Source organism: Euphorbia lathyris, chromosome 10 (assembly GCF_963576675.1).
Source record: "Euphorbia lathyris chromosome 10, ddEupLath1.1, whole genome shotgun sequence".
In the NCBI taxonomy this organism is placed as follows: domain Eukaryota; kingdom Viridiplantae; phylum Streptophyta; class Magnoliopsida; order Malpighiales; family Euphorbiaceae; genus Euphorbia; species Euphorbia lathyris.
This window is the reverse complement of record NC_088919.1, coordinates 284,755-356,843: the sequence shown is the minus strand read 5'-3', so window position 1 is coordinate 356,843 and position 72,089 is coordinate 284,755. Positions and strand designations below refer to the sequence as shown.

The 72,089-nt window shown below is 37.3% G+C and overlaps 1 protein-coding gene and 1 pseudogene across 1 annotated transcript; one reads left to right on the top strand and one right to left on the bottom strand.

Annotated features, from left to right (window-relative positions):
* Window positions 1-34,746: 34,746 nt before the first annotated feature.
* LOC136209679 (amino acid transporter AVT1A) lies at window positions 34,747-53,488 on the top strand. Its single transcript, XM_066001225.1, has 13 exons — window positions 34,747-34,958; window positions 37,102-37,139; window positions 50,221-50,392; window positions 50,493-50,770; window positions 51,145-51,359; window positions 51,447-51,470; window positions 51,580-51,760; window positions 51,868-52,087; window positions 52,170-52,305; window positions 52,414-52,579; window positions 52,761-52,804; window positions 52,909-52,971; window positions 53,155-53,488. The coding sequence occupies exons 1-13, from the start codon at window positions 34,804-34,806 to the stop codon at window positions 53,245-53,247; spliced, it is 1,785 nt and encodes a 594-aa protein (XP_065857297.1). The 5' UTR covers window positions 34,747-34,803; the 3' UTR covers window positions 53,248-53,488.
* On the bottom strand, window positions 37,755-41,647 carry LOC136208537 (uncharacterized; annotated as a pseudogene).
* Window positions 53,489-72,089: the final 18,601 nt, after the last annotated feature.

Here is a 72,089-nt window from a genome sequence, read left to right as displayed (position 1 = left end):
GTGGCCCCCTTGCCATTTTTGAGATAGTTAGGATTGGGAGGATTCCTTTTCCTCTTCTTTGATAGCTCAGTAGCAAGGGCCATTATTTCCTTGTTTTCTTTTATATTGCGCTCGACTGTCTCGAGCATATTCGCAAGCTCTTCAACAGAGGTTTGCAATCCATTCACTTGATAGTTCATGATGAACTATGAATAACTCTCGGGGAGGGATTGAAGAAGTAAGTCTACACTTAGTTCATGATCCATCGCATCTCCAATACTAGAAAACTTGGTAATAAGGCTAATCATCTTAACACAATGTGTCATAACAGACTTGCCCTCCTGCATCTTGCATCTATATAGCTGCTTCGTTATCTCGTAGCGCTCGCACCGAATTTGATTCCCAAACAATTCTTTCAGGTGCGCGACCATGGAATAGGCATCCATCTCCTCATGTTGCCTTTTCAATTCCAGTGGCATAGATGTAAGTATTATGCATCTCGCGTGATTATCATCAGCCTTATGCTTCAAGTAAGCTTTGATCTTTTCGATGGGTGCATTAAAAGTCGGGGTAGAAGGTATCAGTGTATCAAGTACATACCCTATCTTATCGAACTTCAAAACGATTTTGAGGTTGCGATACCAGTCGGTGAAGTTTGAACCATTCAACTTGTTATCGGTAAGAATGTTTTGCAGATTGGTTTTAGACATGATTATTTTTAGAGTACGATTAACCTGAGAGTGAGAAAAGTGACGAATGTTATTCATTTGCTTAATTCACCTACAATTTAAATACGTTGGACTTTTATGTTTTTAAATTGCTCCCACTATTTCACCAAATTAATAACCCTCTATATTAATTCGAAGGATATTCACAATTCCTTTAGTGAACTAGAATCCTAACTCCTGAAATTTCACCTTGAGTTTACTCAACAAGCTAGTTTCAATCATTAGGTAGATTCATGTAATCAATCACATCAAAACATGTGATTTCTAGGTTGTTGGGTTACTAACCACATTAGTAACTGATATGTGTCATCTATCAATCCCAACCATATTTCCCATTAGGTTAGAACAACATGAGTTTACTCATCCAATTATTCTATCCTAATTTAAGCATTACCCCATATTCGTGAAAAACAATTTTTCGATAATTTAGGTGTTACCATAAGACCCCTAGCTTGAGTTTACTCAACAACCCAAAGGCCCATAGTACTGCCAGCTGAATTATAATATTAGGGAGGGGCAACCGATTTTAATAACTTGCTTATTTACTTAACTTTTGATTAGTGAGGGATTTTATTTAAGTCTCATAATCTAACCTAGTCTTGATTTGCTTTAGCACATATCAAACATTCATACATTCAAAATTGACAATTATGGACATATCTCTAAGTTTATTCCGTTGATCCAGAAACGGAATAAAAGGTCACCCTAGGGAAATACTAACTATTACATATTTCTCTTTGGGTCCTCCGTCTACTCCTTGACGCCTTGAATTACAACAATATTCTATTTCTAAGAAACTTCAATTTACTTGAAGCGATTTGGATGAGAGGAGAAATACAATAGAGAGTAAGAGAAGGCAGGACACGCAGGTCCTATTTAAATACCAAAAGACTAAATAACGATTATAGAGGGTCTAATATATTCATAACGCCAAACATGCATAGACTCAATTAAACTAAATTTAATTGGTTGATTACATAAACTATTTATGTAATATTTGAGTTAATCAAATTAACAACTTAAATTAATTCACATCTAATTTTAATTATGCATACCCTAATTAATTCGTACAATTCATTTAATGATTTGAATTACTTATATCAAATATTTATGTAAAACAAACTTTTAAATAAATTGGTTTTGATAATCAAAACAAATTATTATATTCTGAAACATATATATATATATATATTTAAAATCCGGGCCTGTTTTAAAACAATTTTAAAACCCGTATCAGTGATTGGGCCGGGCCGATTTAATCGTCCCGACCCAAACATTAAGGTCGTTGCCTTAGGACAACAGCCGGCACCGCGGTGCTGCCGCCTTAACGGCAACAGCGTCGCACTACCGCTGGTTGCTGCTGCTGGCAGCAACCAACAACAGTGGCCTGGGGTGGCTGCCTCGCAGCAGCGACCCCGACGCTACTGTTATATATATATATATATATATATATATATATATATATTTTTTAAAATTATATATATACATATAATTGTTTCAAAACGATTTCAAAATAATTTTCAGAATATCAGTTTTTATCTTTGAGATTTAATAAATCAAAACGTTTTAATTATCCAACCATAAAACCTTTAATGTTTTGTTTAAACGATTATCAACCGAAATAATCAGGAACTATGCATAATCAGTTTTTTTTTTCAAAAATTGGGCACAATCCGCTTACATTAAAGAAGAAAGAAAAATCCCCACCAAATCTGGATGTGATTCGAACCTATGACCTCCCAAGGCATAGGTAAGCTCTCAACCACTAGGCTAAGAGCTTCACCATCATTACATTAATTGAACTAACCGATTAATTAATTTGTCCTAACAATAAATCTATTCAATCTGATTGAATAATCTATTTATTTACATATATGAAATAACAGATTAACATGGGCTCTGATACCAATGTAAGAAAATAAACAAGCATAGGCATAGCGGAATAATAAAATTTTATCTATTTTATCTATTTCCCTTTTCCAAGATCTGTTAATTGTTATTTCATATAAAGAGGGATAGAAAGTAATACCTTTATTGAAGAACTATCTACCGTTGCAAACGAAGTGCCCACAACTTGTTATTATCAACTCGTGAACCACGAACGTTTGATTCAACACAAAACAAAACAAATCAGTGATCAACCTTTAATAAATAGCAATCGCAATGATTGCCTCTAATAGAAATCGATACGAGATCAAAGAGGGAGTAAGAAATAAAGTAAATTAGCTGAGACAACGACGGAACAATTCCTTCTCCTCCTTATTGTGTAGTGGTCGAAATTCATGGGTTAGGGAGTCTATTTATAGACTTCTCTAAATCCTAATCCCAGTTGTGTTAGATAATTAAATAATTAGAATCTTATTCGGAATAGGATTCCTAATTAGATAATTAAATAAACACTTTACTATTATCTAAATAATAACTAATTATATCTAGATAATTATTATTAATCAAATTAATAATTAATTAATGTCAGAGATAATTAATTAGAGTTTCAATCACATAAAAACTTCTAATTAATATTATCAGATAATCTTTTAATTTAATTCATAACCATAATCAAATTATAATTATTAATCAAATTAATTTATCCCCTAATTAATATATAAATTTCGGCCCCTATATGGTGTCTCACTAATTACATTTTCGTCCTCCGATTCCAAGTCCCATATGCGACCTATTAGGTTCTTTATTACCACTAGCCATATATATCCTTTGAAATTATTCATCACGATTAATTCCAATATATATATAACGGAATACCGTCGCGAGCTGTTACTAGCAGAACCTATGATATTCCCCCAGAGCAATTAAGAAGTCAGGTTGATAACTGACGTTAACCTTTCTGTATTAGGTACAGTATAATACGATCCTTCATCAACTATATCATGTTGGTCAATTCCTTATAACCATGGAATGTGTCAAGGTTACATATAACGAAGAGTCTGGTTTTACTTGTACATGTTGAATTCACTCTGAAAAGATAAGTTAAGTGAAATGTTCATTTCTACTCTTAACTGTATCACCTTGCAAGGATTTTAGTCAATTCACCACAAGCGGCCATTTGGATATATCTCCCACTTATCGGGAGTGACAAATGCTCAATCTAACATTAACTATTCTGCAATTACTTTGTGTGATACCCAACCCTACTCTCACACACCCTAGGCTCTCACCTATTGGATCGTGCTCGCACAGAATCAAAGTATCAGACTCCATAATCCAGAATCACTAATTAACGAATGTTTGAGTCTGAGGATTAGTTATACCTACTAATACCAATGAGATGAATAGTTGACACATTAAATAAATCAATCCATTCTGTTATCTCAAGTCGGGTCCCAATCCTAATGAACTCCTTCACCGGATCCATGTAACTGTCTAGATATCCGAATATCTAAAGCTTGTGAGATCAGCTTTCTGTCTCGACAGAAAACACTGTTACATGCAAGTCTCAATAGTAATATGCCAACCCCTATAACATATCACTTGACTTGGGTTTACTTTAAGTCTATTGGTCTATTATAAAGTACAGTCTCACTTCATGCTTATGTGAACACTTTATAGCTACTTAAATAAACTTAGGGTTACTTTCTTTATGAAAGATTCTTGCCTTTATATATAGTTTCATTTTAATGCTATATATCTGATTAATCAAATGATCAAATAAAAAATTTATTCATTAATATTAATATCCTAAAACAATTGTCTTTAGGACACTAAACTCCAACACTACTATGATGAGAGTGAGCGTCGGTGTGTTGAGTGGGATCGACACGAGGCTCCTTATGCGGATAATGAAGGTAGATTCTATTGTCATGATGAGTTGGAGGATGTTGAACGGAACTACAATGAAGATATCTATGAGTATGATGGAGGTAGGTTCCATCATGATGATGAGTTGGGAAATGTAGAGTGGGGCCGAAATGAAGATACTTATGAGCACGATGATGGTCGATTCCGAGATGACTATGAGTCGAAAAATGTTGGGTGGAATCGAAATGAAGATGCTTATGATGGTGAAGAAAATCGGTTCCAAGATGAAGATGAGTCGGGAAGTGTTGAATGGAGCCAAGATGGAGGAACATATGAAGTTGATGATGATGGCAATGAGCACAATGTGTATTTGGTGACGAGGGTACCAATGCCTAGAGAAGAGGAGCATAGCCAACGTCATCGATTATTTAGAACTCAATGCTTAGTTCTTGGGAAGAAGTGTGAGATGGTGATCGACGGAGGAAGCCAAGTGAATCGGTCCACCATGAGCAAGTTTGGGTTGGTTCCCGAGCCACATCCTAGACCTTACCTCCTTGGTTGGGTCAACGAGGTGGAAAAACTTCAAGTTACTCATTGGTGTAAAGTTCCTTTCACTATTGGAGCTTATGGGGATGGAGCTATGTGTGATGTTGTGGAGATGGGTGCTTGTGACGTACTACTTGGTAGGCCATGACAATTTGATTGTGATGCCTCATATGTGGGAAGAAGCAACACCTACACCATATGCAAAGGTGGGATCCGATATGTTCTTACACCTTTGAACAGTTCTCCCAGTAAGAAAACGGAGACCGCTTTGGAAGATTGTCCAACTCAGGAGTTGAACGTGAATGGGTGCATTGGTGGAACGGGTGAGACATTGAATCTTCTTGACTTGGGTTCCATGGATGAGTTAGCTAGCCACTCTCCTAGTGAAGTCCAATCCAAAGAGGAGGATGAGGTGGAGAAGGGGGGTAGCAAAGTTAGGAGTGAGGAAGTAGAGCCGATGTTCAAGGGTGTCAAGCACATGTCTTTCAATGCGCCACCTAAAAGGCTTCCTAAAGGGCTTCAACCTTTGAGAAAGCTACCACGAGACATAGCTTGGGATTCGAGAGATAGTGCACCTAGCCTTACATATGGTGAGTTGAGCTCTAGAAAGGAGGATGAAAGTTGCCCTATGAAGCCTATTGATAGCACCGGGACACATAGCACATGCCACATGCAAAAGAATCAAGTCCTTTACTTGGTAAAATCTGAACTTATTCTTTTGTGTTTTGTTGAAATATATGTGCTGGAATCTTGGTTGTGTATGTTGAGGGAGAACCTTCCCTATGATGAGCCCATGAGAGGTGATCTTGTTTTGAGGAATGTGGACTCTATGTTGAGGGAGAACCTTCCCTATGATGGAACCATGAGGGGTGATCTTGTTGTGGGCTTTGGTGATTGTTTATTGAAGGGGAATGGCTTCCCGTGGAATATAAAGAAGATGGAAGGAAGTCAAGACTTGGTAAATTTGGGATTCACTATTGTGTGCCTTATTGACATGTATGTGTGTGGGTATATATTGTGCTTGTTGAGGAAGCATCAACCTTATGTGGAGTCAATGAGAAACGATCTTGTGATGAAGAGAGTGGGGTTTATGAAGTCTTTGATGAATGGGGATAGTCGTCCGAGAGATGTTGAGAAGATGGAAGAAATTCAAGACTTGGGGAGTAATAGCCAAGTTAGTAAAGTGGCATGTCTTGAAGTTCCGGGATTGTTAACCCAAGGTGAGGGAGGAGCTAATCTAATGGTGCTTGAGTTCACTGTGAAGTGGGTTGATAGATGTCCCCGGGATATTCCGTTTGATGTGGGCCATGGGCAAGGAGATATTGAGCATGGTAGCTGGGTGAGTGGCATGAATGAAAGCGAAGGCCGAGCCTATTCAAGTCAAAATCATGTTTGGGTTATGAAGAGTACTCAAGGGATCGCTCCAATTTGGGTTGATATATGGCACCGGGACATGTCATTTGAGTTTGACTATGAGCAAGTGGAGGTTGAGCCTAGCATCCGGGTTGATGGCGTGAGATATAGTGAGGTCCGGGCATATTCGACTCAAGGCCATGTTAGGGTTTTGAAGAGTGCTTATGGGATTGATTCTACTCGGGTTGATACGTGTCGTCGGGACATTCCATTCGAGGTAGGCCACGAGCGAAAGAAGGTTGTGTTGATTCCTCAAGTTCGTGATGGGGAGATCAAGAGGATCCAACAGTGGTCCGTTCAATGAAGTGAGGGGCGATGGAAGACCATCCAAGCATTTATTAGGAAGTGGTTTGACAAGCTTCGCCAAGACATACCATTCGATGTTAGTAGAACGTTCGATATTGGTGGAGATTGGGAGATGAGTACCGCGGAAGATGAAGTCCGGGGTGAGGCACTTGCTGAGATATGGGGAAAAGCTCATGAGGATAAGGTGAGTCTGGTGTGGAGTGGACTTCTTGAATTCATCTCGAACAACACCTTGGTTTGATTTGAGGGCTTGGGTCCGTTCACGACGAACACGTCTCATCAACATGTGGCAAGCAACTTGGGGTCAAGTTATTTTTAAGAGAGAGTGTATGATGCGGGGCATCTCCTTCTGGGATCAGGTCCGTACGAAGGAAGTCGGAGGAAGAAAGAAGCATGAAACCTGGGGAGAGCCAACCGTGAAAGACGAGGAGAAAGGCAACCAGCAGAGCACGCGGGGCGTGCCTCCTCGTGCGCGGAGCGTGAAGGGTCTTATTTCTGGAGGACAGTTCAGGAGCTCATGCACGCGAGGCATGCCTCCTCATACGCGGGGCGCAGATCAGGCATCCGGAACAAGTTCTACCTAGGAGGTCAACTACACGGGGTGTAATACCAGAGATGCCACGCGTGAACTTCATCAACGAGACGCACCAAGTTCAGGAGGTCAATTACGCAGGGCGTAATACTAGAGGTGCCACGCGTAAAGCCTATCGTTATGAGCCACCAAGTTCAGGAACTTCACCATGCGGGTCGTAATAAGACCCACGCGGGGCGTGTCCCGCATGGAGGATACTTCTTCACCAAGTTCTTATGTTGGAGACCATTTCTGATCTTCCTTAATTACAATCCTGCCACCCCTTATTTACACCTTTACCACTCCCTAATTACAACTCTACCACTCCTATATTTACATTTATGCCACCCTTTTCCTTTACCCTAAATTACCCTTATATTTATCCATTTAATTAGTTAAGTGATTTGTCCTTTATTGTAATTTGTTAGCTAGATTTTGAGATGATATAAATTCATCTCTTTCCTTTGCAAACCCTAACTTTTTATCAATCAAATTATAATCTTCTTCAAGAAACTTTTGTTAAGGTTTTCACCTTCAACAATGGAGAATTCTCATTTTCTAGAGAATAAATATCTTTGTTAGTTTACGATTAAAACTTTCAGACGAAACCGATCCATATCATAAAGGTCATTTTAAGTCAAATGAATCGAATGTTAAAGAAGATCTTGAACACTATCCTTAATTAAATGACAAAAGACCTAAAATATCCAAAGTATCTCGTCAAAAGCTTCAACTAATGCGATCATAAGCTTTTTCAAAATCGAGCTTAAGAACCAGGGGTGTAAACGACTCGAACCCTATGTAGGCTTGGTATTGGCTCATTACTATCTCGAGCCCAGCTTTAACCAAATTCATCAAACATACATAGAATAAGTAGTGTAGAAAATAAAAAAGCCTTATAACATAGTTCATATGAGTTAAAAATATTTATAAAGAAAAACAATCATATTATTGTCAAGATTCCAGAATAGTAGATCGTACTTGTGGTCAGAAAACACAAACTCTGAGAAAAATTTCAAACAATGAAGTATATATTAAAGTTAGTAATGTATTTTTTTCCTTATCAAAACCTAATTGTCTAGCTAAAGACTCAAATATCTAAACTTTTTTGTGTCATTTTTTATGGGTTAAATCTTATTTGAGTTGAGGATTATGATGAAAACTAATAATAACCAATGAAATATATATAGTAATTAAAAACAATCGAGCCTGCTCGCGAGCTTTCGAGCCGAATCAGAGGAAGCTCGGACTCAGCTCATTAGTGTTCGAGCCGATCCCGAACTCGAGTCGAGCCTTATCAACCCGAGTTTTGATGGAGCTTTCACCGAACCGAGATCGAATAATTTGCAAACTACCAGGATTCTGTTACACCCCTATTAAGAACCACGCACCCCTTCCTACCAAAGCTATGCCTTGTAGAGTGAACAAATTCTTCTAGCAAAATGACATTGTCAGAGATTTAATACCTTGAAATAAAACTGATTTACGTCGCGTTTACATAGTTTTTCCGATGCGGCTTTAAGTGATTCAAAATACATTTAAATGATCGTCTTGTACAACATCGGTGGTTTTCACCTGGTTAGTGAATGACCAAATAAATTAGTCACTATTAGATTTAGGATGTGTGAATCTAAGACTTACGTTACTTTTAATCTCAACCACGTAATTTTGATAAGATTAAATCTAATAGTGTTTGACCAAATTCACTTAGTCAGTCACTAATTGGTGAAAATTATTGTGTACAGCATATTACATATTAATAGCGCGAAACAAATTCACATACTCTGATATTGCAACTTTAGGAATAATAGTGACAAGGAGTCATTACATTTATCATCATGAAACGATTCCATTGCCAAACACAATAACACAAACTTGAGAACACATTGTACACCATAACTTCTAATATAACACAACAACAAAAAAACCATCTGATCTTGTAATAAAAGGTTTTTTTAGGCAAACGTAGTAGATATATTAATAAGAATCAGCAAACAGCAAATGCAAAATAAAATCCGGAGGGACAATACCCCACTCCGTCAATTCTGACAAAGAATGATGTGCATGAGCAAGAGCATTAGCAACCTCATTCGCAGAACGAGCAACAGACTTGACAACTACGTCATTAAAAGAAACTAAAAACCTCTTACAATCCTCAATTAGAGTACCATAGGCAGACCAATAACGCGGTTGATGAATATCTTCAACCACATTCAACGCATCAGACTCAACAATCAGCCTATCAATGCCGCGATTTTTCGCCCAACTGCATGCCTCCTTAATTCCTACCACCTCAGCTTCCCTTGGGAGGAAATTTCCCAGCACTCTCTTCACCATTCCCCCACAAAAAACACCTGCACTATCCCTCAACACAACACCTATACCCATCCTGAACCGGCTACAACGGAAGCATCGACATTTAATTTTGAATAGCCCATAGGTGGTCGACGCTAGCGATCATTGCTGTTCGATGCAGCAGGCATACGACAAACATTTGACACCAGCAAATGGGCCGCCTGCCAATCCTACAAACTCGAACACGCCCTTTGGAAGACCGTCCCTGCCCACGGCCTCTCACCATACCAGACCAAGCGATTTCGACAATTCCAGATATTCGAAACAACTACTGCCCATAAATAACACCTATCCAATGATAATAATTTCAGCAGTTCGTCCATCCATTCCAAGAACGTCTCATTGCCGCGATGAACCCATCATCCAAAATCAGAATAACTCCACACAACACGAGCAAAACGACAATTTTTAAAAATATGCAGACTTGTTTCCGGCTCCTCACTACAGAATCGGCATAAACCAGATACTACAACTGCTCACCGAGCAAGGTTGGACGTCGTAGGTATAACTTCATGACACGCTCTCCAAACCAGATTCTTTATTTTTGCCGGCACCCGCAATCTCCACAACTGCCTCCAATCCCCGATATTCCCATTCATAGAATCATTAACAGCCATGTTATAACAACTTTTTACAGTTTATTCGCCATTTTGTTCATAACACCAATACCAGTCATGGGAGTTATCATTTGTGGATAAGGGGATACTGAGGATATTATTAGCATCATGATGGTTGAAAATATCCAAAATAACCTCAGAATCCCACGCTCGCCTTTCAATACAAAAAAGGGACGAGACCGGTGCTTACAGAATAGGATCAGGGAGCGCAGTGGTTGGTCGACCTGCAACGTTCTTCGGAATCTATGCATCCTCCCCAATCCTTAAATTATCCCCATTACCCACATGTCTTCTACAACACCGCAACAAAACCTGAGTCGCCTTCCATATACTGCTACACACATAGCTTGGGTTTCGACCCTTCAGCGCATGAGCAAAATCTGTATGAGGAAAATACCGAGCCTTTAATAGTCGTGACACTAAGGAATTCAGCTTCGTCAAAATTCGCCATCCCTGCTTCCCAAGCACAGCCAAATTAAATTCACGGAGTTTCTTAAAACCCATGCCGCCCTCCTCTTTATCCACACACAGCCTCTCCCAACTCATCCATCTTATCTCAGAATTGACATTACACCACCAGAATGTATTAAACATCCGTTCTAACTCACAACAAACCCCAAGAGGAAAAAGAAACACATTCATGGCATAATTAGGTAGAGCTTGTAATACAGTTTTTAGGAGAATTTCTTTACTTGCTCTAGACAGTAGCCTATTATGCCATGCTTGAATATGATCCCACACACGGCTCTTAACGAAATGCAGAACTGAGGATTTATTTCGCCCCACCATCGACAAAAGACCAAGGTATCTCCCCTGATCAATTGTTTCTTGCACTCCCAGGACATTACACATTTCGGTTCGAACATTCCTCTCCACCTTTCGACTAAACATTATAGCCGACTTATGAAAGTTCACAACTTGCCCCGATGCGAGTTCATATTCATTTAATACCTCTTGCACCAACTCACATTCATCCACATAAGCCCTAAAGAAAAGGTAACGGTCATCCGTAAAAAAACAAATGGCTAACCACAGGGGCACTTCGCGCGATCCGACAGCCATGCCAAAGCCCATCTCGCTCTTTCTAACGAATCAGCCCACTCAATCCTTCGGCACAAATGATAAAAAGATATGGTGATAGAGGATCACCCTGTCGCACACCTCGATAGGGTACAATTGGACCAATTTCTTGACCTTTTGCAACAACCTGATATTTCATAGTAGTAATACACTTCAAAATACGATTTACCCATACCTCAGAGAAGCCAAATTTTATCAACATTGCTCGAACAAAGCTCCACTCAAGATGATCATATGCTTTGCTGATATCGATCTTTAACGCAGCAGAACCAAATCTCCATTGTGTCTGTCTGTTTAGGTAATGGGTTGTCTCAAAAGCAATAATTATATTATCAGTGATCAACCTACCAGGCACAAAAGCACTCTGAGCTTCAGAAATCATGATAAAGGCTACAACCGGTTAGCAATTACCTTTACAAGGACTCTATACAACATGCTACAGAGAGAAATCGGCCTAAAATCCATCATCATTTCAGGCTGCTTCTTTTTTGGAATCAGCACATTATGGGTATCATTCGCCCTTGGCGGAAAAGACCCCAACTCCATATAATCCCGACAAAATTTAACTACATCAGCCCCAACTATTGACCAAAACGTTTGATAGAAAGCGGGATTCATGTCGTCAGGTCCCGGCACCTTATCAGGGTGCATACTAAAAATAGCTTTCCGAACCTCTTGTTCAGTCACTTCATGTAGCAGCTCAGTATTCTGCTCTTCAGAAATTACCGCTTGGATATTATCCAAAGTATCCATGGAAAACAAGTTTGCTGATTGAAACAAGTCTTGAAAATAGGATTTCATAACACCATCCATTCCACTCTCCCAATTCTGCCAATTTCCATTTTCATCCCTCAACTTTTCAATTTTATTCCTCCGCCTTCGACCATTTGCAAACGCGTGAAAAAAACGCATGTTAGCGTCTCCCATCTTAAGCCAATATGCCTTCGATCTTTGTTTCCAAAAGACCTCCATTTGGCCTAGCACCTGAAAATACATTTCTTGCTTCTCTTTGAACAACTTCAACCCATCCATATCCCGTCGACATCAGAATTGAGCCAAATCATTCTTTATTTGAACCATTTTACGTTTTAACGAACTCAAATAATCTTTGCCCCAATTCCATGAATTCCGTCCACACTCCTCAATTTTTACCGAAATCTGGTTAGATCCACATCCTCTCCAAGCATCCTCAACAATGCTACGACAACAACCATTCTGTAGCCATGAATTCTCAAACTTGAACTTTTTCACCCAAACCCTCTTGCTTTGCTGTTCAAGGGACAACAAGAGTGGCAAATGATTAGATGAAGTAAAATTCAAGACTTTAACTTCAGCATTCGGAAACAAGTTCAGCCATGTCTGCGAAGCTAAACCCCGATCAAGGCATTCCTCAACCCATCGGTCGGTTCCTCTACCCTGCTCCTAGGTAAAAGGATGACCCACAAAGACCAAATCCATTAACCCGTGTTGCACAACAGCCTCTCTGAACCCATCGATCAAACTTTGAGCATGAATCCGCCATCCCCGCTTCTCCTCATGAGAAAGCAAATCATTAAAATCTCCCAAACAGCACTAGGGTAAATCCGATTGCTCAGCCAGATAACACAACCTTCGCCATGAATCAGACCGATTTGTTCGTTCCGGATCCCCATAATACCCAGTGAATCTCCAAATAGATTGAGATGCCAGAACCATACGGACATCAATAAAATTTCTATGAGTATCAATAACTTGCACCATCTCAGCCTCCCTCCAAATTAGACCCAGACCCCCACTCTGGCCCACCGAATCCATACCAATACATCCTGCAAAACTTAGCCGTCGTCGAACTGCATCCAAAGGACTAAGACAAATTTTCATTTCAGACAGAAAAACAATATCCGGTTTATACTGACGGACAAGATCCATAAGAACGCCTACTACACGTGAGTTGCCCATCCCACGACAGTTCCAGACCAAGATACTCATAATGTCAGGCGGGCCTGTCCAGCAGAGTCCGCCCCGACCCATTTTTTGGGCCCAATGGATTAGTAATAATTTCCACAACATCAACCCCCACCTGAGAACTACCTTCCCTGCGCCTCTTCTTTGCCTCACCCACTACTACACCTCCCATGTTCTCCTTATCACTGATAGATGCAACTGAATTAGTTACTATCAAAATAGCAGCACAACTACCTCTCATAATCTACTCCACTACTCTTACGCTTCCCCCATCTGGCGGCACCATATAACTCCCACTACCTCCACTACCTTCATTCCCAACTGTCGCCCCAGTAACTGATCCGCCCCCCACATCACCACCTCCTTGCTCGGTCCGGTGATCCTGCACCGGTTCTGTTGGGCTAACTAGCCATTTCGAACCCTTGGTAATTTGCTTACGGTTATGTTGAGCGAGCATGTATGCCCCATACGGTTTATCAAGCATCCCATCGGGCGATTCATACAATTTTGGGCAAGAATATTCTGTATGATCCAGCAAGCCACACACAAAGCAAAACTTACGGATTCGCTCATATTTGAAGTCCACCCAGAACCAATCTCCGCCAGTCCGCTTCAACTTCATTCGCCTCATAAGAGGCCATCGAACATCTACCGATACTCCAATCCTCATGAACTCCCTCCATACGCCATGGAAATTATTCGGATCAGAAGACACAAACTGATCGACATAGTTGCCAATCATCACAGACACCTTTTCGGACATGAAACCATGAGGTAAGTTGAAAACCTGAAGCCATAGATCAAGGTGAAACAATGGGACAAGTGTCGGAGAGTCAGTTGGCTGCATTCTATACAGAATCAGCAACTTGTTATCGAACGTCCATGGGCCATTTTCATAAACTCGTCGAACATCAATTTCATGGAAGAACTGTAATAAAAGGTTTAAGTTGAAGCATATACTCTATTATAATTTACTAAAATTGATTTTTGTATTTATTAATTATACTATAATTAAATTTGATGGACTAATAGTAATATACAGTTTCAACTTTGTAGAGGCCAATAAAAATCTTGGATAAATTGAAAAAACGACCAATTAAGTTTTTTTTTTCTTTATAAAATTATCATAATCTCCTTATACGACATTTCATATTAAAGACAATTGTTTAATTATTTATTTATTCTGTAATTGTCACTTAGTTAGCTAGGATAATTATATTATAGTTAAGAATTACCATTTACTTTTTTTTTTTTTTAAGGAAATGGAGTTAACTATTATAAAACTCTCACAATATGAGGACCTAAGTTCCAAATAGAAGGAGATGGCCACAAGACGACCTCCCTCGCTAACATACCGGCTACCTTATTCGCTTGACGCCTAACATAACACACCATAAGGTCTCTACATTCTAAAGCCAGATTTCGACAATTATCCATGATCAGTCCATCTCTGATTGGTCTCTCCTATTCCGATGAAAATGGTCCACCGCCCCTGTTGCATCCATCTTGACACACACACTTGTCGCAACACGGAGCCCTTAATCCATTGCAGTTCAAACTTCAGCCCATAGCTTCAACCACAACCGCCCCTTAGTCAACACCAAGACGCCAGCCGCAATGCTTCTCCATGTGGCAGAATCAGACAAGTTTGATTGGAAAACATCCAATCCTCACGTTAAGTACATCAGGCATAACAGATTTAACAAGGTTAACCGACCTACAAAATTCAAGTCGTTTGATTTCCAGCCATTAAGCTTCGCATGAACCCTATCAAGAATATAACCGTATGTTTCTTTAGTAACCCTTTGATGAATTATCAGCATCCCTAAATACTTTCCCAGGTCAGTAGTTTTAGCAATTCCCAAAGTATCACATATACCCTGATTAGTAACATGAGAAGCATTAATAGAGAATAAAAGCCTAGATTTAGAAAGGCTCGCCCTTTGCCCCAAGCAGTCTGAAAATCACAAGAATCTGCCGAATGAGATAACTCTACTCAATCGGTGCTTCTGCTATGAGCATAATATCATCATCAAAGAAAATATGAGAAAGAGCGGGCTCTCATTGTGAAAGTCGAACAGGTTTCCAGTCTCCATAATGAACCGCGTCAGTAATCATATGACATAACTGTTCCAGGCAAAGGAAGAATAAATAAAGGGAAAGAGGGTACCCTTACCGAAGACACCAAGAAGGGTGGAAAGACTACAATGGTTCTCCATTCCATAACACCCGCATACTAGATTTGGAAACGAAGCCATGATGAGAGATTAATGAGTCCGCCAACCCAGCCTCATTGAGCGTATTCTGCAAAAAGGACCAAGAGATCTTGTCATAAGTCTGCTCTAGGTCAAGCTTCATAACCATTAATCTCTTTTAGCCTATTTTCCGATTAGAAGAGTGTATCGTTTCCTACAAGAGAATAATGGTATATGCTATCTACCTATCAGGCACAAAACTACTTTGAGTAGCTAACAATATAACGAATATACAATTTGAGTCGGTTTACAATACATTTAGTAATAAGTTTATATAACACAATACGGAGACTAATGAGTCGAAATTGAGATATTGTCTCCGGGTTCACAATTTTAGAGATCACAATAAGAAACATATTATTCCACTTCGAAGGAGCACGCTAGAATTAAGAGCTTGTAAAACCGAGACATTTACCTAATTCCCAACAATCGGCCAGAGACATTGAAAAACCCCAGCTTGAAACTCGTTAGGGACCGATGTCTTGAATGGATTCATTTCAAAGAGAACCGAGCGAACCTCAACATTTGTAAACGCAGCATGCGCATGAACAATACAGGGAAGAGAGGGAAACATTGTGTCAATACATAGCGAAAGATGATGAGCGCGACTTCTTCCATTAAGTTTCTCAAAGTAGCCTGAAACCTAATTCTGCACAGCATCACACAAGCCTAAATCCATACTCCAGACTCATCCTTCAGACCCTCAATCTTGTTACGTCGTCGTCAGGTCAACGTAGAAATATAAAAGAGAGCAGAATTCTTATCCTGAACCCCAACCACTTTACACGTGACTTCTGATACCATAACGTTTCTCTTGCCGAAGTACATTATTCAAATCCCATAGCAATTTACGTTCCAATAGAACCAGTCTCTGAGTAGCCTGGACCACAAGACAACGTTGAACCCCCTGTCAGCCGACGATAAAACCTTTGCTTCCGATAGAAGATATATCCAAACACGTTAATATACATATATATTTATCATTATACAATACAATTAAAAAGAAATATCTTTATTATCATTATTGTCCTAATGAATGTCTAACATTTCAAACCCGGTAATTGAATAAAACTCTTGATTTTAGTGAAACTTGTTTCACATGGAGAGTTGTAACGACCCGGTCGGTGGCGTCGGGGTAGAAAGCCTGAGCAAAGAGCGGTCCTAAGGAATGGCGATGGGGTAGGAATGAACCGAATCCCACATCAGAAATGGATAGAGAGAGTGATTGGGGCTTATTAGTAAGATGCGAATCCAATACATACAGACGCGTTTTAAAGCTGTGAGGCCCAATATGTTGGATTTGGGCCAAAGCGGACAATCTCTACATGGTATTGGACCAGTGTGTTACAGTTAAAATATTGGATTACATTTCACAATCACATTATCACATCACATGAAGCATGTGTATATGGTTTAACTTAATAAATTATAATATCATCACACGTGTTTTTGGAATCTCCAACACATATTCCATTGTTATTGATAATAAAGCAACAAACTCACTGAATCCAAACATCCTCCGACACTGCCAATCAAAATGGAATGTTTCGATTACTTGGAAATAATTAAAATAAACACAATTATTCTCTATATATATAAAACAACAATTATAAAAATATTATATAGAAATGGATAAAATATGAGTTACGTTTCTATGTATTTCGGTTTTCTTAGCCTAAGTTTAAAAGACTCTAATGTATTGAGCTTTAATTAATTAATCAATAATTGAATGCAATTAAAAAATTATTATTAATTAATTAATTTTAATGAATTAATTAATTTTAATGAATTAATTAATTATGGATAGTTGAACAATTTACGTAAAAATATTAAGGTGAAGAAGTTAGTTTGTGAAATAAAGGGAATTGTGCGAATTGGAACATTGAAATTGGGAGGTGCACAGACACTAAAAAAAAAGTAGATTTACATTGAAAAGTTGAATTCCACTCATTAAAATTAAAGGTTTTTTAATGAGTGGAATAATTCCGTTCATTATTAACTGTTAATGAGTGGATATTTATTATTATTAAAAACATATAATGATTGATACTTATACTAATTATAAATATTTATAATAGTAAAAATACATTCATTAAATGTATTTGTAATGATTAAAAATATGCACATTAGATATATTTGTAATGGTAAAAAATACGTTCATTAGAAATATTTATAATGATTCAAAATACGCTTATTATAAGTATTTATAATGATTAAAAATGTACCAAAAATTATTTATAATGATTAAGAATGCAATCATTATAAGTATTTATAATGATTAAAATTATGCTTATTAAAAATATTTATAATAATTAAGAATATACTAATTAGTGTTTAAAAAAAGAATATACTAATTAGAAATATTTATAATGATTAAAAATTAGTATTAATGACGAAAATATAATATATTTTCACAAATTTATCATTAAAAGATATCAAATATATATTTGCAAATTTCAACTATTCAATAAATACAACATATTCAAATGTAATATGCTAAAAAAAAAAAATTGATAGTAGGACATATAGAGACAACATTTCCATAGTACTTAGCAAAATATATGTTCAATAGGATGAGTTGTCCAAAAAAATTCTAACTAAATTGATAATGTCCATCTTGAACCAAATTCTAACAATAGAATGATAATTTGCCCAAAAAGTTTTCATGTCAATTAGCCTGTAAAAAAATAAGGGACAATTACAAAACTAGCACCTTTTTGGGAGTTAGTTTTCATTTCTAACACACTTTCAAAATCTCACCAAAACTAACACATTTCATTAACTAATTTCCAACCTTACCCTCATCTCTAACCTTTTAATAACGTTGTCTTCCCCCCATTTTTCTCTTTTCGTCCCGCGCGCTCTCTCTCTCTCTCTGTCTCTCTCTCTCTCTAAAGAACGGGATCAATTTACAGCTAACGATCAACAATCAATCCAACCCATAGTGTGTGCTTCAAGATTTTATACACAATCATGTAAGTTTTTCATGAATTTACAATATTTAAAGCTTCGTCCTATTCATTGTTGATGCATCGGTTTGTTTCTTTGAAACCCAATGTATATCGTTGTTGTCGTCTATTCATGCTATTACTGTTCGTGCGAAACCCTAAAGTCAGTGACATCAATGTAAGAAGATGCATTTGATTTGGAACTTCAATCTGCGATTTTCTCGACAGTGTCGATTATTGTCGATACTGTCGATATGAATGTCGATAATGTCGATATGAATGTCGATACAAGATTCATATTGACATACAGGACTGTGTGATTTTCCATTCTAAAGCATAAAATTCAAACACAAAGCACATAAAACATAAAGATAATTTTTATATTATATATTAAAAAGAAAGAAAGAAATACATAAAACATTAAAAAACGAAAAAACAAAACAAAAACAAAAAAAAACACAATTATTGGTACTCAGGACCCATTAACACCTCAGCGTAGTCCTTCTTGGCCTTCGCCAAGTCCCGCTTGAGGCGCCTTACTGTCCTCCTGAGCCGCCTGTTTTGGGCCATGACTGACTCCAGAAGGTCAGAGGTCTCTTCTGCAGCCCAAGACATGGTTTGTGCCATGCCCCTCATGAACCTGACAATTTCGTCCGTGTCTCCATCACGGAAGGAGAGGACGAAAGAAGCCATGAGTTCTTCGAACTCAGGCATAGGATGAGGTGGTGGTGGTGGTGGTGGCGACTGTGGTGATCCCGGTGGTGACGCTGCCATTGTTTACAGATAAACTTGAGAACTGAAGAGTTTACTAGGAATGAATAATAAAGTATGAACAGGTAATGAGTCTATTTATAGATGAAGGAATTGTAATATGCATGGGGAATCTCAACAGACTATAGAGTGATATTCGAATAAGAGTGACATTCGAAGAAGAGTGAAAGTCAAATTAATCATTACCTGCATTTAATGCTCACTAATAGAGTATTCCAGAAAAACGTCTATTCATATTCCGTCAATATATGTCGATATGTAAGCCGTACCGACATTCATACCGACAATACTTTGCAGATACGTGCCTATATCGACATATATCGACGTATTTAATGCGTAGCCTGATAGTCAAAGTCATCATTACATGCATTTAAGGCACCGCTTAACAGATCATTCTAGAAAAACGTCTATTCATATTCCGTCGATATACGTCGATATATGAGCCATATCGACGTATATGAGCCGATATGTGTCTATATGCAAGTTGCATCGACATATATCGGCATATCTCATAGTTTGAAGTGTGAATACCAATACTTATTTCGTTAACTTTCTCCGTTTAGTTATAATAATATACTAATATTATTTACTTATGTATTTATGGTAATGCAGAAATATGTCCACCCCGAATATTTGTCTGTGTATGGTTTCGTGGGATGGAGAATGGAAAAAAGAGGGGTCAATGGACACTATGATATACGTTGGTGGTCAATCTAAGGTGCTCCATTTTTCAACCCCAACTGATTACCAAACTTTGAGAGATAGAATTCACGCTTCCCTGAATGTTGATGCAACCTGTTTTGATATACAAATGGCAATGCACACAACATACGGTCCAAATAAACTTTTTGGACGATTAGCACAAATTATGGATGACAGTGATATAGTTGGTTTCGTTGAGTTTTGTAGATGGAATAAAGCCGATGTGATGCCATTATATGTGACTATGACTTCTCGTACCATGAACCCATACATCCACTAGGCCACCAGTCTGAATGGAAAGTTTGTGATCCTCCTAGACGGGTGCTTCCTCCTAAAAAGGCTGCGCCTAGAGTTGGACGTCCGAGAAATCAAAGCCGAATACCGTCAAAGGGCGAGGAGGTAACTCCGACAAGGTGCACCAGATGCGAGCAAACTGGTCATAATCGAGCGACTTGTACTAGTATGTTACGAGTTCCATCCCGGCTTCCACCAACAATATCGAGTGAAGCAAGCTGTTCTAAAAACTCTGCTGGCAAATAGTGTACTCTATCTTTTGTATTGTTACTTTGTATTGATAATTTGTGTATTGATAATGTGTATTGATAAATTGTGTACTTTTTTCCATCATAATTAAACGGTTAAGAGTTTGTGCCTTTTGAATCAGGAGTTCACGAAACAACATGGCGTATATACCCGTCGATATGAACCCATATCGACCTTGTACACGCCGATATGTTTCCATATCGGCTATGTCCACGCCTTCCATATGTCCCTACGTAATCGCCGATATGTTTCCATATCGACCTTGTACAACAAGAAGATGTCACGCATAATATACATTTATAAGTTACCAACAAACGTTTACATGTTAAAATAGATTACAAGCCAAGCAAATTAGGCATTGGAATAAGATCATTCTGGTTCAACAATCTTTGGTTGAAGAGTTCCAAGCACACCCACAGCCTATAGAAACGTCCATCAAACCCAGAGAATCCATAATCCGTACATAATGGCCCTTTTTCAACATAATGCTGAGCAAACAAACATAGGAAGACACCACAATCATTGGATTTGCGCAGCTGTTGTGGGCACCCTCGAGCCCTCTGCCACTTTATCAATCGATTGCCATTGTCAGGCAGCCCACTTTTCTTCCAAAACTCGGCCTCTTCCATTGCTCTTGTCATGATACGAAACCGGGGTTCAAGCCATTTGTCTATTGATTCGTTTGATGCATTTGACTCCAAACTATCATAGAACTCCATCCTCATTTCTTCCACATAGAACACACCGAGTAACCAGTGTTCTCCTTTATAGTTGATGGGTATTAGCACATGTTTAACATCATACCAGGGCCGACTTTGAAACTCTTTCATCCCAGTGATTCGTTGCACAAACATCTTGGATTGTCCCCATTTGCCGGGTTTGTCATAATTCTGGGTCATATTTGTAAACTCCATAAAGCCAAAGAAATTTGTGTCGATGGCAGTCCAATCCTGACTTTGATTGACGTATTTACCGTTTAATAACCACAAAAATGCATTTACAAGCTGCAACACACATGCACAAACAAGTTCAAACACAACACATACAAAGTGAAGAATATAAACCAATAACTTGGAAAGTGAAGAATATCTTACTTGACTGTCTATATACTTTCCAGTTATCTCTGCCTCTTCAAACCATGATACAGTCTGACCCCAATCGGTTCCACCTAACGTCTTCAGCTGATCGCGGGGGGTACTCCTCTTCCAGTCGTCATATGATTCTAGAAGGTGTCCTTTTATACGATCGCGACCATCGTGTTGTTCCACGGGGTACTTTGCATCATCATCATCATCAAAGTGATATCCCATCCGAGGATCAGTGAATGGTGTCTGAACGTCTTTCCCACGTTTCTTTTGTCGTTGGGGTCTTGGTTTCACCTCTTCCTCCTTGATGTTTACATCCCTTCCTCTACCTCTCCCTCTTCCTCCTCTTGTCCCTCTTCCTCCCACTCCATCCCTTCCTCCTGCATCCCTTACCCCCCCTCCTCTCCCTCTCCCTCCTCCTCTGCCACCTCCTCTTCCTCTTCCTCCTCCTCTTCCTCCTCTATTACCATGCCCTTCCTCCTCATGTTTAACCTCGATAGTCAAATCTTCCATTGGACCTTTGTCTTCACGTATAGGTAAAGACGATTGGACAACTTGGTTAACCAGAAGAGTAAGCTGTCCATGATCGATCTCAGCATCATGGCCGTCATGGCTCTCATCCTGTTAAAACACCAAATACAAACACAGATTATGTCATTGTGAATTCAGTTAAAAGCACCACCTTAAACGTTAAAAACAAACTTACATCAATCATTATAACAATTTCCCTATCCTCTTGCTGCTTCTTCTCCCTCTCCTCCTGTTCTTTAGCCCTCTCCTCCTGCTGCTTCTTCTCCCTTTCCTCCTGTTCTTTTTTAGCCCTCTCCTCCTGATCTTTATTCTCTTTCTCCTCCTGCTTTTTCTTCTCCATCTCCTCCTGCTGCTTCTTCTCCCTTTCCTCCTGTTCTTTTTTAGCCCTCTCCTCCTGATCTTTATTCTCTTTCTCCTCCTGCTTTTTCTTCTCCATCTCCTCCTGCTGCTTCTTCTCCCTTTCCTCCTGTTCTTTTTTAGCCCTCTCATCCTGATCTTTATTCTCTTTCTCCTCCTGCTTTTTATTCTCCATCTCCTCCTGCTGATTCTTCTCCTTTTCCATCTGTTCTTTCTTAGCCATCTCCTCCTGCTCTTTCTTCTCCTTCTCCTCCTGATCTTTCTTCTCCTTATCCTCCTGCTCTTTCTTCTCCTTCTCCTCCTGATCTTTCTTCTCCTTCTCCTCCTGGTCTAACTTCTCCTCATTTTCTCTATTCTCCCTCTCCTCCTGAACAGTTTGGTCATCCAGACCTACACATCCAATCCCCATATCATACATATCAACGTCGCGTTGTGACTTCAGTTCCTGCACATCACGTTCTACAACAGACAATCTATTTACAAGGGCATTCAGTTTCCTATCTTGTTGACCAAAGTGTTCAGTTATCATCTTCTCCTGTTCAGCAAACTTGGCATTCATCTTCTTCTCGTGCTCATCAAACATCCTCCTCAGTACTCGTTCAATACCAGAGTGTTTCTTCTTCTGGACAGGTACTCTAGGTGAGACAATGAAGGCATTTTCATCATTATCAGTATCAGATTCACTGCCATCCTCTACATCAACATATCCCTCATGTTCCTCCTTTTCCATACCTTCATCCTCTTGTTCCTCTTTCCCCTCTTCTTCAACCTCCTTCCCCTCTTCTTCCACCTCCTTCCCCTTTGCAACCTCTTGCCCTTTTTCCTCCTCTTGCACCTTTTCCAAATCGGCAAAGACATGGTCATAATTACAAGGCAGACCATCCACATGGTTTACTAGATGATCATACCATGAGCTTTCTTTCTCGGTGTCTTCAGCTGTAAGTTTTGTGGCATTTGGTTTTACACTCGACTATACAAATGTACAAATAAACAAACCAGTCAGATGTATAACATAATAGTGACACATGTAGGCACAATGCTTGGTCAACTTACTTCAAAAATGGTTAGGACTTTGGGCAATTGAGCGATAGCGGTCTTTTTCCATCGTAGCCATCGTGGGATGCGATTGCCTTTCTTCTCATACCATATCCGGGTGGCATCCCATACTTCCAACAACCAAGCCTGCAACAAAGGTCAAATTCATTATTTATGCCTATGACCAACATTTCTAGTATAAAGAATATACACACATCATACCTGAAATACGTATGCAAAACCATATAGGTTGTATGAGACACGGTTAATCCTTAAATTCTGCCTATAAGCGATCAATTGATCAATTCGGTCTTTTCCACCATCTATTCCATTAACAAGAGACATGTAGGTCACATCCCAGCCACAAACACCCCACGGGAACTCGTTAAACAATCTTGGAAATTCAGCAAGTTCCAACACCCAACGAAGAACTTTTTTTTCCCGAGTGTTATCCAACACACAGCCAATGGCAAAATACAACATGGCAAATGAAACTGCATCCTGGTCAGACTGATCCTTCCAAACAGTTTGCAGCATAATTGTTTCCACGTCTTTATAGGATGGTGTAGGGATGCCTAAAAAAAACTTATTCCTAAATCTATATGGCTTCTTTATCCCACTGAACCTTTCCAGAAATGCTTCCATGTCCCCAAACCGTAACCCACTTAGGAGTCCAAACTCCCAATCCCCAAATCTTAACTCAACACCTCTAACTCTGAAGCAAAGCTCCCTGGGTTTGAGGTCTTCACGTATGATCTCCCTTGTTAAAACGGTGTGGCATAGGACTCCTGCAAATACTGTATTGGTCATTTCCAAGTACTGGCCGAAGCAACTCTTCCTAAAGAGATTTAGTTGGTCTGATGTTAACAACCCCTTTATTTGTTCTGCTGCTCTTAGGTTACACCTAACCGTGATGACGCTTTCCGTTCCAAATGCTTTTTTGTATTTATATACAGGTTTCTTCTTGGCTTTCTTCTTCGACGGAGAGGCATGCTCATCTCTCTTCCTCTTGTCTACACGATCATGCTGAAAAATGTTGTAGACATATCATCAGGGCACATAAAATCAAGTTCATTATAACGTGGACCTAGAATGAGTTAGCGTATGCTAGAATAAGAGAGTTATAGGCAATATAACGTCCATATGAATGTTCTATCGGCAATATAACATCGATATGAATGCTCTATCGGCAATATAAAGTCGATATGCATGTTCTATCGGCAATATACTGTCGATATGAATGTTCTATCGACAAACTGATCGATGATATGAATGTTCTATCGGCAAACTGATCGACGATATGAATGTTCTATCGGCAAACTGATCGACGATATGAATGTTATATCGGCAGTATATCGTCGTTATGGATGTTCTATCGGCCATTAGGCTGTCTATGAATATGTACTATCTACAATTAGGTTGCCGATGAACATACACATCGACGAATTTCAACCAAACCGAATGACTTCCTAACACCAGACGAACCCAGGAAAAACCCTAACACTAGAAGCAGTAAACGAAACGAAACGAAACGAAATGTTCCTTCTCAAACACAACAAATGTACGTGCAATAGAAGAGAGAAACGCAAATGTAAAGTCAAGTTATTTACCCTCTTTTTCGTTCTTCCTTCTGAGTTCGATTCGTTGTCTGAGCTTTGTGTTCTCGCCATGTCAACTCCAAGTAACAGAGATTCGCCGGATGAAATGTACAGAATCGCCCAATGAATCGCCGAAAAGTTAAAGAGATGAATAGAGGGGTGTTAGGTTAATGGAAGTTCGAATATTGCAGAGCGGGAGGGAGTGTTAGAGATGAGGGTAAGGTTGGAAATTAGTTAATGAAATGTGTTAGTTTTGGTGAGATTTTGAAAGTGTGTTATAAATGAAAACTAACCCCCAAAAAGGTGCTAGTTTTGTAATTGTCCCAAAAAATAATGGCCTAATACATCAACCGTCCATTGAACTTGTCCAAAAAGCTTGATTGGCCTCTTGAACTTTCAATATGTTGCAAAAGCCCTCTAAACTTGACTAAAGTGTATTTATTTGATTCCCTGGCCCATGACTTGCAGATTAAAGGGAGCGAGTGTTGCCCACGCTCTTGTTGAAAAATCAAATAGCAAAACAGTTGTTGCTACGTCGGATTAGTGTGACACGTAGGAAAATAAAAACAATTTTGTTAAAAAATTAAAGTAAATTATGAAAAAAAGATTCAAATCCTAAAAGGAAGAAAAGAGTAAAAACCCTAAAACCCTCAAATCGATCCATCTTACCACAACCTCTCATTCAAACATGCCATCTCTAAACCACATTTCATTTCTTCAATCAGAAACAAAAAAAATAAAACCCAATTCCTTTCTTTGATCAGAAACAAAGAAGAAAAAAATTGCAAAACAAAGAAAGGAAATGAACAAGTAAAGCGAAGAACTAAACATAGTAGTAAAACAAAGAAAACACTACGCCAGATAGCCTCTTAGACGATGGTTAAAAATCGTCGTCCCGCAAGATATAAATCTATCACGAGGCTCGCTGCCGTCTGATGCACCTTCAGACGACGGTTGGGTTCTTTCATATGAAGGTAAAGTTAATGCTTCTCTAGATTAATTACTTGAGTCGGACCAATGGAAAGTAATTAATCGAGAGTTTAGAGCCAATCTCGAGAATCTATTAGTTAATAAGACAAATCGCCATCTTAGAAAGAAGAAAACAACTTAAAAGGGGTTAAGTATTATTACCAAGCAAAGAGATTTAGTGAAGCTAGAAGTCTTAGTCTCTTTCATTATAAGTAATCTCTCACTTAATTTGTGTAATTTTCATTTCATTTCTTGCTTAATTCTTAGCTTGGTTGTCCAACGAACTCTACATTTCGGTTGTTTAAATAATAGATAGTAAGCAAAGAGATTAGTACTTATAATCACCATCCCTGTGAGAATAATACGCTACTTTCACTTTATTATTTGATACACGACTAAGGTACATTTGCCTTCACATGCACGTATACGTAAAACACGCATCAGTACACGATAAACACAATTGGCTCCCCTTTATGAAATAGTCATCCAACAAATAATAGTCACCCTCACCAACTTGACTAGTGCACGTCTCCCAAACAGTTCAAAAATTCATATCCTCTTTCACCACTAGAAAACAGTCAAACTGTGACGGAAGAATTCCGTCATAAAGCACTATTTTCCGTCACTAAATCATTTTAGATAGAATATGTGACGAATTAATAAATATTAATAAATGTATTTTTTTATTTTAAAATTAATAAAGGTTATCAAAATAATAAAAATAAAATAAAATGATTTTTTAATTTTTATTTTTATTTTTATTTTAATAATGTAAAAGAATTAACTTGAAAAAAACTTGGGACCAAAAATTTGGTCTTTAAAGAAGTCACATTGAAAATATTACTGCAGGGTACAATAAAAAAATTGAAAAATCTAAATTCAATTACGATTTAAATTTAATTTAATTTTATTAATGTTAGTTCTATGTTAATGTTTTTCTATAAGATTTTTTTTATAAATAATGCTAACCTTAAAATTAACATCATTATTTTTATTTTATAAAACCCTATATATATATTTTTGGTTTTTTTCATTTTTTTAAATCAGTTTTATTTCATATTTTAGATAAAGTAAAATTATAAAACTACATTTTCATTGTGACGGAATGGATAAAAACCTCTCTAAAAACGTCATCATATTATGACGGAATAATTTCCCTCTCGCATTCTGTCACGCATGACTGCGAGAATTCTCCCGCCGATTCATTGTGCCGGAAAAATCCATCTCGTCTCAAATTTCCATCTCAACCTCTAACATAACTCTTTGTGACGAAAATCCGTTGTAAATTTGTGAGGAAATATTTCCGTCACAATATTCTATCAATTTGACAATTTTTTAGTAGTATTTGTAATGAGCCCTCACGTGGTCAAATGAATCTTCCTCAAGTGTTACAGTCTTGAGTAAAGCTACCCTTCGTCTCAAAGCATCCGCAACTCAGTTTTATTGTCCAGTTTTATGAATAAGTTCATAGGGGAACATATCCATAAAGACATATCATCTAGCAGGTATAGGTGTATAGAGTTATTTTTTACTTTCCAAGTATTTCAGAGCTTAGTGATCTGCATATAACACGATTCCTTCCCGGTGAAATAGTGTTCCCACGTCTTCAAATCCCTCACAATGGAATAGAATTCCTTATCGTATGTAGCCGATTTTTACTGAGAGTCACACAATTTCTCATTTAAGTAGGCAATCAACCTCTTTTCTTACTTCAAGACTCCTCCAACCCCAATTCCACTCACATCACCTCAAGGAGTTTGTCGAAATCCAGAAGCACAAGTACTGGAGTCGTGCTCAACTTTTCTTTGATAAGTACAAAACTTCCATCTTGTTCATCCTCCCATTTGAATCCTCCCCCTTCTTCAAGCATTTAGTAAGAGGAGCTAGAATAATGTTGAAATTTCGAATGAACCTTAGGTAGAACGTTGCTAACCTGTGTAAAATTTGGATATCTCCCACATTGCAAGGCGTTGGCCACTCATGGATACCTCTAAACTTTTCTTCATCCACTTGGATTCTTTCTCCAATAACCACATACCCAAGGAACACCAAAACTTCCATCACAAAGTCACACTTCTTAGTATTAGCGTAGAGTTTATGCTTCCTCAATAAATCAAATACCACCCGCAGGTGCTCAATGTGGTCCTCTAGTGTTTGTTAATGGATGAGTATATCATCGAAATAAACAACTACAAACTTACCGATTACTAGGTGCACGACTTGATTTATCAACCGCATGAAAGTGTTAGAGGCATTTGTCATCCTGAATGGCATCACTAACCATTCATACAACCCATCTCGAGTCTTGAACGTTGTTTTCCATTCATCCCCCGCTCTAATCCAAATTCGTGGTATCCACTCTATAAATTAATCTTAGAGAACACCTTTTAACTACTCAATTGGTCCCAACATATCACCAAGTGAGGGATAAAAAACTTGTACAGAATGATGATCTTATTGATAGCGCAACTATCCATGCACATTCTCTATGAACCATCTTTCTTTGGGGTGAGTAAAGCCAGAACCATACGAGCTCATTCTCTCACACACATAACCCATCTCAACTAACTCATCTACCTTCTCCTTTGATGAAAATCGGATCCATGCTAAGAACAAGATTATATTTACGAATTTTAATCCTTTATTCGATAATCCTATGAAGTGTTCGAAGTTCAAAATGAAATAATTTAATCACTTTCGAGTTACACGAAGATGAAATTGATTCAAAAATCACCATATGAATTTCAACCATTTGGATTTATTGGAAAAATAAAATCAATTCAATATGAATTGATTTAATTATTTCAATGGTCAAAATGATAATTTCAACACACAATGTGAACCTTATCAATTCCATATGAATTGACTTGATTTTTCATTATTGATTTTTCATTATTTGGAAACATTTATGTAGTATTTTATTTAATGGTTGACTAAATAAAGTGCTTAAATGCCCTTATATTATTGTTGTTATCAAAAATATGTAAGGGCAATTTAAGTCATTGTTTGTAGTTGCTTTACCTATTTAAAGGTGAACTTTTTCATATGTAAGACACAAGTTTGATATTAATAAAAATATTCCTCTTAAGAGTTTGTGAGTGGTTTCTCTTGTGTTCTTTGGGGCACTACTTTGAACAGTTCGGGATTAAATCCTTAATTGTTGGAGACTGGAATTGGATCTTTACAACCTAGTTTTGTAAGGGTTCTTTTCTGTCCGACCCTGATTTGTTAGCTTTCCTAGGGATCAAATCTAGTTGTCGGGTTTTCGAGGCACTGTTCCTCGTGGGTTCGCATCATCCTTCATGATCTCGCTCTCATTATGACTTATCTAGTAGTGTAGAAGGCTCGAAAAACTAGCTCATAGTACTAAATCAATATGATATTGGATGTCCCTAAAAGGTGGTAACTCGATCAGAAGCTCTTAGGGAAATAGATCATGATACTCTTCTAGCATTGAACTCACTTTATTGGGAAACTCTCGCCCCTTTTCCTCTTGCACTCCCTCTTCCGGGTTCACCATCACCACATATACAACTTGGATCTCTTCACATTCTCGAATGAAAGATTTGTTAGTTAGACACAGAAGTAACGTTTCTTTCTTCTTCTTGCTTGACTCTCCTAACATAGGAGTGAGTATGCACTTGACGCCTTCCTTCACAAACTTATAGGTATTACACCTTCCTGCATGAATAACTTCTAGTCCCATATCGTGATCTACGTCGTCCATATCGAGATCCAGACCCATATCTTAGCCTGGATCCACATCTTGCATATAGGTAGAATAGAGGAAATGGAGGATAGTATCCAACAATGAGGTTACTTACCGATGGGCTCATTTGGAGGGCACCATATAGATGGTAAATATACAAGTTCTTGGATTAGATAACTTGGAGCTGGTTTCCATATGCGTTTTATTTGAGTTTATTTTGATATTTGTTGAATATTATACATTTTAATTAATATTTTGTGTTTATTTATTGGATTTTTGTTATAATGGGTTGATGAGTCATACAACCCATTTAACAGATTTTGATATATAACAGGTTAATGGGTCAAACGAGTTATGTTAATTTTTTAGCCATATTTTACTTGTTTATGTAAACGAGTTATCTAGGTCAACCCGTTTGATAAACGGGTCGGGTCGGATCAACCCGTTTATTAAACGGATCGTGTTAGGGTTGACCTAAACGAGTCACCTGAGTAGGTCGACACAACCCGTTTATGACCCACGAACCCATATTGACACCCATATTTAGAACAAATAACCCATAAACCTAAAAAAACATTCAACATAATATTAAATCAAAAAATAAAAGATTTCAAAATATCGATTGCTACATCTAACTAATCTACTGATACATTAACTAAAAGGAAAAAACTCCCGAAATAATCTATTTGAGGGGTTATTTGTTGCAAATAAGCAAATTGAGGGGGGTTACTTGTCACAAGATTAAGTTCGGGGGATTAGTTGCAGTATTGGGACAACTTGGTGGACTAGGAAGATATTAAACCTTTTCTATATTTAATACATTTGATTAACATTATGGAGTAAATATTGTAAGAGAGTTAGAAAGATTTTTTAATATTGACATGATGAGAGTTAGAAAGATTTTTTAATATTGTACGTGTATAGATTTTTTAAATATTATAAGAGTCGGAAAGATTTTTCAAAGTTCAGTTTGGAATTCATAAAGAAAGAATAAGGTATAAGAAATTAGCGTCTCGAACAATCGATGGTCAGTGACTAAGTGAATTTGGTCAGTCACTATTAAATCAAGGTTTATTAGAATCAGATGATGGAGATAGATCAAGGTTTATTAGAATCAGATGATGGAGATTAAAACCATTCTAAAGCTTAAATTTAATAAACTTAGATCTCGCAGTTCATAAAGTTTAATTTAAAATTTATTAAAATAATAGATAAGAAATTACATATATGTTGAAAGCTTACTGGGCAATAAAAGGTAACTTTGAAAAACTTTCTCATACTCAAGTTCTTATCTTATGCATAAGCTATACTATTCGATAGGAGGGGGAGATAACCACCTCAACTCTAACGGCGTAAAAAAATGGTCATCTTTAAATACATAACTAATAGTTCAACACCTTCAACCAAAAAATCTTAAAATAAAGTAAGATTGTATTTTGTCCATAATAATATATAATATTTATAAGCATATACGGGTTAAACGAGTTATATGGATCAGGTTAAATGGGTTCTCAGGTTGGGTCTACACGATCCACCAACACATTTAAAATTACACGGGTTGCAATTAATTCGCAGGTCAACCCGACCCGTTTCATAAACGAGTTAAGTGAATCGACTCATTTGACCCGTTTATCACTCAAACCCGTTAAGACTCAACTCTAATTCGTTTAAGTTGCGGGTTACACGGGTCGTGTTAACGGGTCATGACCCATATTGACACCCCTAGTTCTAAATAAACAACTTGCGGAGTATTTGTTCCAATTAAGCAATTTGAGAGGTTATTTGTTCAAATAAGCAAGTTGGGGAGGTTAGTTTTCACAAGCCTAAGTTTGGGGGTCAGTTGCAGTATAAAGACAACTTGAGGGGGTTGGGAAGGTATTAAACATATAGAAAAAATATAAAAATAAATTTTATAGTTTGAGTCATTTTCAAACATAAACTATATATTTGAAAAAAATAAAAAAAAAATACTTTGTAATACGATTCTATTAGCAAAAACAACCCGAGTTTTTTATGTCGTGGAAAATAAAAACAAATGATATGGAGGAGTATTTTTTTTATCTTTCTACTTATTTTCATTTAACATTTGTTTTTTAATTACTTTCTTTCTTCCCAACCCTCTTCTTCTTCATGCATTCATCTCTCTCTCCATGGCGGATTGAAGAGGGATTTCTTAAAATTAAAAAACCTCTCTCCTCTGTCTCTTCTTTTTCATCTTTTTCGGGTATTATGGGCCTCTCTTGATTGACGTTGATCTCACAAATGGTGGGAAGGAAAGATATTTGGGTTGAACTCGTTTAAAACGTGTTGTCCTTCTTCTGTAAATTCTGTTCTTCAATTAGTCATAACAGGACAAAACAGACAATAATGCAGCATAGAGTTTGGTCCAAACAGTGACATTGTTCGGTTGGGAGCTGATTTTACACGAAGTGTGTAATATATATATATATATATATATATATATATATATATATATATATATATATATATATATTATAATCTGATGGCTAAGAACCAATTTTTAAATATCAATATAAAATTTCTTCAAAATTAAGTTACCCTGTACTTAAGATTGTTAATATATATAAAAAATTATGTTTAATAGAAAAATTCATATGGGTAAAAAAATTAGAAATGTAGATTTAAGAGAACTGACAGATAAAAAAAATAGAAATTTAGATTTAATAAAAACCTAACAAGTAAAAAAAAAATATAAAAACTGCATGGTTTATTTTTATATATTTTCATCACGTGTAAGATAATATCGCTTCAATATAGCATAAATTCTCAACTTTCATGGATACATATAATATTCATAATTCAACTTATATCTATAACAAATCTAATTTTACCTCCACTTCGAATCCGGAGCATAGGAGGGAATACAAACAGCTTTCCTATATAAGGTCTCAAATTTAAAAGAATTCTTTTTTTATTATATAATATGTAACTAATTATTTTTATTATTTATTATATCAAAAAAATTAAGTGAATGTTAATTTATCTAAAAAAAAATATATAAAAGTCTTTTTTTTTTTTGAAACAATATATAAAAGTCTTAAGTGGTCCTTTTTCCATTGTTATACAATATCTAATTAAAGGGTTTTTATTATTTTATTATGTCAAAAATTAAAGCTAAAGTATTTTTAGTGTTTCATTTTGATAAAACATTATGGTTATGTGAAAATATTAATTTCTTTTAATGATTACGACCAAATTTTTAATATAGCACATGATCTAAAAAATATTTAAGACGGTCATGTTTACAACTATCGAATTGCACTCATCCATTTTGACATATTGTTTATAAATATGTTAATAACATAATATATATTTTAGGCAGTTTCTTTTTTTATCGGCAAAAATAAATAAAAAATATATATGGTTTGCCCAATATGAAAGCAGAGGCATATGATTTAAAAATTTGTAAATAAATGTATGTGATATATTTTATCGGGTTATTTTTAAATAAAATTAATGTAGTTTTACGATTTTGCAGATTGGTACCTGTATGTTTTTTGGTTACAAAACAAACATTGTGGTTGGAATTGTTAGTCATTTTGGGTTGACTTTCCCAAATTTGGCAGATAACAACGTCAAAATGAAAATTTTGAAGAATTAAAGTTTTTTAGTATCATATTTACTGTGAAACCATAAGAACTGACAAACCCGCAATATATAAATAAAAGAAAAAAGTGAGTTTTTGAACAAGAGAAGAGAAAGAAGAACAAACAAAAGAAGGGGGAAGAGAAAAGATAGGAAAAGTCAAGAAAAACGCAATTGTGAAATACTACAAATGTCATCATTGATAAACCTGTGGCAAAAAAACAGAAGCTGAAGACCACCAATTGATCACGGAGGAAGAGACTCCAAACTTTGCCAATGCATCAGCAACTCTATTTTCTTCCCTAAAGATGTGAAAAAGAAAATGTTCATTCTAGTCAGACAATGCAACCACTCTTGTCGAATACTCCAAAGAACATACATGGAGCGGTGTTTAAGTAGATTAACTACATACATTGAGTCCGACTCAACCCAAAACCGATGCCAATTTTTCTCCAAAGCAAGTTCAATTGCGAAAATAGCGGCTCTCAATTCAGCCATATAAGCAAAAGAATGAGGGATAGAAAAAGCAAAACAACTTTTAGGAAAGCCTCGATAGTTGCGAAAAATGCCTCCTGCTCCTGCTTCGCCAGGAGTGCCAAAAGCAGAGCCGTCCATATTGACTTTAACCCAGCCCGGAGGAGGTTTAAGCCAATGGACCGGAATAATGTTGGGAGCAGGAGACGACTTAGGAGAAGCCAGAAGGCGGGATAAGATAGCACATCTCTCAGAGAAGAGCAAAAATCTTTAGAGGTGGCCAAGGACTCTCGAATCATTCGAAAGAGGGTGATCTTCGAGTATTGATTTTTTAGAGTTTTATCCCTCTAAATATTAACTTTCTCTCACCTCAAAAACAATGCCTAAATGACATCAAACCTAAAAGGTTGAAGACTTAAAGTTGTTTAAAATATAATTAAATTCTTGAAATTTTTTGTTTTGATGTTATTATCGGACAAATTTGACAAAATCATTTCAAATGGTTAAGGATTCCAACCATAGTATTTGTTTTGTAACAAAAAAAACAACTATAACTATAAGTACTGATCTGCAAAAACATAAAACTTGAAATTAACCCTATTTTATTTACAAAACAAATTACTTCAAATTACATTATTAATAAGTTTTCTTATTAATTACATGGTGGACATTTTAGGTTTTGTTATTAATTTGTAGTTTTGGGAAAAGAAAACAAAATTGAACACGAGAGTTGGCGGTGCATTAAAAACATACTACGATTGACAATCAAAACAAAACCCAAAATTTATTGCATATTCAGTACACAAAAGCTCAGTCGTAATCATTCAGCTCAAACATATAATGCTATGGAAGACAAAACAGAAATAAACACTCACACTCCACTTCTCTTTAATTATTTAAATTTCTTTGAAATCATCAGACTCTAATGGCGGAGAAAGAAACACCACAGCTTTTCTTAGATGATGATCACATGGAAGGAAATAATGTTCAGATTGGGGGTAGCCAAGAAGATGCTGCTGCTGCTGAAAATGGTGAGGCGTATGGGACTTTTTATACTCACCAATGGCTGCACAGCTACAGGTAGGACTGTAAATGAGTTCATTCGCTTTTATAAAAAACAATCGTGTTCAATTCGATTTATAAACGAGTCGAGGTTGAGCACGGCAAAGCTTGCGAGCAGGTCATGAATCACGAACAAACTCGAATAGTACATATTACTAAATAAGTCTAGTTCGATTTTTTTAATAATTAATAAGTCATTTATAATGAAAGTTCATGAACTGAATTAATAAGCTGATCACGAGCAAAATTCGTAAATAAACTGGTGAATAGCTCGTGAGTAGCTCACCAATAAAATGTTGTGTTCGTAAGGCCGGCTTTCCCGTTAGAAAGTAGAGGTGGCCGCTTAAGGCCTTCAAAAAAATATGGGCTCATATAATAATTTTTTTAAATATATTATTAATTATTACTATTTTATAGAATAGTTGTATTATCTGTCAATTTTTTTAAAGAACGGTGAATATAAATTTAATTAGTGATTTTACGTCTCAAAGGACAATAACAATTTTCAGATAATAATATATTTATGTTTCTCTGTATATTATTTTTCTTCATTTTTTCATATAATAACGAGGTGTTTGTTAGAAGGGATATAGGAGGTAAGATAGGGATAAAAAACACGAGATAAGTTATCCTATGTTTGTTTGGGAGATAGATGAGTGAGACGGATGAGGGTAAGTTTCTTATCCCTCAAATCCTATACCCAGGAGGAGGGTGATATAAGGAAGTGAGATAACCTACTGCGATTTTAATAGGATGGAAAATTCCATCTTATCCCTCAAATTAATGTTATGTAGTTTAAATAAGGTTAAAATAATAAAATGTATTATTTTATCCTCATCTCTATTCCACATACCAAACATTGAATAATAATTCTCGATTATCATATTTTTATCCTTATCTCAACCATTTATCCTTATCTCTATCCCAACCTTTTTTCCTATTCCTATCCCAATAGAATACCAAACGTTCCGTAAAGTTATAAGGGAATTTTTGTCAAAAAAAAAAAAAAAAATTTCTTTTTATGAAAATGCTTATATCATTTCATTAGAAAAAAAATACAACTAAAGCAAGAAAATAATAAACAGCAAAACCTTACACAAGTATTAGAAGTCAATACAAAATGTATCTTTTGTGAATTTAAAATTATATTAAATATATATTGTTTTAAAATTTTATATGTATAAAGATTCTACAATTCATATTCCACCTAGGACCTCAAACAATTAGGGTATCGCTATATACCGCACCCAAGTTCTCAATCACCGCCTCCATTGGACAATTTTGCCCTTGCCATAAAAATTTTTTGTCAAAATTGAGAAAAAAAAAATTGAGAGAAAATTTAAAATTTAACCTAAACGGATGCGGCATACTGTCCGACCCATGGTCGGAACGGATGCGGCATCCGTTCTCGCCATGGGTCGAGCGGTATGCTGCATCCGTTCCTGCTATGGGTCGGACGGTATGCGGCATCCGTTCCCGCCATGGTGGGAACGGATGCGGCATCCGTTCCGCCATGGGTCGGGTGGTACGCCGCATCCGTTCCCGTCATGGGTCGGGTGGTATGACGCATCCGTTTAGGCCAAATTTTGAAATATACAAAATCGTAAAATTTTTAGTGACGAAAAATACTAAATCATTCAATTTTTTGTGACGAAAAATTAAAAATTCTCCTATTTTTTGTGACGAAAAATGCAAAATCATCATGAAAAATATGTATTATTTTCATGAGTTCTTTGATAAAAAAATATAAATCTTAATGTTTCCGACTCGTAATCATCCATTTTCGAGGTTCGGATTGTCACATATCAATTATTTTCATAATTTTAATTATTGTTGTTCGGATTTATGATTTTGGAGAGAAAATGCAAAGAAAGTAGAGAGAATTTGAGAAAATTCCACTTTCTTGTATCAAAAAGTGAGGAGGGCAAATATGTCACAAATGGGCAATGAACCGGAATTTGGGTGTGGTATATAGTAGCTCACAACAATTATGAGCTGGCCCTGTGGATTCGAACTCTCAATTTTTTTAATGAATCGATTACAACCCTACTCACCAATTACATGTAAAATTAAATCCATTTTTATTGGGTTTTTTTATATTTTATTGCTCATTAATGGGTATTCAAGTAATTAATTTTTCAATATTTTGTTTCTTTGGCAGAGATGTAACATTTTCGTACTCGTTCTCAATGTCACCAGGTTTTTGTCTTCTTGCTTTTTACATTCATTTTTTTTTTGCTTAATGATATTTACACTCTTTTACATATTAGCACCAAAAATCAATTCCTCTGCATATCTCGAGCTCACATCATTGTAAATATCAAAGTGAAGGTGAAACTCCTTTACCACTGAACTAAACTAAAGTTTCTTGATAAATCAATTAATTATATTTTTAATTTTTTATGTATTAATATTAAAAATATTATGAAACAAACAGAATATTTAGTTTGGCATTGATAATAAATATTCTTATTAAACTTTTCATGTATCTCAATATTTTCAAATAGAGAAGAAAGGAAACGTAATCCTACCCATCTTAAAAATCTTTCTAACTCTCATACAATATTTACTCCGTGACATAATTCATCAAATATATTAAATATAGTCACATGTAAGATAACTGATCAGTTTGGTAAAGAGAAGTTTGTGGTAAAATTAGAAGTTTTAATTAACAAAATACTAATATTAATGTTTGGTGAAAAGATGTTTGAAAGATGTTTGGTAAGAAAGCTTTGCTGTTCACTTCCAACATGCCTTTTTTTTTTTTGCAAAATTTAACCATTCAAAGACACCCCACGACTCAACCATGATCACTGAGAAAATTACAACATTTATCAAGCAGGTAGCAGTTAAATGGACAATGAACTTGTACAATTTAAGTTGAGGGAGCAAAAAAACGAGAATGGGTGGAAATAACAGCCTCCTTTACATATTTCTTAGAATTATAAGGGTCAGGAACCCAACGTATCTCACTCAAATTAGGAGTCTCTACTTAGGTTATAGTAAAATCTCCCAGTTCTCTAATCTGCCCCTTTTGCCAGCTCTGAGAAGAAGATTATTCCTAGTGTAAGAGAAGATACCATTAACTAAACGGACCTGGCTCAAAAGCATCACATTCATCCCCCCACAGCTGGAAATGGACAGCAGCTGTTTCATCAGCCACCAAGGTCAAGCATGTCTTGTTCGCCCCTTCCATTACCGTCTTGCTTTTCTCTAACAGTATCAACTTTGTGTTTATATTCGTCTCAGCCGAAGGCACTATTTCTTTCAGAGACACCTCTTTCCTCCTTCCATCTTTCAACCCAAAAGCTCTGAAGCACGGACACGCAATAGACGTAACGTATCGCGTGTCGGATACGTATCGGATACGGAAACGCCTGGGATACGGTGTCGGGGCCGTTTCCGTAATATCGGAAAGTTGGACACGCGTATCAGTGAAGGATACGCGTGTCCCAGAACAAAAAATGTCGATTCTTCAAATTTGAGAAAACAGAGGTTCAACTTCAATCATCGATCGTTATTTCAAATTTATTTGGAGAGCAGGAATATGCAAAGGTTATGTTATATGTATGTGCAGAGAAATTAAGATCAGAGGTAACCCAAAAGACATACTCTGTGAGAGCAGTTATAGATTCATCAATCTTATCATAAAAAGGTAATTCACTGCAGAAAAATCATATATAAAAATATATTTTTTAATATTTATAAATGTGCTCCAATATTTTTAATATTTACACGTTTCCCCCACGTATCCGTGTCCTGTATTTTATAGAAATGACGTTTCCCATATCCATGTCCGTGTCGGATACCGTATCCGTATCCGTGTCCGGGCAACATAGCCCAAAAGTAACAACATCACATGCTAAATTTAATCAAACAAAGGACATGCTAAATTTCAGATTTTCGAACACATGTTCATTTGAGCATTTAATCAAACAAAAAACATGGTTAATTTCACATTTTCAAACACATGTTTCGGCCCTATATTTGAAACATTGGCATAACAAAACATATCCAAATCATCAACCCAACCAAGTTTACAAGCCAATTTGATCAAAATTTGAAGAATTCCCAAACCCCTGACCCGTTCTAACTCGCCGGCCATGCATGCTTTGGGGGACAAAAAAAAAATTAGAAACCAGGAAATTTGGGGAGGAAAACTTACTTGGTTGTTTGAAATTTGGAGGATATTTGAACTATTCAATTAGATTGAAGCCTCTGTGAATTTGGAAAATTTAAAATAAAAGAGAAAGGGGGAAGGAAGCATGAGTGGCCTGATGCATATACTCTTTTATTTATGGCTTAATACATTACCAGCTCCCTAAACTTGTCCTTTCCTGAACTTTGCAAGTATCTCACTAACTTCCTAAACTTGTTTATTTCGTATCACCAGTTCCCTAAACTTGTCCATAAAAATTGATTAGCTCCCTAAACTTTGCAAGTGTCTCACCAGCTCCCTAAACTTGCTTATTTTGTAACAACTAAATACAAAAACCATAATACTAACTCGGATTAAGGTGCAAAAATACCCCTAACGTTTTGGATCAGAAGTAATTTTACCCCCAACGTCTAAAATAGTGTAATTTTACCCCTAACGTTGGAAGCCAATAGCAATTTTACTCCTAACATTGATAAATTTGGTTAATTTGAGAAATAATTCATCAAACTGTCTTCTTGGTCATGAATCTTGTCATCTACACTTCACACGTGCGTCATTTTATCAGTAACAAATCACAAAAATATGTTGAGATGTGAAAAAAATAAAAAAATATACTTGACTTTTGTACGAAAAGGACAAAAAAAAATCAAAAAATTCACCAAATTTATAAATTTGCTCTTGGCTACTCATGTTAGGCGTAAAATTGCATCATTTTAGACATTGGGGGTAAAATTACTCACGACCCAAAACGTTAAGGGTATTTTTACACCTTAATCCGAGTTAGTATTATGATTTTTGTATTTAGTTGTTACGGAATAAGCAAGTTTAAGGAACTGGTGAGACATTTGCAAAGTTTATGGAGCTAATAAATTTTTATGGACAAGTTTAGGGAGCTGGTGATATAAAATAAGCAAGTTTAGAGAGTTGGTTGTACCGCCTTTTTTGATGACCTGCGATAATCAGAGCCCTCAATTGGATTAAAAGGGATCAAATTCAAATGAGAGCCACGTCCCCACTCATGGAGTAGGTCAACAAGTTCGATAGCATGCTCTCTTCTATCATTTACCCCAGCTGCAGAGACAAGAACGTCTTTGACATTAACATTACGTTTTAAATCCTCAAGTATAGAATGGGGATCGGGGAGAAAATTTTATTGAAATGTAACAATTGTACCTAAAAGGAGTGAATGATACAAAGATAATTATTGTTTGCCTGAAAGTGAGTTCTTAATATAAATGTGTAGCTTTCAATTGAACCCAAAATTTGAATCAAATGCTTAATTCATTTAATAGGATTAGTTCAAAACTTTTTGTAATCAGTATTTTGGGTAATAATTTACAACTGAAAAAACTCAGGTGCTGAGAATACCTTGTAGAACTGAAGAGTCAAGACTTAAAGAACAAATCAATTCAAGACGTATGCATAGAGGACAGCAAAATGAATAATAAGATATCAAACATCACAATTTCAGACAACAAATACTGCTCAAGAAAACCTACTGTGATGAAAGATTATCCCCAACTAAATTTATTAAGCACAGAGACACAACTAAGTAGCTAAATTATAGGTTGAAAATTTGAAAGGAGTTCATCAACAGCATAAGAAGACATGGATTCAATGCAGTGGCAGAACCAGAACCCCAGATGACCCGAGGCTCAAACATATCAGCAAAAAAATTCAAAACGTCAAAAAAAAAATCGAAACGTCATTAACTATTATTACATGTCTATTTTTGATAACTGAATCTTACGTTTGTATAATGTTTGATATAGGTTCATTTTCTATTCTTACAAACATATCCTTCTCGATGTATACCACCATACTATCATTCAAATATTGACCTCCTAACAGCAATTCAAATGAGAGCAATTTCAACTAACAGCGATTTCAATCCCGATTTCAATCCCAATTCATAATCCCAATTTCAATCCCAATATAAGCCCCAATTCATAATCCCAATTTCAATCCCAATTCAATCCAATTTCAACCCCAATTCAACTAAATACAAACATTCAACTAACAGCAATTCAAATGACAACAATTTCAATCCCAATTCATAATCCCAAATTCAATCCCAATATAAGCCCCAATTCATAATCCCAATATAAGCCCCAATTCATAATCCCAATTCAATCCAATTTCAACCCCAATTCAATCTAAATTCATAATCTCAATTCTTTCTCAAACATTTAAACATTTTATCAAGAAGCAAAAGAAAAAGAAAAATCTTTCTCAGACATTTAAACACGAAGCTCAAGCAGCAAAAGAAAAAAGAAGTAAATTAGCAAGAACGAAAGAAGTAAAATAAGTAAAGAATTGGAAAACGGAGCAAATAGAATCGGACACGCAAAAAATGGAATCGTCGGTCTCAAACCCCCAACGAAAATGGAGATAATGGAACCGGGAAAAATGGAGAAAGTAAAGGAAAGAGAGAGTAAGAAACTCACCGGAGAGGACGAGTGTGGAGTCGGAGGCGTGAAAACACACACGCGTGGAAGCTAGGGTTGGTTTGAGAGGAAAATAGAGAAAATGAGGAAGAAAGAGAGCAAACACAGATGAGAGAGGGGCGGAGGTATTATGTATATCTTTATATGCCCTTTTTCTTCTAAACGACGTGGTTTCGGTGATTGTGTTTGGAAAAACACAAAAAAATGGAGGTCAAATATGTAAATACCTGGATTGAAATTCAATTCAAATTGGTCCACAACTGTATAATTTTTTTTAAAAAGATTTATGGTATAGATGTTAACATATTAGAATTATTATATTTATTTTAGGGATAATGTTACCCTTCACATTTTCATCTAGGAACAATTTTATTTCTAACGTCTAAAATGGTGCAATTTTATCCTTAATGTTGGCAGCCAAGAGTAATTTTGCCCTAACATTGACAAGTTTTAGGTCAATTGGAGAAATTATATTCATCTAATTGTCTTCTCGGTCATCAATCTTGTCATCTTCACTTCACATGTACGTCATTTCATCATAAATAAATTAGTAATAAATCACAAACATATGATTAAACGCGAAATTTTTTAGGAAAAAAATTATAAATATATAGTGTATTTTGTACAAGTATAACACAAAAAATTCAAATATTTCACCGAATTTAAAAATATTGATCTTAAATTATATTATTCAATAACAAAAAATATGAAATATTTTTTTAAGAATCAACTTACTTACAATTGATACATAATAATTAACACAAAAAATTTGTGTTTTATAATAATGTCTAAAATTGACCCAACTTATTAAAGTTAGAGGTAAAATTGCATCATTTTAGACATTACGGGTATGTTTGCACTTTATCCCTTTATTTTATAAAACCCTAAACATATATATTTTTGGTTTTATTTAATATTTTAAATAAAGTAAAATTCTAAAATTATTTTCCATTGTGACGGAATGAATAAAAACGTCACAAAAAACGTCAATATATTAAGACGGAATAATTTCCGTCTCTAATTCCGTTAAGCATCACAGTGGAAATTCTCCCGCTAGTTAATTTTGACGGAAAATTTTGTTTCGCACAAATTTCTGCCTCAAGCTCTGACGGAATGTTTAGTGACGGAATTTCGTACATTTGTGATGAAAATAATTCTGCCACGGCATTCCGTCACAGTTTGACAATTTTCTAGTAGTGCAATGGTGAATGTTACCATAAAGTCGAAAGATGCAATACAAAGGTAAAAAGAAAAAGAGTAGTTGCTTCTTGTGTGGAGACATTTGTCACTAAACTGATAGGTGTAACAAACGTCAAAACTAAGGCATACCCCAGGACAATCAATATGGAAATCAAAACAATCAGTGTCCGTTTTAGGGGTGGAGACATGAGAATAGAATTTTTCGCCCTCAAGTGAATATGACTTAGACAAATCTATTTCTTGGTTATCGTTTGTTAGATGATTTGATGAAGTTAGACAACCTTGGTATCCTAAAAGTGAGCTGAGAATGATTGCACGAGCAAGACAATTGTGTTTGATCCCAATTAAAAAAGGTCGGATTGTAAATTAACTTATCTGGAACATAAGGATTTGCTCCAGCAAACTGAGGTACATATTTGGAAGGTGGGGGAATTTCACCGAAACTCAACATGTTCAGTTTAGTTTGCCTTTGAGCGTACATATGGTGTGGTTTTCGAAAACCATCGTATTCGATTTACCCTAGAATTAAATGATCCTAAATGGAATGACATGCATGTTGCCACATACCTTCAGAAACTCAAGATTATTGTTGATGAACTTATTGATGTTGGTACTCCTCCCATTATCAAACAACTAATTACTACGATGTTTGGAAACTTGGAACACGAATATCAAGGTGTCGTCACCTTTCTGAATATTCATCAAGGAGCACATGTCGAATGGTATGAACTCTATAATGAGCTGGTATCTCATTAATTTATTCTCAAAAGTGATTAACCAACACTAATGGGAATGTTACCACAAAGTCAAAAGATGCAATATATGTGACTAACAACAAAGGTAAAAAGAAATGGAGTAAGTGCTTCCTGTGTGGAGACACTCGTCACTAAGCTGATAGGTGTAACAAACGTCAGAATCAAGGCATACTCTAGGGCAATCAACATGGAAATCAAAACAATCTGTGTCCGTTTCAAGGGTGGAGACGTAATAACAGAAATTTTCGTCCCTAGTCAAATATGACTTGGACAAGTCCATTTCCTAATTATCCTTCGTTTGATGATTTAGATAAATTTGGACAACCCTGATATCCTAACACTAGTGCTATGTACCACATCATAAAAAAAATGCTCAATAACCTTACCATCCAAAGCCATATCAAGGATATGATAATATCCAATTCGGTAATGTCAAGGTTTGCCAATTTCTCATTTAAGAATATCTCTTATACATAAGTTCAAATGAAATATGTTTTACTTGTCCCTAAACTTACTAAATCTCTCATTTGTGTTAAAAAAATTACAATGATAGCTTATATTATTTTGGATTTTGGCCTCAAATCAGCAAGAAAATCCTCTTACGAGGATCAAGTAAAGATGGTCTCTATATCTTACCTAGTACAGTACGTTGAAACAAGCTTTGTTTGGAGAGAATATCATGTATTCATAGTGGCATGCTCACTTTGGACATTGTCATCATCGTACCGTATCTCAAATCATCAATCAAAACTAAATTCCCTCCTCCAATACTACTTCAGAGTGCTCACCTTATCCTCAGGGCAAACTATCCAAGTTTAATTTACCTTCAACTTTTCGCACATAAGTAGTTATATGTTTGAATCTATATATTTAGATGTATAGGACCCTGCTCTAATTTTATACGCTCTAGATCATCGTTACTTTGTTATTTTTATTGATGAATTCACTAATTTCAGATGGATATATTTTCTCAAAACAAAAAAATGGGTGTTTTTAAATTTTCATGCTATGATTGTGCATCAGTTTAATGCTGAAATTAAATATTTTTATTTTGACTTTGGTGGTGAATTTCAAAAATTACGTCCCTTTCTTACTCAATAAGGCATTTTACATAAATTAGCTTTCCCACACTCATAAACAGAATAGCACAACAGAACGAAAAAGCAGACGTATTGTTGACACTACCTTACCTCTCATTGCTCTTGTATCTATACCTTTGAAATATTAGAATTATGCTATGAGCCATAATGTTAGGTTAATAAATTACTTATACCAACACGAGCCCTTCAATATTCTCCTCCTTTCTTTAAGGCATTTAACAAAAATCTGATTTTGGTTGTGGTGTTTTCCTTCTCCTTCGTCCATACAACAAGAACAAGTTTGATTTTCGTTGTCGTTATTTTGTCTACATTGGTGACTCATATAATCACAATAGCTATAAAAAAACAAAAACTATTAAGGAATGGTAATGAAAATGAAAGAGGGATAAAAAAAAAAGAATAAGATGACAGAAAGTGAGGGAAGAAGAATTTTTCAAATTTATTATTTGTTTTTGAACTTATTGGTTACTTTTGACATCCAAAAATTTCTTACCTCTTTACTTTTTCTTATACAACAATAACAATAAAACCTTAGTCCCGAAATAATTCGGGATCGGCTAACATGAACCATCATATAAACCGTGCAATCAAGTCATGTCAGCGACACAAATTCTCTCCATCCACTCTGTCCTATCCACTACCATATTCTCCTCAATCCCTAATAAACTCATATCACTCTCGATCACCCTCCTCCAAGTTTGCTTAGGTCTACCCCTACCCAGGGAGGAGTCCAGCATGGGAGCAGTGGGGGCAGTTGCCCCCACTGATATTTGTATTTTTTTTTAAAATTCAGGCATTAATTTTGAAATTTTAGAGCTTTGCCCTCCTTAATCAATGGAGGTTTAGGGTTTACAGGTTTTATAATTGAGGATGAAGAATGGTTTTAAATCTAATATTTTTTTTATTTTTTTTAATTCTGTTTTAAAGCAAAACAGCGTCGTTTTATTTAATTAGAACAATATCGTTTTATTTAAACAAAAATAAAAAAAAATAAAAAGTAAATATCTAAATGTAAAACTAAATAGGTCCTAAAACAAACTATCGATCTCTCTTACTCTCTTTAATATATTTAGTTCTTCTTCCTCAATTCCTCTTTCTTCTTAAGCCTAAATTGAAATCCCTAATGCTAAGTAAGATTAAATCAAAATCGACAGCCAATCCCTCCGTAATTGGGTCGTTGGTCTAGCACTCCATCTCCGATCTTTGCCTCTCTGCTTTTGGTATTTTTTTGCTCCTACTTGAATTTTGATTTGATATTTCTGCTACTATTTTACTTGAACTTGAGCTTTGATCTCTGGTTTTCTATAATTATTATTTTTTTGATAAAAATTATTTTAGTCGTATTGTTTGCCTCCATGGGGGAGAAATCCTGGATTCGCCCCTGCCCCTACCCCTCACCACTACATCCCTTTGCCACTCTTCAGTCCTCCTAACCGGCGCATCAAGCTCTCTTCGTCTTACATGGCCAAACCACCTTAATCGGGTTTCCCTCATTTTATTCTCAATGGATGTAACCCCTACTTTTGTCCTAATTATTTCATTACTCACCCTATCCTTTCTCGTATGACCACACATCCATCTCAACATACGGATCTCCGCCACCGACATCTTATGAATGTGACAGTGTTTCATTGCCCAACACTCCGTACCATATAACAGTGCTGGTCTGATTGCCGTGCGGTAGAATTTTTCCTTCAATCTATTAGGCATGCTGGGGTCGCAAAGGAAACTCATAGCACTCTTCCACTTCGCCCAACCATATTTAATCCCATGAGCAACATCCCCATCTACTTCTCCATCCGTTTGGATAATAGATCCTAAATACTGGAAGCACGCCGAAGCCTGAACAACTCTCCCATCTAGGGTGATTGTCCCTGTCTCCCTACTCCTATCGTTGCTAAACTTACACTCCAAATATTCTGTCTTACTTCGGCTTAACTTAAAGCCTCTAGATTCTAAAATTTATCTCCATAGTTCCAACTTCCCCTCTACACCTTCTTTCGTCTCATCGACAACACAATATCATATGCAAACAACATGCACCATGGTATACCATCTTGAAGTGAACTCGTTATTTCATCCATAACGATGGCAAAAAGAAATAGGCTTAGGGCATAACCTTGATGCACTCCAATTGTTATAGGGAACTCTTCAGTCTTCCCAACACTGGTACGTACACTCGTGCATGCTCCCTCATATATGTCCTTTATGATGTCAATATATTTTCGCGAAATGCCTTTCCTTATTAAGGCCCACCAAAGTACTTCCCTTGGTACCTTATCATATGCCTTCTTCAAGTCAATGAAAACCATATGCAAATCTTTTTTCTTATTTCGATAGTGCTCCATTAATTGTCTCATTAGATGGATGGCTTCCATAGTTGATTTTCCCTTCATAAAGCCAAACTGGTTTTCCGAGATCTTCAATGTCCTCCTTAGCCTTTGTTCGATCACTTGCTCCTAAAGTTTCATAGTGTGACTCACTAATTTGATTCCTCGGTAGTTGGCACAATCTTGGACATCACATTTGTTCTTATACAAAGGGATTATGATACTTTTTCTCCATTCTGATAACATCTTATTGTGTCTCCAAATTTTGTTGAAGAACGTCGTCAACCATTCGATTCCTCTCTCTCCCAAACATCTCCAAATCTCAATAGGGATGCCATCAGGTCCTACTGCTTTCTTCAATCTCATTTTATTTAATGCCATTTTGACTTCACCCTTTTGAATTCTCCGCATGCAGTCATTATTTATCATATTGTGAGGGATACTTATATCTCCAACATCTTGTCTGCGATCTCCATTAAATAAGTCATCAAAATAGGACTTCCATCGTTCATTGATATCCTTATCTCCAACTAGGACTTTTTGGTCCACATCCTTCACACATTTAACTTTTTTGAGATATCGCGTCTTCCTATCTCTCATCCGAGCAATTCTATATATGTCTCTTTTCCCTTCCTTCGTATCCAACCTTGTATATAGATCATGATTCACCTTTGCTCTAGCCTCTCGTATGATCTTCTTTACTTCTCTTTTAGCCTTTTTGTACTTTTTGTAGTTCTCATTACTCCTACATTTTTCCAATATTTTATAGGATTCTCGCTTACTCTTTACTGCTTGTCGTACTTCTTCTATCCACCAAGATGTGTCCTTACCCGGTGGCATGCTACCTTTAGATTCCCCTAGAACTTCCTTCGCTACTTCCCTTATGCTATGCTCCATCTTAGTCCATATCGAATCTATATCTAGATCCATATTATAAGTCCAAATATCTTTTTTGGCCATCTCATCCATAAATTTTTGTTGATTCTCCCCTTGCAGTTTCCAACACTTAATCTTAGTCTCCACTTGTGGTGTTCGTTTTCTTATACATCTCCTACTTCGAAAATCAAGCACTACTACTCTATGTTGGTTGTCGTACTCTCACCAGGGATCACCTTACAGTCAATATAACTCTTCCTCCAAGCACTCCTTACTAGGAAGAAGTCGATTTGGCTCGCATTACCACCACTCTGATAAGTCACTAGGTGGGATATTCTTTTCATAAACCATGTGTTCATGATACTCTAGTCATAGGCTGATGCGAATTCCAAAATATCATTTCCTGCTTCATTTTTATCTCCAAAACCATGCCCTCCATGAACACTCTCAAACCTATCTCGCCTAGAACCCACGTGTCCATTCAGATCACCACCCAGTACCATCTTTTCATCCCTAGGAACCCGTTGCACCACTTCTTCCAAGTCCTCCCAAAAAGCTTGTCTTATAGAGACATCTAATCCTATTCGTGGTGCATATGCACTTATGACATTCACAACCTCATCCCCTATCACGAGCTTAACACTCATAATTCTATCGCTCTTTCTAGACACCGCTACTACATCATCAATATACTCTCGATCAATAAGAATACATATTCCATTTCTACTCTTATCCTTTCCTGAGTACCAAAACTTATAACCCCAATGAGTTATCTCTCTAGCCTTAGCTCCAACCCACTTAGTTTCTTGTAGGCACATTATATTTATTCTCCTCCTCTTCATAACATCTATAATTTCAACTAATCTTCCTGTCAAAGAGCTTATGTTCCATGTCCCAAACCCTAACCTACTAGCCCTACCCCTACCATTACCATTACCCTGGACTAGCCGATTTACCCGCAACCCTTGCATATTTGACACCACCCTCGGGTCCTGGGATGGCGCGCCGCTTCGGGGCGACGACCTAGCAACCCTTGCACATTTTTCACTACATCCGGGTTTAGGAAGTGCAGCGCGTCGCTGAGTAGGGAACACCCCCACGATATTCATTTTCTGGTTCATGTCATAAGATGTGGCTAAGTTTTACGCTGGCCGCTACAAACCTACCGCAACCCTCCTCCTTTGTCCGAGCTTGGGACCGACTGTAAATGCCACCAAGTGACCCTCACAGGCGGAGTTTTTACTTTTTCTTATAATAATAATAATATTAATATTAATAAAATCTTTTATTTTATTTTATTTTCAAAATACAAAGACGTATCAAAACAATACTAAGAGCATGTGAATCCCAGTGGAAATCACTATAGGCAAGTACAATGGCTTAGTTGAATAGACCAGGACCTTGTAACAATATCTTAAACCATCCCTTTCGAGTGGAGTCGGGATAGTCTGTTTTCATTAGATGGACATCAACATTTGGCTGATTTCAGTGTCGAGTGAAATCTAAAACCCCTTTTATGAGAATTTCTCCAAAATGGTTATACCTAATTTTTCTAATGCACATGTTATACTAAAACTTAAACAATGTAAAACAAAACACTAATAACACATAAGAAAATGCTTTTCAAAATTAATTTCTCTAGCCCCTATTAAGTCTTTACTGTCGGGTGTTACCTTCCCTCGCTATGGGTGGGTCGGGATAATGATACGATAATGTTGAACTCAAAAGTTCATAGAGACAATAAATAAACTCGATAATGCTAGATGTTGAAGATAGAGTCGCCGCCAGAACTATAACCAGGAGAAACGAGGATTCATTGTGAAAATACCAAAACGTGTTCCGAAAATTAGATAAGCATAAGGAGGTGAATATCCCCCCAACGATGAAACATCAAGCATCCTTATTACGCTCGGAACTAGCTGGCTTTCTCCTTAACATCTCTAAGAATTATTATTATTAGTTAAGGTGATTTAAAAAGGGCTAAATTGAAAATAAATAAAAGTTTGAGTATTTGGGAAACCACTTTAACAAATAAAGGTAGTATAGTATTATTATCTTTTTACTATTTTCTCATACTTATCCAAAACAAGAAAACTAATAGTAATTGAACACCAGACTTCTCCCTGCAATATACCCTAAAACCATAAACCGCCAAAACAAACGATTCACAAATCAATAAAACAAACAAAACCCATTCTTTTTTGGGTATAGCACATTAAACAAACACCCTCCACTCTCAACAGATCAGCCGTAATCATTCGGCAAACACACAGAATTTGCACCGTCACTCCAGCTCCGAGCTCATTAATATAATGCGATGAACGATAAGGAGTAATAAACACTCTCCACTTCTCTTTATTTATTTTCTAATTTCCAATTTTTCTTTGAAATCGGCCTCTAATGGCGGAGACAGATAAAGAGAAAGAAACACCACAGTTTTTCTTAGATGATGGTGATGACGATGACATGGAAGGAAACAATGTTGAGATTGGAGGTAGAAGCAGTAGTAGCGGAGAAGACGCTGCTGATGATAATGGTGATGCATGTGGGACGTTTACTTCTCAGCAATGGCCGCAGAGTTACAGGTGAAATTAACTCCAATTTTTTGTTTGTTGCTCATTAATGGTTATTCAAGTGATTAATTCTTCAAATTTTTTTTTTTTTTTTTTTTTTTTGTTGTGGCAGAGAAACAACAGATTCGTATTCGATCTCAATGTCACCAGGTTTTGGGCTTCTTGCACGTGGACAAAGCTATCGATATTCTAGTGTTGAAAATTTGAGTAGATGTAATTTAGATCAGGATAATAAGCAACCTTTATTATCTGATCATGAAAAGAGTTATCACAAGGAAGATTCAGGTAGAATCTCTGCATCTCAATTCTCAATCTCAAAAGCTTCCTTTTACAGTGGCACCGAAATACCAGTTGCTCGTGGCTGTAGCTTCACTCAAACTGTCTTCAATTGTAAGTACTAACAATTGATTTTTTAGCTTTTACTTTGAGTTTGAGTCAGATTTTAGAGCAGAACATAAAATTTGATTCTTATGCATTTAGTTTCTTAACCTCAACTTGGTACCAAATTTTCCCTGAATGACTTTTTTGACTTGAAATTAATTGTTGATATAAAGAAATTTACTGGATAAATAGTAATTCAAACAAATTGTAGAAAAAAGGAAATCGTAGCTAATAATATTGCTAGTCAGGGATAAATTTTGTTACTAAATCGAAAAGAATATGAACTAATCTTTGATCCAATAGAAGATTTGGGACCAAATATACATCAAAGATAATGTATATTCACTTGTGTTAATTCTGTGAATGGATGCTTTTTGAAACAGCTGTTAATGTAATGGTTGGAGTTGGGCTGCTATCTACACCTTCTACAGTCAAAGAAGCAGGGTGGGCAAGTTTAATAGTACTAGCTGTTTTTGCAGTTGTGTGCTGTTATACAGCTAACCTTATGAGACATTGCTTTGAGAGTAAAGAAGGCATCATAACATACCCAGATATTGGAGAAGCGGCTTTTGGGAAGTATGGACGACTTGTCGTATCGGTGAGTTTCTTGCGATGTCTTTTATGTTGTATATCTATCAATTGTTATATTGTTTCTGATATTATTGCATTTTGATTCGTGATGCAGATCATTCTGTACATAGAGTTATATGTAAGTGAAACTGAGTCCGATTTCTATTTTTCATGTGTATATATTTTGATCTTCTAATATTGATATTGTCAAGGTGAATATTACTGAAATTTAATTTGGATATCTGTAGTCATATTGTGTGGAATTTATTACTCTGGAGGGTGATAACCTTTCCAGGTTGTTTCCTGGAACATCCTTGAATTGGGGTGGCTTTCAACTTGATTCTTTGCATTTCTTCGGAATCTTAACTGCTATTCTTGTCTTGCCAACCGTGTGGCTAAGAGATCTTCGTGTTATCTCATATCTTTCAGGTTTTGCAAACTTTGCTTTCTGATGTTTCTTTAGTATTGATTCATCTAACATTGATAATTGATATTCATGTCATAATTTATTCTTCATTTTTGTTCCTGTTATGCAGCTGGTGGTGTTTTAGCAACAGTTGTGATCATTATTTGTGTAGCTGTACTTGGTACGGCAGGTGGAGTTGGGTTTCATCAGACTAGTCCAGTGGTGAAGTGGGATGGAGTCCCATTTGCACTTGGTGTTTATGGCTTCTGTTATTCAGGCCATTCGGTTATTCCAAATATATACCAATCAATGGCTGATAAGAGTCAATACAGCAAGGCAGCTGTAATATGGTATTATGCAAATTTTGTTTTCTATATTGCATACGTTAGTCTCTTTTCGATGCCTTAATAAGCTTTCTTCGTTCTTTTATAGCTTTATATTGTGTTTCGTGATTTATGGGGGCGTTGCCGTAATGGGATTCCTGATGTTCGGTGAGAATACATTATCTCAAATAACCTTGAACATGCCACAACATGCCATCACTTCAAAAGTTGCATTGTGGACTACGGTGAGTATGATATTTGAATCTTGTATCTTTTACTGATGAGTTGCTCATGCCAAGTATCCTGAAAAAAATAGCCATTCTTGATTTTCTTCTTGTTCTGTTTTATTAAAGGTCATCAACCCTCTTACGAAGTATGCATTGTTGATGAACCCATTGGCAAGGAGTATAGAGGAGCTACTACCAGTTGGAGTATCAAATAGCGTATGGTGCTTCATTTTTCTAAGAACGGGTCTCGTCTTCTCATCTGTTTGTGTGGCTTTTGTTGTCCCCTTTTTCGGTAAATCTCAAGTATTTCCTCCACTAGAAATTTCTGGTTTAATCTCACAGTTCTGAGTTCTTTCTGCCATATGTAAATCAACAATGCATACAATTTTGTAATCGCAAAGCATTGAATTCATCACAAGTCCACTTGCTATTGAAAACCAGCCTCTAACTGAAGTAATATTCTTTGTTTAAAGGTCTCGTGATGGCTTTAATCGGTTCTGTCCTCTGTCTGCTTGTGGTAAGAAACAATTTCCATTAACAGAGTCACGATTCAAATCACCAGCCATTATACTACTAAGAAATCTGATGAGCGTTTTCCTTGCCATGGTTGAAATGATTCAGGCAGTAATAGTTCCATCTTTATGCTTTCTGAAGATTATGGGGAATAGAGCTACAAGAACACAGGCAAGAATATGCTTAACTTTATAAACATTAATGTTTCATGTTTAATTACTTCGCCAGTCATCAATTTGACGTTTTCATTACCTAATTCGAGCTTGATTGTTTTAAAATCAACTGCTGCTAATTCTGTACGTAATGTGAAGATAACTAATTGGTGAGGTGTGTTATTTGTTTGAATATAAGCAGATTGTTTTGAGTAGCACAGCAGCTGCATTGGGTATTGTTTGTGCGATCGTTGGAGCATATTCCTCTTTGTCAAAAATCCTGCAGCAATACTGAGAAGCCTGGACGGATCCAGGGGGGAGTTAGAAGGCTTGAGCACCTACTGGTTGCCAAAAAAAAAACCCGAAAGGGGAAGCTCGTTACTTTCTTTTGTCTCTCTGCTCGTCATTCAGTTGTATCATCACTACATTTACATATCAAATTCCAATTTTTTATATGTAACATTTAGGTACCAAACTCCAATTTTTATATGTATTATTAGTTATAAGAACTTTACAAAATTTTGATTGGCTGGTTATTTGCTGTTTTTTCTTAATTTACTTTTAATTCATTTTCTTTATTAATAAATGCCTTAGATAAAATGCCCGACATCATCCAAATAAGATATCGGGATATTAGAGTAACCAGTGAGTATGAATAAATGAATGAATGATTTAGGTAAAAACAGATTTTACATTCTGCCTAGTGAGTGATCCATTGACGGGTGATATTGATGAAAGGTGTGTGCCACTTATTATCGGCAGACGCCTAAAGAGACATAGACATGCATCTAATGCGGAAAAGTTATCAATTTTTGCCCTTTATCTTATGTTCTGTTCTTTACAAAGTAATCACTAAAGTGCTTTGTAATAGAATAAGTTTGATTTTGCCATCAGTGTGAATTGTTAAAGTGAATTGTTAAAGGGAGGAAGATCACTGATAATATTTTGATACACATGAGTTGGTCAGAAATTATTATAGGGGCACTGTTAAAAGTAATTGTGCTTTAAAATTGATATAAGAAAAGCTTATGATAGTGTTTGGTGTGATTTTTTTTTGGAGGAAGTTTTACTTGGGCTTCAGTTTCCTATTAAATTCATTGGGCAGGTGATGCAATGTGTTATGAATACAACCTATTCTATGGCGCTTAATGTTCAATCGTTTGGTTATTTTAAAGAAACCAATGGTTTAAGACTGGGTGATCCATTATTTTCGTTACTATTTGTCTTAGTTATGAACTTACTTATCTCGACTATTGTTTGCTAAGATTTCTTCTAATTTTCAATATCATTGTGGATGTAAGCAATTGAAGTTATCTCATTTACTGTTTGCAGATGATTTATTTTTATTTTGTAAGCCTCATGTTGGGTCGGTGGAGGAGTTGGTTGATTTATGGGTTTGCTTAGTGATATGTCTGGCCTTCAGATTAATACCAATAAGAGTGAGATGTTTGTTAGTGGATTGAATATTGTTCAAAAGGAAAGTTCGGTGCAGAGGACTAAGTTTAAGCTTGGGTCTCTTCCGGTGCGATATTTGGGGTTACCTCTAGTGTCTTCCAAATTGTCTAAAACTAATTTTAAGGTGATTGTTGAAAGGATTACAACTTGTATTAATTCTTAGAGTGCAAAATATCTTTCTTATGCTGGGAGACTACAATTGATTACATATGAGCTTAGGAGCATTCACACTTTCTGGATGCTTGCTTTTATTTTGCTTTTATTCTTCCAAAATCTATTATTAAAGATATAGATGCTAAATGCCATAGTTTTCTTTGGAAGGGGAAAGGAGAGATTAGTTTGGGGGCTTTAGTTTGGGGGCTTTAGTTGCCTTTAGTTGCCTGGTACGATATTTTTTTTTTCCATAAAATGGAGGGTTTAGCTATAAAAATCTAGTTATTTGGAATAAAGCCACTATTTCTCGGCATATTTGGGATATGCTTGTGAATAAAAAGTCTATGTGGGCGATTTGGGTTCGACATATTAAACTGAGGGTTGCTGAGTTTTTGGGGTATTTTACGTCCATTTGATTTAAGTTGGAGCTGGAGATTGATTCATAGGATAAAAAAAAATGAGATTAAGCCTTTATTGGATTATATGTTAGGGAATGGTAGATTATTTTCATTCTGGTTTGATCATTAGTTCAAAAGTAGAAGCATTTATGATTGCTATTCTCAATTGATAACAGAAGCTAGTGACATTTCTCGACAAGCCACTATAATGGATGTGTGGAGAAACTATAATTAGCGGTTATTTAATCCTTGTCTTAGTTAATGGATAGAGTTTGGCAGGAGATTCACTTGATTCAAGTACATAATGATTGTGAGGATTCACTTTTTTTTTTGTCTTGGTAACAGTTCTCACATGTTTTCTATTAATAGTGCTTATAATGCTTTGAGGGAGAAAAAGTCTCATGTAACTTGGTGGAGAATTATTTGGGACCCCTCTCATATTATGAGGCAGAGTTTATTGTTTAGCTTGTTTTACAACGAAAGATTGTTGTTCGGGTTAATTTAAAGAAGTGTCAGATCTCTATTAATGTTACTTGTAGTCTCTAAAATAAATAATAAAAAAATTGAATATTTATTTTTCAAGTGTGATCAAATTAAAGGGATATGGACTGTTTTGCAGAATCATTGTTGTATTTCCAAAAGAGTTCACAGTTGGCGTCGTATTGTTAGCTGGAATTATCGGAATGTTACATGAAAAGCGATTCAAGCTCGGTTTAGGAAGAAATCGGTTTTATTTTGCCTAAAAACATTTTAGTATTGAGAAATTTTTGAGACATATTTCTTTGAATGTTAGCAGCCGATTGTTGAATAGGCGAATTGCTAGATTTAGGTTTTGTTTGGCAAATATCTGTTAGATGATTACCTTAGCTATTAGTTGATTACATTAGTTGTTAGCAGATTACCTTTTTGGTTAGCTGATTGTGTAAACTTATTTGGTAAAACTTAGCTGATTGTTAATAGCTGTTTGTGTAAAATGACAAATAAAAACATAGTAAAACCTTTACTTGGAGTTAAGGGGTAGTAATTAGAGGTAAAAATGTCTTTCAAAAGAGATAGAGTTATAAGCTAATTGAAAAAGTTCCTAAAACGAGTTTTTTGGATCCAATAAACTCTTTCAAACCTCTTTTCACCAAACATCACTATTAGAGATTTGACTAGTCAAAACCTATAAAGTGGCTCTAACCTCTAATTTTACCCAAAAAACTCTTTACCAAAATGGACCTCAATCAATATCTTGATTGGAGTGTTTGGTCTGAGATGATCTCTTGTTGAATTTATTATATTTATGGGTTCTTTTTTTTTTTTAATATCATGCTTATTAAAAAAAATGTTTAAAGGGGTGTTTGTTTATTCAATTTTCTCTTTATATTTGTATTTTCATATTAAAAATGAGATTTTGTGTTTGGTTAGAGAACTATTGTTTATTTTTTATACATGAAAAATAGTTTTTTCCAATAGTAGTGAATTTCTGTTTATCCAACAACAAACAACAAATCGTGACAACAAATAACAGACAAAATCAACAAGCCCTAAAATTGAAGATGAGTGAATACTAGAAAGAAAAGTGTTAGAAGGAATCTTCTATGTCAAAGTCAGTGGTTCAGAATTTTAAAAGATTTAGAAGGGTCAACCTACATTTAATTCCAAATACACAATTCTAAATTCAAGTAGGCCATATGATTATGTAAGTACCATTCAAATTAAGAAGTTAAGAAGCTCTCCCTATTGAGGAGTCTATCAAGGTGAGAAGTCTCCTGCGTCAAGAACTCTCTTGTCGTCGCTGCGCCGCCGCTCCGATGGAGACTATGGTTGATCTCATCTCACAAGTTACGTTAGATGATGAAGCATCCTCTGGTCTGGTTTTTCAACAGGAAGATGTCCACACTGTTACGAGGGCGAGCTCGTGGAGCCTGGTAGGATGTTTTCTTACAGTTCACAGCATTAAGGTTCAGTATATGAAGAACGTAATGGCTGACCTATGGTACCCCTCAAAAGGCCTGGTTATTGTAGAGCTGGCTCCGAATCTTTTTCGATTCGATTTTTTCCATCCCAGGGAACGGGACAGGGTTGTCAGTGGGGGAGCATGGACTTTCGAGCAAAAGTTACTACTCCTAGCACCATTACCACCAGAACATGACCCTTTTACTATCGCTCTGGACAAAGTTGATTTCTGGGTCCAGGTTTACGAACTCCCCGTGGGGTTTATGTCCGAAAAAGTGGCAGCCAGTGTTGGAAATTATCTAGGGAAATACGTTGAGTCGGATCCGAACAACTTCACAGGAGTGGACAGGACGTATATGCACATTCGTGTTTCAATTGATGTGAACAACCCTGTGAAATGCAAGATCCAAATTAGCAAAGTGGGTGGAAAGGTTTCCTGGATCCTTTTCCGCTATGAAAGGCTCCCTAACTTTTGCTTCTACTGCGGGAGGATTGGCCACTCCGATAAATTTTGAGAGGCTTTTGGATGTTTTTAACCTAGAGCAAGCAGTGAGAGCCTACAGTGTGTCCCTACGAGCCCCAACTAGACGCAGTGCCCAACAGATTCAGTCCAGGTTCCTCCTTTCTTCTCCGCCTGTTGTGCATCCGGCTACAGAAACCTTAGCGGCTACTACTAAGGAATCTGAACAATCTGATTCCTCTCTAATTCTTCATCCGGGACAGATACCTGAAGTTGTTACTGCTCCAATGACGATGGTAACTTCCATAATACAAACAGAAGGGGGATTTGCGCAGGGGAATGAGACCAGTAAGGGTGAAGGTATTACCATTTCTAAACCTAAAAGACGTCGACAGGATGATATGGATACAGTCAAGGGAAGTACAGTTGGTGCTGACAGTAAACCGATGGATTGTGAGGAGTCAATCAGTTCAAAAAACATTTCAAAGGCGGGTACTGGTCCCCAGGCCCGCCTAGATCAATGAGTACGCTAAGCTGGAACTGTCGGGGCGCGGGCAACCCTCAGACAGTTCGAATGATTGTGGAACTGGTGTCCAAATTTAAGCCCGATTTTTTTATTTTTAATGGAAGTTAAATGTAATCGTAGTAAGGTTGATTTAATAAAGAAGAAGATTGGTTATGTTGGTGTGTGTTTTGTGGAATCTATTAACTTTGGGGGAGGTCTAGCTCTCTTCTGGAAACTCAATAATACTGCTCAATTAATCCATTTTTCAAGAAACTACATTGATGTCATTGTCACCATAGGAAACAACAATCCTTGGCGTCTGACAGGTTTCTATGGGTTTCTTGAGCGCACAAGAAGGAGGGACTCGTGGGACCTTCTTACTCATCTCTCCACTATTTCCCCACTACCTTGGGTCATAATTGGAGATTTTAATGATATCCTCTGTCAGGCTGGCAAACAAGGCGGACGGCGCCATGCTCCGACTCTTTTGCGTGGCTTCAATTCAGCTGTGGACTCTTGTGGTTTGTCGAAGATTCCAATGGTAGGTCACCATTTTACATGGGAACGATGTAGGGGAAGCGATCAGTTTATGGAAGAAAAACTTGACAGGGCCTTAGCAACTGATAGTTGGCACTCGGCTTTCTCGATGGCTAAAGTGGTGAATGAAGAGGTCAGCTGCTCGGACCACTCAACCATATTTTTGTCTCTCTATCAACAAGGGCTCGGTTTTGCCAGGACTTTTCGTTTTGAGAATTCTTGGTTGCAGGAACCAGATTGTCGTGAAAAGATTGTCAGCTCCTGGATAGACCGTGCAGACCGTAGCCTTCCATCGCAGCTGCAGGCTTGCGGGGAGTCACTGCTCCACTGGGGGGACGCCCTTCGTAACCAGTTTAAACGGAAGCTGGATGAAGTCCGAGGGATTCTAAAACATACGAAGAGGAGACAGGACTTGGGCTCCCAACAGCAATACAGTGATGCATTGGCTCGATTGGATCTCTTGCTGCTACAGCGCGACACCTATTGGAAGCAACGAGCCAAACAACTATGGCTCTCAATCGGCAATACGAATTCTAAATATTTTCATATGGCAGCAACTAACAGACGAAAGAAGAATATACTCTCCCAACTGAAGGATTCACAGGGCAACTGGAGAACTTGGGATACATGTCTTGATCTTATTCTCCTTGATTACTATAATTCAATATTTTCTTCTGATACTTGCTGCTTGGAGCCTATCCTTTCACATGTAACACAAAAACTGTCAAGTGAACAAAACGAGGAACTACTTAACCGTTCAAGGCTGAGGAAATTAAAGCTGTTGTCTTTACAATGCATCCTGATAAGAGCCCTGGTCCAGATGGCTTTAATCCTTGTTTTTATCAAAAGTTCTGGGATGTTGTTGGGGATAAAGTCACTAAATCTTGCCTCACATGGTTAAACAATGGCTCATTCCCTACTGAGGTTTATGAAACTACACTTGTCATGATCCCTAAGAAATCGACACCTGAATTTGCTGCTGACCTGCGTCCTATAGCCTTGTGCAATGTCATTTACAAGATCTTGTCTAAAGTAATTGCCAACAGAATGAAAGAGATCCTACCAATGATTATCTCTGACACCCAGAGTGCGTTCATACCTGGTAGACTGATCATTGACAATGTAATGCTTGCCTTTGAGGTTAACCACTTCCTACACAGAAAGACCCAGGGTAAAGTGGGCTATGCTTCACTGACATTAGATATGGCAAAAGCTTATGACAGGGTGGAATGGGCTTTCCTTGAGTAGATGATGCTGAAATTGGGCTTTAATGTCAGGTGGGTCAATCTAGTCATGGAATGCGTTACTAAAGCCAGATATCATATCGTCAACGGGAGACACACTGTGGGTCCAATTGTCCCTCAATATGGACTCAGGCAAGGTGATCCTATCTCTCCTTATCTATTTTTGATCTGTGCTGAGGGTTTGTCAGCGACTATATCAGCAATGGAAAATCAAGGATCTATCCATGGGTGTTTGGTTGCGCGTTAGGCTCCTCCGATTTTCCACCTCTTTTTTGCTGATGACAGCTACTTGTTCTTCAGGGCAAACTCCACTGAATGTTCTGCAATTAAGTTATGTCTGTGGCAGTATGAAAAAGCCTCGGGTCAGAAAGTGAACTACCATAAATCCTCAATCACGTTTAGCAGAAACGTCTCCCCTGTTACTAAGAATGCTATTAGTACTATGCTCGGTGTTAGCGAATCACTAGCCCCGGGTAAGTATCTTGGGCTCCCTTCGCTTATTGGCAGGAGGAAAGTGGAGATATTCGGCTATCTAGAAGAGTTGTTTAAGAACAAGATTAGCAATTGGAAGTCCAGATTCCTTTCCAAAGCTGGTAAAGAGGTGCTTATAAAGTCAGTCTTACAGGCTTTACCTGCTTATGCGATGAGTCTTTTCCTTATCCTAGAGCTACTATGTGCTGATCTTGAAAGAATGCTTAATTCCTTCTGGTGGGGTTCTGATGATGGTGGGGGACAGAAGATTCATTGGCAGTCATGGGAGAGACTGTGTATACCCAAGAAGCTTGGTGGAATGGGGTTTAAAAGGTTGAGACATTTCAATCTCGCGCTCATTGCAAAACAAGCTTGGCGTATGCTCACCAACCCTGACTCGCTAGTAGCCCGGGTGTTCAAAGCCCGATATTTCCCTGAATCGTCAATCCTCAATGCTGAACTGAAATCAAATCCTAGTTTCATCTGGCGCAGTATCCTTTCGGCCCTCCCGCTTCTTCGTTCGGGTGCCCGAAGGCTGGTGGGTGACGGCGTTTCGATAAACATCTGGAATGACCCCTGGCTTCCGGACGCAATTAACCCATTTGTTGATAGCATTCCTCCGTCTGACCTTGCGGAAGCTACTGTTGCTAATCTGCATGTGAGCCCAACCGGGTCGTGGGACTGGGATATTCTAAGTGATTTGCTATCTGTCAGAGATTGCAATATTATCCGGCAAATCGCTCAGAGTAACAGACATGTACAAGATAGCTGGTGGTGGCTGTTTGAGCGCGGTGGCTCTTATTTTGTGCGAAGTGGTTGTAAGTGCAGTAACAACGTGTCTGAACTGGAAACGCAACAAAATAAGGGTTTCTGGAATAGCATATGGAGTTTACACACCCCCCCTAAAGTTCGCAATTTTATCTGGAGAGCTGCTGCTGGATGCTTAGCGACCCGTCAGACTCTGGTTTGTCGAAGAGTGCAAATTCCTAGCTCCTGTCCGCGGTGTGGTGAGGACCCGGAAAACATTGAACATGCGTTATTCCTGTGCGTTGCGGCTAAGAGTGTATGTTGTTTTTCCGAAATTGGCGACTTAAGCGGATCGGCTCTGTCGTTTGTTGAGTTCTGGGCAGATCTACAACGACACTGCAACTCAAAGAATTTGGCGATTGCATCCACTTTATGCTGGGCTATTTGGAATGACCGCAATCTATGGGTCTGGGAACAACGCTCGACTCCTCCAGGGATCACGTTCAGTGACGCTACAGCCTTTCTGAGCAGCTGGCAGTAGGCTCGGCCGCTAAATCACCAGTCGATAGCAAACCAGGCCCCTGTCTCCTGGAAAGTTCCTCTGTCCGACTTCCTGAAACTGAACACTGATGCGGCAATTTTTGAAGGTAGAGGCTGCTCCAGCTATGGCTTTATTCTGAGAAATAGCAGGGGCGACTTCCAGGCAGCGAGAAATGGTCTGATTGATAATATTCTTGACCCCTTGCTTGCAGAATGCCTTAACTGTCGTGAGGCTCTCAGTTGGCTTAAGACATCGGGTTTCAACAATGTTCAACTGGAAATGGATTCACAACTACTAGTTATAGCTTTGAATAGTTCTAATGAGTTGGCTTCCCCTTTTGGCATTCTAGTTAATGATTGTAAAGCTCTATTAGCAGAGCTAGCTATTGGATCTGTTCTTTTTACTAAACGGTCTGCGAATTAGGCGGCTCATATGTTAGCGAGAATGGATGATTCCGAGTCTGACCGTGGGGAGTGGGTACATGTGTCTTCTTCGCCATCCCAAACCGATGAAAGTGGCATTACCGCCAAGTCTTGAGAGAGAAAAGACAGTGGTTTATAGAGAGAGAAAGAAGAGATTATGTTTGTAGAGAGAGAAAAGACGGTGGTTTATAGAGAGAAGAGATTACGTTTCGTTCAACTTTTGAAGAATTAGTGTCTGCGGAAGAGGATTAAGATGGAAAGCCCAAAAAATGAGAAAGAAAAAAAATCTAACAATTGAACTGTTGCGATATCGCATTTGTGACGAACTCATCACAAATGCGACAACAGTTGTCGCATTTGTGACAAAATTTATCGCATCTGCGACAAAATTACTCCTGCCGCAGTTGTGACAGCGCAGATGCGGCAACTGTTGTCGCATTTGTGACGAGATGAGATAAATTTCGTCACAAATTCGACAACAATGGAGGAAATTGAAACGATACTGTTACAGATGAAGAAAGAGGCAAAACGAGCGAGAAAAGCAGACGTATAAGCTAAAATCATACCATTTCTACGGGAAAGCTTCATTTATTTTGTGTTTCCTTTCCAAAATTTAGAATACTTCAATAATCTCAAAAATCGTTAACGATTGGTATCAGAAATTGAAAAAGATGAACAGAAGAAGAAGCGGGAGTAGGAGCAGAAGCAGAAGTCGAATGGAACTAGGGGTATATTTGTCCAAAAGGGATAAAAGTGTCTAATTTGGTGAGATAAAAAGTGGGTCAAATATGTTAATGGACCCTTTCAGTTTGACTAAATTTATAATTTGCTCTATAATATATGAGTATATTTATCAATTTTATGAGAAAATTTGGATAAAAACTTTCTATAAGTGCAAAGAATTTTATTAAGCAAATTTTACTTAAACAAAAGATTGACAAGTATATAATTCATAATTTAATTTTTCTTATCTTTTATTTATAAATTTCTTATATAAAATAATTATTTATTAAATTTTAAATTTTTTAGAATATTGTTTTGTGATGGATGAATCCTATCATTCTTATTGATGAATAATAAATTTCCAAAAGGTTTATATACTATGTGGTTGATTTATAATAGGTTCTTTTTGTCCTAATCCATCACCAGCTCTTTAAATTTTCCCATAATAACAAATTGAAAGTTTAAGTGTTTCATCAGTTTGAACTTGATTATTTTGTATCACCAACTCTCTAAATTTGTCCATGAAAATATAATAGCTCCTTGAACTTAATAAGTGTCTCACCAACTCCATAAGCTTGTGTATTCCGTAACAACTAAATACAAAAACATATTAAATCTAAATTCTAAAAATACATCTTCATCTATTCGAGAGATAATTTTTTGTCTTCTCCTACCTTTCAACATATTATAAGAGTTAGTGTTGCACGTTTGAGAGGTCGAATGGATGAGGATATTGAGAGTTAGTATTATGGTTTTTGTATTTAATTGTTACTGAATAAGTAAGTTTAGGAGTTGGTGAGATACTTATAAAGTTCAGGGAGCTAATATACTTCTATGGACAAGTTTAAGGAGTTGGTGATATGGAATAATCAAGTTCAATGAGCTGATGAGACCAAACTTAAGAATATTATTTCTTATTTTTGACAAAGTATGTTATTAATAATCTATTCTCTTTTAGATTATACGTTTATAATGCTATTTTTAAATAATTTATTATGTTTGTGAGTTTTGATTTTATTTTACTGTGTCATTATATTATATTAATAGATTAATGTCAAAAAAAAAAAAATCATGCAGTTTTATGTTTTTACAAATTGATCACTATGGTTATTTTCGGAGTAAAAGAAACATTGTGGCTTGCTTTGTGAGGATCATAACTGTCGTATATCAGTTTATCGACATAGTCCCTTCCATGTATCATAATACAAATCTTATACTTAACATGATCTGTAATATGGTTTTTCATGATGGTCCATAATAATTCCTTTGTTAGAGACTATATCATATTTAATTGACATAATGCATTCATGTATATATGCTAATCATAATAAATAGGATTCATAAAATTTATATCAGAAACAATAAGTAAATAAGCTCAGAGTGTTAAATACAGTATAACATAAGACATAATTATAACTTCATTAATGATATTCGATAATCCTAATTCTTTCAATATGTTCACTGAATATCTTAGGGGATAATCATTTTGTCAACGGATCCACAACCAAAACATTTGTGTTAATATGTTCGATTAACACCCTTTATTTCTGAACTTCTTTTTGAACAACAAGGTATTTAATTTTCATATATTTAGCACCTTGTTAATACCAAAGAAAGTTGCTGAATTTTCACAATAAATTTTCAGCAGCTTGGCAATACTGTCAATAATTCCAAGTCCTGAAATAAAGTCTCACAACCATTATCCAGGAATCCTAGCCTTAAAGAATGCCACGAACTCAACTTCCATAATGGACGTAGCAATTAGTGATTCCTTTACTTTTTCATGAAATTGCTCCTCCAACTAATTGAAACAAATACCCAAATATACATTTTCTCGTATCTACACATCCACCATAATCTAAATCTGAATATCCAATCACCTAGAGATGATCAAATCTCTTATAAGTGAGGATACGATCATTCGTTCCTTGAAGATACATAAACACTTTCATTGCAGCTTTCTAATTATCTAATCTTGGGTTACTTTGATACCTTCCCAACATTCCGACAGCAAAACTGATGTCTGGCCTAGTACAAGTCTATGCATATATCGAGCTTCCAATAACAGATGCATAAGGAATGTTTTCCATTTGATTGTGTTCCATTTCATTCTTTGGACATTGAACGAGACTAAATTTATCTCATTTCTGAATTGGAACTACATTTGCAAAACATTTTTTCCATCTTGAATCTCTCTAGAATCTTTTTAATATATGCTTTCTGAGATAATCACAATAATCCTTATGATCTATCACGAAATATTTCTATTTCAATCACATAGGATGCATGACCCTTGTCTTTCATTTCAAAGCTCTCAGAGAGAAATTCTTTGGTTTGACGTAATAAACCAGGATCGTTTGTTTGCAAGCAAAATATCATCAGAGCTAGAATTATAAACTTACTCCCATTCATCTTGAGATATATATATCGATCAACGATGTTTTTCTTAAATCCAAAAGATATAATGGTATCATTGAACTTAAGATACCATTGTCAGGAAGCTTGTTTTAGCGCATGTATTGACTTCTTAAGTTTACACACCATATTTTCTTTTCATTCAACAACAAATCCTTCTAGTTGATCTATATAAACATCTCCATCTAAATTCTTATTTAGAAAAGCGATTTTCACAACCATTTGATGAAGCTCCAAGTCATATTGAGCTACCAATGCCATAATAATTCTAAATGAGTCCTTTAAACACATGTGAAAAGGTCCCTTTAAAGTCAATAAAACCTTTGGCAAGGAGTCTGACCTTGTAACATTCAATATTTCCATTCAAGTCACGTTTAGTCTTAACGACCCACTTACACCCAACTCGTTAGCAACCTGGCAATTCAGCAAGGTCCCAAACTTTGTTGTGTGATCAATCGATTTCATCTCTTTGTAATGGCATTTAACCACTTAGTAGAATTGTCACTTCCTATAGCTTGTGAAAATAAAGTTGGATCATTATTGATTCTTTCATCAAATTCTGACTCAAAGCATATAAACTACATAATCATCAGAAATGGTAGATCTCTTTTCCCTTACAGATCTTCTTAACATTATTTCTTCTGGTTCATCGTATTTGTAATGGTGGACATCCAAGTGGAAGTGTTATGAAATAATCCATATAATGCATTCAATGGATGTGCACCAACAACAAAACATGCGTTAATCTTGCACATGCTACAAATAAAGAAAGTGTAAATTAGAACCATACATTTTAATAGAAAATATAAACCCCATTTATTTATATAAAAAATTGGCTAAGAGAAAACATTTTGATGGAAAATAAAATATTTTCCTATCAGTATGTGTTGGACTACTTTCTCAAAAAGTCAACATTAGATGTTAATCACGCTATCTCCCAAATGTTAGATTCGTATACTTTAAATCCGACTCTTTATATATATATATATATATATATATATATATGATGATGATTCGCGAAGCCAACTGGGCCGAATCCAAAACACGGGCCCAACCCACGGTAACTTAAGCCCATGGTTCAAGTTGAATGAGCTCCTAATAAAGGAAAGCCCGGAATCCTAATAAATACACTAAAACCACCCATTCAGAGAAACGGTTATAAGGGACCACGTACATGACTACGTGGGGGACGTGGCACAGGAGGAGTAACCGCCGAAGGCGGTTACCTAAAGGTGCTTATAAAAGAAATAAGGAAGCTAGGAGAGAGGTAGTTTTTCACATCTTTTCCTATATACACGACTATCGATTTACTAAATTCCATATAAAACTGACTTGATCGTCGGAGAGTTTTCTCGGAGATCCTGTCTCCGGTTTTGTTTTGCAGGTTATTACTACGAGAATCATCCAATCAAATTCGGCAAGTTATCAATTGGTGCGGTGAACGTGGACCTTTTTTACCAACATCTGGTTAAAGGTACACCAGGAACATGTCAGAACCATCACGAACAACCGGAGTTACAACCAGATCAACTAGTATGAACTCAAGAGGTCCACGGACCGTGAGTTCGCAGCCTGCGAGTACACAGTCTGTGATACCCAGCTCGTCGAATCCTTCAGGACAGTTGAGTCCATTATTGGAGGTCCAAGTGCAAACTGAGATGGAGATGTCGAATAGTGAGTTCGTGCAAATGGCAGGACAGGTCTTGGCTACGAATATGAGCCAAGCGGCTGGAGATCGAATGATTAGTTTATTAACTGCAATCGCTGATCACAATACCACCGTGAAGGCTGCCCCTCCAGAACCCGTTGTCACCTCGACACAACCATCAACTATTCCTGCCATATCTACGCTTCCGCAGTCGTCTCGAGAGACAATTCGGGTGGGTCAGAGTAGTCGCATGACACCACATAGCAATCCAGGCAACTACTCGCACCAAGATCCTAATATGACGATCCATCCGACCTGGCAAGCATCCCAACCGATGTCAGGAATGCAAGGAATTTTTCCGCTACAACAAACGGAGCCCATAACTGGAGCGAATATGTCTGGGCGGGAGCACACTTGGAATTTTGATCCAATAACTGGACAACGGTTAGACCCACAACGAGAACAAATGTCAACACAGTATGGCAGGTGGATATCACCCAGAATTCACCAGCAGCGGATGGAAGAAGTTCGGCGGGAATCCAATACTGAATTGGAAGATCAACTGCGAAACATGATGGAACGAATGGGGTACACTCCTAGGGCGAGAGCAGTGGTGCAGAGTGATTCGCCTTTTGCCCCATCGTTGCGAGAATTTATTCCAGATCACAGAATAAAAGCACCGGCGATACCTAAATACTATGGGGATCCAAATTCTGACCCTGAGGCGCATGTCAGGAACTATAGAGAGTTAATGGATGTTGCAGGAGCAAGCGAGAGCATAATTTGTCGATTGTTCTCGACCACTTTGGGTGGAGCAGCATCCGACTGGTTCCGATCTCTACCCACCGAATCCATTCACAACTGGACTCAGTACAGTCGTGATTTCTGTGCAAAGTTTGTAGGTTGTAAAGCAGCGGACGTGACGGACAGACAGCTAAAAGAGATCAAACAGAGAAATTACACGTCGCTGAGGGAATTTGTCGTGGCATTTAATGATATCCTGGTGCGGTTGCAGAATCCAGATATCGTGAGCATTCGCAACATAATGGCAGATGGAACCACAAACTGGAGCATGCGGGAGGAAATCATTCGCAATAAGCCACATACAGTGGCCGAACTAATGAAAATAGCAAAGGAATTCATGGAGGTGGATGATGTTAACAGGGAGCATAGAGCTCAAACCAGGCGAGAGAGAGATGCGGCTAGATCCACTTCAGACAATCGGCGCCATCAAAATCAAACCCAATCCAAGGGTAATTTTGTCCGAAAAAGTGATCGCTCCTTTCAAGGAGGGGAATATCAAACACCATTGAACACGACTCGCCATGAGGTGTTACTTTGGATTGAAAAGAACCCCTTAAAGAAAGATGTGAAGTTTCCCGAGGCGAAAGGTCGAACCAGTTTGGGGCGGTATCCTAATAAATACTGCAGGTTCCACAGATTGAATGGTCATGATACGAATGATTGCTACGAATTGAAAAGGGAGATCGAAAAGCTGATCGAGAGAGGCAAGCTAAGTCAATTTGTTAGAAAAGAAGCGACTGATGACAAAACAATAGTCCCACATGAAACAGAAGCAAGACCAGAAAAGAAGCAGAAAAAGGGAGTGATTAACGTAATAGCTGGCGGAATCTATGAGCCCCCAACAAAAAGATCTCGCCGTGAACAGCGAAAAAGCAACACAAGTAGGGGGGATGCCCTCAATTATCCATTTGCGCGAATCACGGAGCCGCATGCAGATGCGTTGGTGATCACGGTGGCCATTGAAGGATGGTACATCAAGCGGGTCCTTGTAGATACAGGCAGTTCTTGCAATGTTGTTACTCGAACTGCATTCAACCAGTTGGGGATTCATGATGAGCGAGTAGAACATACTTTCATGGATGTAATTGGTTTTGGAGGTCAATCATCTCAAACCAGTGGACAGGTTGTGCTGGAGACAGAAATGGGCGATAAGAACCTAAAGTGGAGAGGGGATCTGGAATTTGCAATTGTGGATCTTCCGTTGGCCTATAATATAATTCTGGGGCGTCCGTTTCTATCAGAAATGGAGTCGCTCATTTCGATGAAGCATTTGACATTGCACCTTCCAACGCATCAAGGGCGAGTGGTTATTGAGGGTGATCAGCTTACATCTCAACAAGTTTATACAATATCGCTTGAAAAAAAGCCCGATGAAGAAGATAAAGTTGACGAGAAGTTGCCAGCCGAGGCGTTGGGAGAAACAGAGTTATTCGCCATTTCAGATGACAAGAAAGTAAGGATAGCAGCAGAACTATCAGAAGAAATGAAGAAGGCCATTACCGACGTGTTGATCCAATGCGAGTCGGCATTCGCCGCACCAGATGAAGTGCTGAAGGGGATAAGCCCAGAAATAGCAACACATCGACTGAATGTGGATAAAAGTGCAACCCCGGTGCGGCAGAAAAAGAGGGGGCATGCGCCAGAACGACAGAAGGCGATTGAAAAAGCAGTAGCAGATTTGCTAAAATCAGATGCAATCCGAGAGGTCACCTATCCAGAATGGCTAGCCAATGTAGTATTGGTTAAAAAGCCAAATGGAACATACAGAATGTGTGTAGACTTCAAAGATTTGAATAAAGCCTGTCCGAAGGATATGTACCCGCTACCTAACATTGATATATTGGTAGATGGGACTGCGGGATTTGAAGCTTTGTCATTCACTGATGTGAAATCCAGTTACCACCAGATACCAATGGAGAAAGCGGATGAGATCAAGACGTCATTCATAACTCATCAGGCGACTTATTGCTTCAAGGTGATGCCCTTTAGACTGAAAAATGCGGGAGCAACATATCAGCGGATGATGAACAAGATATTTTCAGACAAATCAGGTGAGAACTTCTCGATTTATGTAGATGACATGATCATTAAAAGCAAAAAAATGCAAGATCATCCGCAGGATATTAAAGAAATTCTGGAAGTACTAATCAAATATGGCCTCAAATTAAACCCGGAGAAATGCACGTTTGGAGCGAGAGCAGGAAAATTCCTGGGTTTTATTGTTAGTGGCAAGGGAGTTGAGGCGAATCCTGAGAAGGTTAAGGCGGTGATGGAGATGAAGACTCCAAGGAGCATAAGAGAAGTACAACGACTCAATGGGCGGTTGGTGGCATTAGGGCGATTCATATCATGCTCTGCTAGAAGATGTCTACCTTTCTACAATGCCATCAAAAAATCTAAGTCCTTCGAGTGGACTCCGGATTGTCAAGAAGCATTCGAGGGGATAAAGCGATTACTATGTTATCCGCCCTTGATGATCAGGCCAGTGGATGGAGAAGATTTATTTCTTTATGTATCCGTCACCAGCACGATGATATGAACCGTAATGGTGCGAGAAGAAGAAGGGCAACAGTATCCGGTGTACTATGTGAGTAAAGTCTTAAAGGATGCAGAACTTCGATATTCGAGGTTAGATAAAATGGCTCTCGCGGTGATAACCACGGCGGCTAGGTTAAAGCCATACTTCCAGGCGCATACTATTATTGTGAGAACTGGCATTCCAATACGAAAGGTATTGCAGAAACCTGACGCATCCGGAAGATTAATGGAATGGTCAATTCGCTTGGGAGAATTCGACATTCGTTATGAAGGAAGACCACCTTAAAAAGTCAAGTACTTGCCGATTTCGTGAATGAGTTCACGTGGGATGAAAACGAATGTCCAAAAGTACAAAAAGAAGAGTGGAGTATGTTCACAGATGGAGCATTATCCGCAAATGGGGCTGGACTGGGAGTCGTTATCAAAGGTCCGGACGTTATTCGCCTGTACTATGCAGCAAAGTTAACATTCAAAACTACTAACAATGCTGCAGAATATGAGGCAATGATATGCGGATTGAAATTGATTAACGAGCTTATGCCAGAAAGAGTGGTAATCTACAGCGACTCTAAGCTTATGATAAATCAGATCACAAAGAATTATCTGGTGAAACAGGAAGATCTGGTCAAATATCATCAGGTTGTTAGTAGATTGACACAGGAGTTAACACATAAAGGAATCGTCTGGGAGATGGTGCATGTTCCAAGGGGCCAGAATAAGAAGGCTGACGAGTTGGCAAAAGCGACAGCAAGTAGGGACCCATGGAGCCAAAAAGCATGTAATTTGGAAATAAGGTCGTCACCAGCATTCGAAGCCGACTAGATTATGGTTATCGAAGAGCTAGAAGATGATGAAGATTGGCGGATGCCCATTCGCCAATATCTGGAAAATGGAGATTTGCCGGTTGATAAAAGTTTGGCCAGAAAGCTAATTGGGCAATCAGCGAGATACTCAATTCGAGATGGGACTTTGTACCGGAAATCGTATACATGTCCATGGCTGAAATGTATTAGCCGCAACGAAGGAGATTACGTGCTGAGAGAACTCCATGTAGGAATTTGTGGTGCATATGAGGCATCCGCAACATTGGCAAGAAAAGTCAAGTTGATGGGATATTATTGGCCAAAGGTGGTGGAGGATTCCCAGAAAATGGTAGCGGAATGTCGCAGCTGTCAAATCCATACGAATGAAAAGCATGTCCCTGGAGCCGAACAAGTCACTATAATGACGGCGTGGCCATTCGCGACGTGGGGGATCGATATAGTGGGCCCATTCCCAGAAGCAACAAGGAAAAGGAAGTACTTGGTAGTCGCGGTGGACCACTTCAGCAAATGGGTAGAAGCAGAGGCAGTAACCGCTCAAACGCCTAAGCGAATGATCGAGTTCTTACGAGAGAACATTATCATGCGGTTTGGAATCCCGCAAATGCTCATAACCGATAATGGTACCCAGTTCAACTATGTCAAATTCAAAGCATATTGCGAAAGCATGGGGATCAAGAATCATTTTTCCTCCGTAAATCATCCCCAATCGAATGGTATGACAGAGGTTACCAACAGAGCCATGATTCAGGGCATCAAGAAGCGACTCGGTGATAAGAAAACGGGTTGGGTGGATGAGATACCGCATATGTTATGGGCATACAGAACTTCGGTGAAAGCAGCGACAGGCGAAACACCCTTCTCGCTGGTTTATAGGGCCGAAGCAGTTCTTCCTGTTGAAGTCAAGTCACCTACAGACAGGGTGATTTATTACTGCACCACCCAAAATCCTATCAATGTTAAGGATGCATTGGATTCTGTTGAGGAGCGAAGAGAAAAAGCTTACATGCGAATGGCAGTATACCGCAATAGAATCAAAAAGTATCATGAAAGAAGGGTGCGAAAGGTGATAATCAACGAGAAAGACTTGGTCTTGAAAAAGGCGGACAAAATACAATCCAGAGAAGGCAAAGGAAAATTGGGTGTCAATTGGGTTGGGCCTTACAGGGTATCCAAGAAATTGGGACCGGCAACCTTTGAAATAGAAGAAATGAGCGGGAAAAAGCTCCCGCGCACCTGGAATCTAGAGAACTTGCGCAAATACAAACAGGCTGAGTAGTTAAGGGAAATGACGAGTACTCTTTTTCCTTTTAT

Coding starts and splice junctions, on each gene's coding strand:
- LOC136209679 (XM_066001225.1), top strand. CDS start 34,804: ATGGCGGAGAAAGAAACACCACAGCTTTTCTTAGATGATGATCACATG. Junction 34,959..37,101: donor CAATGGCTGCACAGCTACAG/GTAGGACTGTAA, acceptor TTTCTTTGGCAG/AGATGTAACATTTTCGTACT. Junction 52,972..53,154: donor ATAGAGCTACAAGAACACAG/GCAAGAATATGC, acceptor GAATATAAGCAG/ATTGTTTTGAGTAGCACAGC.